This window comes from Chiloscyllium plagiosum, unplaced genomic scaffold (assembly GCF_037043375.1).
Source record: "Chiloscyllium plagiosum isolate Xiang-an unplaced genomic scaffold, Cpla_swu_hap1 HiC_scaffold_3, whole genome shotgun sequence".
In the NCBI taxonomy this organism is placed as follows: Eukaryota; Metazoa; Chordata; class Chondrichthyes; order Orectolobiformes; family Hemiscylliidae; genus Chiloscyllium; species Chiloscyllium plagiosum.
In genome coordinates this window covers 102,374,667-102,446,755 of record NW_028270141.1, presented here as the reverse complement: position 1 = coordinate 102,446,755, position 72,089 = coordinate 102,374,667, and the positions used below count along the sequence as shown (strand labels likewise).

At 41.3% G+C, this 72,089-nt stretch overlaps 1 protein-coding gene across 1 annotated transcript; it reads right to left on the bottom strand.

Annotated features, from left to right (window-relative positions):
* Positions 1–27,605: 27,605 nt before the first annotated feature.
* tcf21 (transcription factor 21) lies at positions 27,606–31,553 on the bottom strand. The gene is made up of 2 exons (XM_043686623.2): positions 30,955–31,553; positions 27,606–28,073 (listed from the first exon to the last, which is right to left on the bottom strand). Exons 1-2 carry the CDS (start codon positions 31,414–31,416, stop codon positions 27,984–27,986), a joined length of 552 nt encoding a protein of 183 aa, XP_043542558.1. The 5' UTR covers positions 31,417–31,553; the 3' UTR covers positions 27,606–27,983.
* Between the last annotated feature and the right edge of the window lie 40,536 nt (positions 31,554–72,089).

Below are 72,089 nucleotides of genomic sequence, written 5' to 3'. Positions count from 1 at the left end.
TTCAGAAAAGATTTACAAGGATGTTGCCAGGGTTGGAGGATTTGAACTGTAGGGATAGGCTGAACAGGCTGGAGCTGTATTTCCTGGAGTGTCGGAGGCTGAGGGGTGACCTTATAGAGGTTTACAAAATTATGAGGGGCGTGGATAGGGTAAATAGGCAAAGTCTTTTCCCTGGGGTTGGGGAGTCCAGAACTAGAGGGCATAGGTTTAGGGTGAGAGGTGAAAGATATAAAAGAGACCTAAGGGGCAACTTTTTCACGCAGAGGGTGGTACGTGTATGGAATGAGCTGCCAGAGGAAGTGGTGGAGGCTGGTACAATTGCAACATTTAAGAGGCATTTGGATGGGAATATGAATAGGAAGGTTTTAGAGGGATATGGGCCAGGTGCTGGCAGGTGGGACTAGATTGGGTTGGGATATCTGGTCGGCATGGACGGGTTGGACCAAAGGTCTGTTTCTATGCTGTACATCTCTATGACTCTATGATTCAAGAGATAGAATATATTTTTGGGTGCTTAAACATGGACCATACACCAATGGTTGCACTAATTAAATACATTCCTAATTTATGCCTAGTCTAAGTGGATATCCATCTGATTTTCATATGATGTGCAACTTTATTTTATATGAATGGAGCAAGGAATCTTCTACCTGAAGCAGACACATTCATATACCAAGCAACTTAACCGACTTTATAAAATGGGTGAGGCAGTTGGTAAGGACTGAGTTAATCTATAAACTCACTTTAAGAGACAATTGTCTGTAGAACAGTATTTTGTACAATTGTGCGTCATTTCCTTTTCTTTTGATATTTCTTTGTGTTGCTGCTTAGCTTTTTAGTCACCTTTGTGTCAAATGTTCTGCCGCTATCTAATGTTTTCAATGGCTGCAATAGCCACGTGCTGGATTTCCCAAAAAAATGTATAGATTCTCCACATTGGGTTTGGTGGAGCAAGAGGATCAGAAGGAATGCTGGGAAGTTCAGGCCGCACTGGCGTTATATGGACCATCACACCAAAAATCTGGGGTGGCGGTTCAGTGGTTAGTACTGCTGCCTCACAGCACCAGGGACCTCAGTTCAATTCCATCCTCGGGTGACTGCCTGTGTGGAATTTGCATATTCTCCCTGTATCTGCGTGGTTTGCTCCAGTTTCCTCCCACAGTCCAAAGATGTGCAGGTTAGGTGGATTGGCCATGCTAAATTGTCTATAGTGTTCAGGGATGTGTAGGTTATATGCATTAGTTGGGTTAAATGTAGGGTAAGGGGGTGGGTTACTCTTTGAAGGGTCGATGTGGACTTGTTGGGCCAAAGGGCCTGTTTCCACACTGTAGGAAGTCTAATACAGGTAGAACCATACATACTTACATTGATCAGACTAGCAATACTTGGAAACTATAAGTATTTAAGAGTCATTGTAACAAAACTTTTTCACATGCTCCAACTGGATCTGCAACTAAGCTCCTTGATTCACAGTCAAGATATTCCAGAATCCAGAGCATCAACCTTTCTGGAATTTTAAACTTAAGCATGATTTCAGATTCCCTTAAGATACATTAGCTAAATGCTTTCATCAGCTTCCTTGAGATGTGTAAAGAAAGCAATTGATGCTGTCCTTACAGTACATTTCATTTAACTCCCTTTGGACAACTAACAATGATTTGAAAGACCATGCAATTTTACTGATTTCCAAGAATCCTAAAAAGGTCCAGAGAGTTATAGCTATGACCCTCCCTTTTTTAGCTCACAGTGCCATTGTGTTGATATAGTGCCTTAAAGTAGTAAAAAGTGTCATGGTACTTCATAGGAGCATTGCAAAGAAAATCTGTCACTGAAATACGTAAGGAAAGATTAGACAGAAAGATGAGCAAAAATATTTCAAACGGTAGGTTTTAAGGAGCATCTTAAATATAGAGATGGAAACAGTAAGATTTGAAGAAGAAACTCCAGAGATAAAGGCCCAGGCAGCTGAAGGTACTCACAGTAATAAGAAGGGAGATCGCTTTTTCAATTTTCTAATGAAATGTCAGCCTAAAAGGATCAATTTTGCTTCGTCCTCAGAGACTCCCTGATCCACTGAGCGCTCCCCGCATTTTCTACTTTTATTACAGAAGCCCAATATCTATAATATTAGTAACATATCATATATCTTTTCTTTCAATGTCCAGCTTATATGTGATTATCAGCACAATGGTCACTTCTCAGTAGATTACACAATAATTTCATTTTCAAACAATTCAGCTCCTCCTATTTGACCTACAAAGACATGTCTCAGCATATCTCCTGGATTATAGAAATTAAGCTAGAAGTATGACGTGGTAATTGCCTATTTCAATGATGACTGTTTAAGTTTATACATCCTCATGTAATATAGTAAAATGCTTCAAGACTTCAGAAGAAGCAAACAAAGTTTGACATGAAGATTATAAGGAGGTATGGCAGATGATCAAAAGTTTTGTCAAACATATAGGTGAGAAAAAAGCATAAACAAAAACAGGAATGGAGAAGCATAGGGTGGGAATTCCAGGCAAATTGCAGTCTAAAAGTATGGTGGAGTGGATAGGTGGGAAGGAAAATGGACAGGTGGGACTGTTCAAGAGGGCAGTGCCAAGTTGGAGGGGAGGGGAGATGAGGAAACTGATGAAATCGACATTGATGCCGTGTGGTTGGAAGGTCCCAAGGTGGAAGTTAAGGTGTTCTTCCCCCAGTCGTCAGGTGGCCAGGATTTGGCAGTGGAAGAGAGCCAGGACTTGTGTGTCCTTGGAGGAGTGGAAGGGAGAGTTCAAGGGCTTGGCCACAGGGCGCTGGGGTTGTTTAGTGCGTATGTCCTGGAGATGGACTTAATGAGGGAGTCTCGGAGGAAATGGTCTCTGCAGAATGCTGACAGGGATGGGGAGGGAAATATAAATCTGGTGGGGGGGGTCTGACTGTAGGTGGCGGAAATGGCAGAGGATGATGCGTTGTATCCGGAGGTTGGTAGGGTGGAAGGAGAGGACCGGGGGTTTCTGTCTTTTTGCGGTTGGAGGAGTGCGGTTCAAAGGTGGAGGTGCAGGAAGTGGAGGAGATGTGCAAGAGTACACCGGCAAACAAGAAGTTGGTATAGAGTATGCCTACTTCACCGCTAGGAGCATCTGGAATAAGGTGGGTGAACTTGCAGCATGAGTTGGTACCTTGGATTTTGATGTTGTGGCCATTTCAGAGACACGGGTAGAGTAGGGACAAGAATAGATGTTGCAGTAAGAACAGAGAAGATGGTAGAAAAGGGGAAGGTGTGGCATTGTTAGTCAAGGACAGTATTACAGTTACAGAAAGGACTTTTGAGGACTCATCTACTGAGGTAGTATGGGCTGACATTAGAAATAGGAAAGGAGAGGTCACCCTGTTGGGAGTTTCCAATGGCCTCCAAATAATTCCAGAGATGTAGAGGAAAGGATAGCAAAGATGATTCTGGATAGGAGTGAGAGTAACAGGGTGGTTGTTATGAGGTCTTTAACTTTCCAAATATTGACTGGAAATACTATAGTTCAAGGACTTTAGATGGGTCAGTTTTTGTCCAAAGTGTGCAGGAGGGTTTCCTGACACAGTATGTTGACAGGCCAACAAGGGGCAAAGCCGCATTGGATTTGGTACTGGGTAATGAACCAGGCCAGGTGGTAGATGTAAAGGCAAGTGGGCACTTTAGTGATAGTGACCACAATTCAGTTATGTTAAGTTTAGCGATGGAAAGGGATAGGTATATACCGCAGGGCAAGAATTATAACTGAGGAAAAAGCAATTATGATGTGATTAGGCAAGATTTAAGATGCATAGGATGGGAAAGGAAATTGCAGGGCATAAGCACAATTGAAATGTGGAGCTTATTTAAAGAACAGCTATTGCAGGTCCTTGATAAGTATGTCCTAGTCAGGCAGGGAGGATGTTGTTGAGCGAGGGAGCCGTGGTTTACTAAAGACGTTGAAGTTCTTGTCAAGAGGAAGAAGAAGGCTTATGTTAGGATGAGATGTAAAGGCTCATTCAAGACACTTGAGAGTTACAAGTTAGCCAGGAAAGACCTAAAGAGAGAGCTAAGGAGAAGCAGGAGGGGACATGAGAAGTCGTTGGCAGATAAGATCACGGAAAACCCTAAGGCTTTCTACAGATATATCAGGAATAGAAGAATGACTAGAGAAAGATTAGGGCCAATCAAGGATAGTATTGGGAAGTTTTGCGTGGAGTCCAAAGAGATATTTTTCATCAGTATTCACACTGGAAAAAAAAATGTTGTCGCGGAGAATACTGAGATATAGGTTAATAGACTAGATGGGATTGAGGTTCACAAGGAGAAGGAGGTGTTAACAATTCTGGAAAGAGTGAAAATAGATAAGGCCCCGGGCCGGATGGGATTTATCCTCGGATTCTCTGGGAAGCCAGGGAGGAGATTGCAGATCCTTTGGCTTTGATCTTTATGTCATTATTGTCTACAGGAATAGTGACAGAAGACTGGAGGATAGCAAATGTTGTTCCCTTGTTCAAGAAGGAGAGTAGAGATAACCCTGGTAATTATAGACCTGTGAGTCTTACTTTGTTTGCGGGTGAAGTGTTGGAAAAAGTTATAAGTGATAGGATTTATAATCATTGAGAAAGGAATAAGTTGATTAGGGATAGTCAACATGGTTTTATGAAGGATAAGTTGTGCCTCACAAACCTTATTGAGTTCTTTGGGATGGTGACCAAACAGGTGGATGAGGGTAAAGTGGTATATATGGATTTCAGTAAGGTGTTGATAAGCTTCCCCATGGTAGGCTATTGCACAAAATACGGAGGTATGGGTTTGAGAGGGATTTAGCGTATTGGATCAGAAATTGGATAGTTGAAAGAAGGCAGGATGGTGGTTGATGGGAAATGTTCATCCTGGAGTTCAGTTACTAGTGGTGTACCACAAGGATGCGTTTTAGGTCCACTGCTGTTTATCATTTTTATAAATGACCTGGATGAGGGCAGAGAAGAATCGATTAGTAAATTTGTTGATGACACTAAAGTCAGTAGAGTTGTGAATAGTGCTGAAGGATGTTGTAGGTTACAGAGGGTCATAGATAAGCTGCAGAGCTGGGCAGAGAGGTGGCAATGTAGTTTAAAAAGGAGATGTGTGAGGTGATTCACTTTGGATGGAGTAACAGGAATGCAGAGTACTGCACTAATGGTAAGATTCTTGGTAGTGTAGATGAGCAGAGAGATTTCAGTGCCCTTGTACATAGATCCCTGAAAGTTGCCATCCAGGTTGATAGGGCTTTTAAGAAGGCATATGGCACATTAGCTTTTATTAGTAGAAGGACTGAGTTTTGGAGCTGTACAAAACAGTGGTGCAGCTGCACTTGGAGTATTGCATACCGTTCTGGTCACTGCATTATAGGAAGGATGTGGAAGCTTTGGAAAGGGTTCAGAAGAGATTTACTGGTATGGAGGGAAGGTATTACAAGGAAAGGATGAGAGACTTGAGGCTGTTTTCGTTAGAGAGAAGAAGGTTGAGAGGTGACTTAATTGAGACATGTAAGATAATCAGAGGGTTTGATAGGGTGAACAGTGACAGCCTTTTTCCTCAGATGGTGATGGCTAGCACAAGGGGGCATGGCTTTAAATTTAGGGGTGATAGATAAAGGACAGATGTCAGAGAGTAATAGGGGTGCGGAACGCCCTACTTGCAACAGTAGTAGACTCGCCAATGTTAAGGGCATTTAAATGGTCATTGGATAGACATAGGGATGAAAATGGAATAGCGTAGGTTAGATGGGCTTCAGATTGGTTTTACAGGTCAGCACAACAGCAAGGGCTGAAGGGCCTGTACTGCTCTGTAATGTTCTATGATGTATGCAAACACCTTCCACCCGACCTCAGGTTCACCTGGACCATTGCCGATACTTCCCTCCCCTTTCTGGACCTCTCCATCTCCATTTCCAGTGACCAACACAATACAGACATCTACTTCAAACCCACCAACTCCCACAGCTACCTAGGCTACACTTCCTCCCACCCACCCTCCCATAAAAACGCTATCCCTTACTCCCAATTCCTCCACCTCCACCACATCTGCTCCCAGGAGGACCAATTTCAAGGACCGCAATTTCCCCTCCCACATGGTCAACAATGCTCTCCAGAGCATCTCCTCAAATTCCCACTCCTCTGGCCTTGAACCCCACCCCTCCAACCGTCCCAAGGACAGAACCCCCTGGCCCTCACCTTCCACCCACCAACCTCAGGATACATTGCATCATCCTCTGCTATTTCTACCAGCGACAAACAGACATCACCACCACCCCTTTCAGCATTCCACAGAGATCATTCCCTCCCCAACTCCCTTGTTAGGTCCACCACCTTCCCCCCCCCCAACCACCAACTCACCCTCCTCACCTGACACATTCCTTTGCCACTGCAAGAGGTGTAAAACCTGTGCCCATACCTTCTCACTCACCTCCCTCAAGATGCCAAAGTATCCTTCCACATCCAGCAGAGATTTTCCTGCACCTCCAAACACTCATCTATTGTGTCCGTTTCTCTCAATGTGGTCTCCTCTACACTGGAGAGACAGGACACCAACTTGCAGAACGTTTCAGAGAACTTCTCTGGGACACACGCACTAAACAACACCACTGCCCTGTGCCAAGCCCTTCAACTCCCCTTCCCTCTCTACCAAGGACATGGAAGTCCTGGGCTTCTTCCACCATCAAATCCTAACCACCCGATGACTAGAGGAAGAATGCCTCATCGTATGCCTTGGGGCACCCCAACGACACAGAATCAAAGTCTATTTCACCAATTTCCTCATCTCTCCTTCCCCCACCTCATCCCAGATCCAACCCTGCAACTCGACACTGTCCTCTTGAACTGTCTTACCTGTCCATCTTCTTTCCCACCTATCTGCTCCACCCTGTACTCCGACCTATCACCATCACCCCTCAGCTTCAGCCACCTATCACATTCCTAGTTGACTTTCCCTCCAGCACCCAACCCTGTCCCATTTATCTCTCAGCCCCCTTGTGTTCCCCCACATTCCTGATGAAGAGCTTAAGCTCAAAACGTCAAAATGTCCTTGGATGCTTCCTGACCTGCTGTGCTTTTCCTGCACCACACTTTTTGACTTTGATCTCCAGCATCTGCAATCCTCACTTTCTCCTCCTGACAGCACAGCCAAAGATTAAAATTGGAGATGTGCAAGAGATCAGATTTGGAAGGTTGTAGCTCTGGATGGGGTTATGGAGACAGGATTGGCTGATGTGATGGCAGGATTTGAACGCAAGGATGAGAATCTTTAAATTGAGGCATTGTTCAACGGAGCGCCAATGTAAATCACTATGCTCATGGGTCACGGTGAAAACCTAGGAAACGGCTGGATGGATTGAACCTTTTGGAAGGTGGAAGATGGTGGATAGGTGAAGATTTTGTTGAAAAAATAAAGTTTAGAAATAACAAGGACATAATCAGGATATCAGCTGTAAATGAGTTGAAGTCGAGAGGGGGTGAAATGATGTTACAAAAATATGAGACCTTAAAATGGGGTCAAATAAAACATGAAGCTTGTCTGTTCATACTGAGGCAGATGTGAGGGAGTTCCATCAATAATGAAGTTGTCTTTATTGGCAGTTTTGTAAATAGGACCTGAGTCGTGTACACCATACAAGCTTGATACTGAATAGAGTGCATCATAGCCATTCTGTATGATGTTGTCAACTCTAGTCAGAACCCTAATCTTGCTGTTTATTGTTCAAGCCCATTGAATAGATTAGATTAGATTAGATTACTTACAGTGTGGAAACAGGCCCTTCGGCCCAACAAGTCCACACCGACTCGCCGAAGCGTAACCCACCCATTCCCCTACATTTACCCCTTTACCTAACACTACGGGCAATTTAGCGTGGCCAATTCACCTGACCTGCACATCTTTGGACTGTGGGAGGAAACCGGAGCACCCGGAGGAAACCCACACAGACACGGGGAGAATGTGCAAACTCCACACAGTCAGTCGCCTGAGTCGGGAATTGAACCCAGGCCTCTGGCACTGTGAGGCAGCAGTGCTAACCACTGTGCCACCGTGCCGCCTGTCCCTAAATTCATTGAAAAGTATCCAGTTTAACTCAGATTACCCTAAAAAAGTAAAATATTTCAAAAGGTTAAACAATTAGTGAAGGTAACTGTTTCACATTGCTATTACGCAGTAATAACACAAGGGATGATAACAGACTATCAAGCCAAAAGGATATTCTGCCTATCACAGGAGCAATATAGTACATGAATTTCAGTCATGATGCCAAGTAGGTAGATTATATGCCCAAATACAATGTACCCCTTCAACTGTTTGCAACAAGCAAGATATTGACTGTACCTAAGAAGCCTGCATCTTCAAAACTCGCAACACAACATTGAGCATTAGGTGTCATTCTGCAATATGACATTTGCTTGATAACTTGAATGCCCAAAGAATTACGCAGAAAAGCATTTAGTTAACAATAATCTGCTCACTGAAGCTCAGTTTGGAGTTCTGTCAGGGCCACTCAGTGCCAGATCTCATTCTAAGTTGGTGTACCTTTTTTTTCTGAGACAATGCCCTCTGACCCTGAATTGTCCTATGAGGGCAAATATTCTCTCAGCATATACCCTGTCAAGCCCCTTAAGAATTCTTTCTGTTTTGAAGAGATCCCCATTAGCCTTCCTGATTACCTACTGCATCTTTCTATGTTTTATGCACAAGTATCCCCAAGTCCTTTGGTGCTGCTGCTTTCTCCATTTAAGTAATATTCTGTTCCTTGTTTCTTCCAAAATTAGCAGCTTGACATTTTCCCACATTATACACCACTTGACAACTTTTTGCCCACTTTCTTAATCTCTGTAACCACATTGTATCACTCTTGCAGCCTGCCTTCCATCTGCAAATTTGGCTATAGTATATTCACTTCCTTCCTCCAAGTCATTAATGCATATTGTGAACAGTTACGATCCCAGCACTGGTTCCTGTGGAAGACCACTGATACAGATCACCAAGCTAAAAAAGAAATCACCCATTCATTGTTTCCTGCCCATGTGCCAGTTCTCTATCCATGCGAATACTATCTCTAATACTGTTGGCTCTAATCTTACGGCTTAACATTTTGTGAACTACCTTATTGAATACCTTTTGGAAGTCCAAATATAAAACATTTACTGGTTCTTCTCTATTCTACTCTGTTTGAAACTTCCTGAAGAAACTCTAATAAATAGCAGTGGTTCAATGGTTAGCACGGCTGCCTCACAGTGCCAGGGACCCGTGTTTGATCCTAGCCTTGGATGACTGTGTGGAGTTTCCAAATTCTCCCCGTGTCTGCGTGGGTGTGCTCTGGTTTCTTCTCACAATCCAAAGATGTGCAGGTCAGGTGAATTGGCCATGCTAAATTGCCCATAGTGCTAGGTGCGTTAGTCAGGGGTAAATATAGGATAGGGGAATGGATCTGGGTGGGTTATTCTTCAGAGGGTCGGTGTGGACTTGTTGGGCCGAAGGGCCTGTTCCATACTGTAGGTAATTTTATCTAAAAAATCGATCAGACACATTTTCCCTTTCATGAAGCCACAGTGACTCTGTGATTAGATTATGATTTTCCGAATGTTCTGTTATTACTTCCTTAATAATTAATCCTGATCCTTTTCCAGATGTTATGCTAATTGGCCCATAGTTATTCACTTTTTGCCTGCTTGCCTTTTTAAATAGGGGTGTCACGTTAGCAGATTTCCACGCTTCTGGAATGTCTCCAAAATCCAACAATGTTTGGAAAATTACAACAAATGCACTTGTTATTGCTGTAGGATCCTAGGGTGTAAGCCATCGGGGCCAGGGGACTTACCTCCCTTTAGTCCAGTACTATTTCTTTAATGATGGTGCTCGTACTTCATTCCTTTCCTACATTCTTCATTGTTAATGGAATGTTTGAAGCATCTTCCATCATAAAGACTGATGAAGTATATCTGTCTAACTCCTCTGCCATTTCCTTGTTCACCAAAGGCAACTCCCCAGATGCATTTTCTAGGGGGCTTTTGTTCACTTTAATCTCTCTCCTACTTTTTATATATTTAAAAAAAGCTCTTATTGTCAGGTTTCATATACCTTAATAACTTACCTTCATAATCTATTTTCTCTTCTTTCTTATATTTTTAGTCCTCCTTTGCTGGATTCTGAATTAATTCCAGTTTTCGGGGCTATCACTGACTCTAGCTTTCTTATCTGCTTTTTCTTTCAACTTAATAGACTCCTTAATTTCCTTGGTTAGCCATGGTCCCTCTCTTAGAATCTTAAGAAAGACGATCATGGTTGTTGGAGGTCAGTCATCTCAGTTCCAGGACACCTCTGCAGGAGTTTCTCAGGGTGGCGACCTAGGCCCAACCATCCTCAGTTGCTTCATCATTGAACTTCTCTCCATCAGAAGGTCAGAAATGGGGATGTTTGCTGATGATTGTACAATGTTCAGCACAACTCTAGACTCCTCAGCTTCTGTTCAAACAATATCCAAGCTTGAATTAACAAGTGACAAGCAACATTCATGTCACACAAATGCCAGGAAATCATCTTCAACAAGAGATAATCTAACCATTGCTTTTGACATTTAATGACATTGCTGAATCCTCCACTATCAACATTGCTGGGGTCACCATTGACATAAACTGGACTAGCCATTTACACACGCGTGCGCACACACACACACACACATACACACACACACATAACACATACATATAGTGGCCACACATGCAGGAAGGTTAGGAATACTGCAGTGACTACCTCATCTCAAGATTTCCCTGATTCAGTCTACCATCTACAAGGTGTTTGTCAGTAGTATAATGGAATATTCCTCACTTGCGTAGAGTGCTGCTCCTACAATAACATTTAAGTTGTTTGACAGCATGCAGGACAAAGCAGCTCCCTCGATTGTACCATATCCATAAACATTAATTCCCTCTACCACTGTGATTCAGTAGCAGCTTTGTGCACCACCTACAAGATGTACTAATGTCCTGTTCCTTAGAGAGCACCTTCTAAACCCACAACCATTACCATCTCAAAAGACAAAGGCATTAATGAGAATATCATGGCCTGCAAGTTCCCCTCCAAGCCACTCACTATCCTGGAACGAAAACACATCGCCGTTCCTTTAGTGCCACTGAGTCAAAATCCTATAACATCCTGAACCAAATGGACTATAGCAGTTCAAGAAGACAGCTCTCCACCACCTCCGCAATGGGAGACCAGCAATAAAGGCTGGCCCAGCCAGTTCAAAAAAAGAACCACAAGGGTCCTTAGACAGCACGTTCCAAACCCATGACCACTACTGTCTGGAAGGACTGATCCAAACTGGAGACCCAGACAGACCCCTGGCAACTATGGCAAGTTCTGAATGACATCACAGGTTCTAAAAAGAGACAGTGCAAGATAGCAGATGATGACACATCCCTCCCAGATCGTCTCAATGCCTTCTAAGCTTGTTTTGAGCAGAATTTCGGCGGAGAGGTAACACCTATTCCGACAAGTCCTGACGAACCTATTCCAACAGTCACTACATCAGAGGGCAGGTCAGTTTTCCTACGTGTGAATCTAACGCAAGTGATGGTACCAGATGGAGTACCAGGCCATGCACTCAGAGCATGCACAGATCAACTGGCAGATGTCTTTTCGGATGTCTTCAACCTCTCCCTGCAGCAGGCCACTGTCCCTGCCTGTTTCAAGAGGGCCAACATCATCCCTGTGCCTAAGAAGGCTCATGCAGCATGTCTCAATGACTGCCGTCCAGTGGCCCTAACCTCGGTGGTCATGAAGTGTTTTGAAAAGCTGATTATGGCATTAAACAACTCTAGCCTCCTCACTACTCTTGACCCACTCCAATTTGCCTATCAGACCAACAGATCCATGTCAGATGCCATATCACTTGCCCTTCACTCCTCCCTAGAACATCTTGACACCAAGAACAACTACGTAAGAATCCTACTCATTGACCACAGTTCAGCCTTCAACACTAATATCCTCAAGACTGATTACTAAACTTAGTGATCTTTGACTAAGCCCCACTCTCTGCAACTGCATCCATAAGTTCCAGACCCACAGGCCACAATCAGTGAAGATTGGGGACAATATTTCATCCTCACTAACACTCAACATCGGAGCCTCCCAGAGGTGTGTACTCAGCCCCCTACTGTACTCACTGTATACCAATGACTGTGTCGCCAAATACCAGCCATTTACAAGTTCGCTGATGACACCACCATAGTCAGTCAAATCTCAGATAGCGACGAAACAGACTACAGATAGGACTTGTAAGACCTGGAAAAATGGTGCATTGAGAACAACCTAGCTCTCAATGCCAGCAAAACCGAAGTGCACATTATTGACTTTCGGCAGGATGTAACTCATACCCCCCCCCCCCTACACATTAACAGCATAAAGGGGGAACGAGTGGAGAATGTCAAGCTCCTTGGAGTGGTCATCAACAACAAGCTTTCTTGGACTCTTCATGTGGACGCACTGGCTACAAAGGCCCAACAACGTCTCTTCTTCCTCAGGCAGCTGAGGAAACTTGGCACGATGGCAAATAATCTCGCCAACTCTTATAGGTGCACTGTTGAGAGCATTCTGTCTGGATGTATCACTACCTGGTATGACAACTGTACCGACAGTTACAGAAAATGGTGAACTCGGCCAACCTCCCATCTATAGAATCCATCTACCAGGCCCGCTGTCAAGGAAAGGCTGCCAGCATTCTCAAAGATCCATCCCACCATGGCAAAGTTTCTCTATAACCTCCACCATTGGGGAGAAGGTACAGAATCCTGAACATACGCACTATCTGGTTTTGAAACAGTTTCTACCCTACTGTTGTTGGAATACTGAATGGATTCACAATCTCTTAACATTTGCCCTCGCCTGTGTTTTTGTTTTTGCTGCTGTTTACCTATTACTTACTTATCCATGCTATTTAACTACGTGATCTGACTGTATTGCTCGCAGGACAAAACTTTTCACTGTGCCTCGATGCACGTAACAATAAATTCAATTCAATTCAATTCAAGGACAAGAGTAGCAGATATATACCTCCACCTGCAAGTTTCCCTCCCAGCCGCTCACCATCCTGACTTGGAGAAATATCACCATTCCTTCAGTAATTCTGGGACAAAATTCAGGAGTTCCTTCCTTAATGGAATTTTGCAGTGTACCTTCAGCAAAAGGACTTCAGCAGTTCAAGAAGGAAATGCACCGCCATCTTCCCAAGCAGTAGAGAAGAGTAGCCTTTTATTTGTCATTTCTATCATACAAACTGATCAGTAAGTATGAGATAGTGTTCCTCCAGGACTGAGGACAACTATAGATAGGCATCTGATGATGGTGCAGCCAGTGAATCCCACATTCCCTAAATAGATAAAACAAACCTTGCAGAGTAGTGCACATGTGTGTGCTGGAAGCTATATACATAACATTGATACAAAGAGTCCCGTTCTTTGCAGACAGAAAGCACATGTACTTGCACTGTGTCTATTCCAACTGAAGCAATAGGTAACAGTCATTCACTGATTAATTTCTTAGGGCAATATCTTGTTCAATCAGAGTCAACCTGCTTGGTTGAAATGTAAACAAAATTTGATAATTAACTGTCAGCCATTATCCATCATCCATGCACTATCCATGGCAGTGCCTATATCAATCAGAGTCCAGACTTGCAGACCAATCAACATTCCTTTCTTGTATATTATACATGTTGTATCCACTTCAAGTTGTACTCTTCTGTGTAGCCTTTTCATACTTGGGATATAAGTGTCACTGGCTGGGCAAGCATTTATTACCCGTTCCTTGAGAAAGTGGTGATGATATGCCTTCTTGAACTGTTGCAGTGCAATGATGAAGGCAAAATGTGTCATTTTCAACAACAATCAATATCAGGGATTTATAATATGCAACTTTGCTATGCAAAAGCACAGGTAAAAGTGTCAGATGAATTGAGTGATTCTCTATGAATAAAAACTGTATATAGAATGTTTCACAAACACAACAAATCCTCGATGCTTCTTTACCAATGAAGTACACCTGAGCATTATCACTTTTTTGCAACTAGAGAACAAAATCGAGTAGAAAAGTGAATTTAGTGAGATGTTAATTTGGTGCAATGAATGGAGGTGATAAGTAATTTTAAATAAAGAACAAAGGTAACTACATCAATAATCAACCCAGATGTAATTGACAGAGTGACATTGTGTTCAATGGAGAGTGGAGCAGCAGAATCTGAAAAATGAAGAGGAGTACAGTATATAGGTTCGTACCTTGAGAAGACTTTTTATGTTTAGTTGGCTAAAAATGTATTTGTGCAGGATTACTTCAAATTTCTACTTCAGTGTCTTTCATGGTTAGTGCAGTGAGAATTAGTAAGGATTTAATAACATTGCAAATAACTGCAATTCTAAGGAAAACTACATTTGACGATGCAAATACCTGCTAAATAGCAAAATAATAAATCACAGGAATTAATTCATAAATCTGTGACAGTTGACAATTTCCTGTTACTGAAGGCAACAATTATTGATTACAGGCTCTTGGGCAATTTGGAACTGTTACTTTGAAAGGACATGACAATAACAAGGGGGAATACTGAGACTGGAGTCATATCTCTGTCAATGTCCAACTCTGGTGTCCTGCTCATGGGGATGCTATCATGCACCAAGAGGGAGAGGCAACTGCACACTGTCACATTTGGGGTTTTTCTCATGGCAATGCAAGGTTGGACAGATGCCTCCCTTTTCCCCTCTACTAACGATACAAGCGCTTCCAATAGAAAAGGCCACAGTGGAGACCTCTACTCAGATTATAGAGTTCCTCAGTACATTGTTTATTTCAAAGCCTGGAACACCCAGATGATAACTGTCAAGATTATCTCAGGCAGTGAGATGGCACTCCCAGGATCCTCCCTCCAGCTCAGCTGTAGATGAAGTGGCTACCACTTGTTGGAGCAATCATTACCATTTTCACAAGTTGATTTAGTTGCACTATGGTGGTAGATACGTATATGCCTTTAGTGCTATCTTGTAATCTCTGTGCATGACTTAATCATGCTTGAAGAGCCTATGTTGTGTGATGGGTGGTGAAAATGTTGGCAGATGTGGAGGAGATGTCCACAGTGGTAAGTGAGTATTTGAGCTTCCAGTATGCAAATGGACTGAGGAATTGACTCGAAATGAGATTTTCTCAAACCTCCCTAAGCAACCTTCATCAGTATCCTGACTTCAGGTTGAGATATTGTACTGCTTTCTCAACCTCCTCTTCCAAAAACAACGTCCTGCATTTTGCCAGGATTTGAGGCTCCCCTTCATCACCCCTGAAGGTGTTTTGCAAGATTGTGAAGAGTGCAGCACACTACAATGATCATGGAGCCCCTTCACTGGATTGTATTGTAGGACTGCCCTCGAATGGTCTAGACACTGCGATCATAAAGGCAGTTATCTGCTTTGTTATGGCCTGGCAGAAACGATACGAGATGTTGCATTGAGCCTATGATTCAGTATTGGGGTTTCTCATGGTATTAAAAGCTATGGTTTGAAATACTACAAAAATGTTCCCAAGGATGCTCTACTGAGTTGCGTGATAGCCTTGAATGGATGTGATATTGTGACTGCCAAAGAATAAATGAATCATGAGTGCTTCCCAGGAAATGGGTTCATACTTGGAGGATGTGTTTCTAATAGTCATTTATTAACAACATGCTAATTAATAGAGTAGAACATCCTTCATATTGATGAAGACAAGATTAGATTACCTACAGTGTGGAAACAGGCATTTCAGCCCAACAAATCCATACCGACGCTCCGAAAAGTTAACCACCCAGACCTATTCCCCTACCCTATATTTACCCCTGACTAATGCACCTAACACTATGGGCAATTTAGCATGGCCAATTCACCTAATCTGCAATCTTTGGATTGTTGGAGGAAACCAGAGCACCTGGAGGAAACCCATGCAGATACAGGCAGAATGTGCAAACTCCACACAGACAGTCACTCGAGGTGGGAATTGAACCCGGGTCCCTGGTGCTGTGCCAACCACTGAGCCACTGTGCCCCCCCCCCCCCAAGAGAGCAGGCTTGGCCAATGTAGCTTTGGTAGCTATTAATAAGTGTAATCTGCAACTCCCTGCACAATCAAGAAGACTGAAATGGCCTCAAAGTCTACAAGAATACAGCCAACGTTTCCAGGATTGTACAGCACTACTGCCTCACACCGCCAGAGACCCGGATTCAATTTCCGCTTCAGGCAACTGTCTGTGTGGAGTTTGCACATTCTCCCCGTGTCCTCTGCGTGGGTGTCCTCTGGGTGCTCCCACAATCCAAAAAGAAATGTGCAGGTTAGGTGAATTGGCCATGCTAAATTGCCCGTAGTGTTAGGTGAAGGGGTAAATGTAGGGGGATGGGTCTGGGTTGGTTGCGCTTTGGTGGGTCGGTATGGACTTGTTGGGCCAAAGGGCCTGTTTCCACACTGTAAGTAATCTACAAAAAAAGAATCAAACAATCTCTCCAGACATTTTAAACTGAACCTTCATGAATCCCTGAGCTTAAAATATTTGACCAGGAGAAAGTGAAGACTGCAGATGCTGGAGATCAAAGTCAAGAGTGTGGTGCTGGAAAAGCACAGCAGGTCAGGCAGCGTCTGAGAGCCATTCATTCCTGATGAAGGGCTTTTGCCCGAAACGTTGATTCTCCTGCTCCTTGGATGCTGCCTGACCTGCTGTGCTTTTCCAGCACCACACTCTGGACTCTGATAATATTTAACCACCTATCATAGCCCACACATCTCCAATAGATCCTTGAAAATGTACATTTGCATAAAGGTCTAACTCGACAGTGTCACTGGCATCACCCAGCACCACTGAATGCAGGTTGTCTTTTAACATTGTACAGAGGTCAATGACTGACTCCCAGAAAGATGCAATCTTCTCTGCTTTTTCCAGTCAGATAACTACAGGTCGTCAATTCAAGCTCTGATTACTCCAAAGCAAAAGTTGCTCCATTTTTTGCCTCTCTCCTGGATTGGCTCCCAATGCTATCCTGATGGATTCTGGATGGCCACAGTGTGCAACTCTTGGTCCTCCTGCTGCCACAGTTGCACAGCCTCAGATCCCTTATTCCCCTTTTCCCTGTCCCTTCCTTCTATCATACATTGAATGTATGTCTGTGAAGAGTCCCCTTTAACCAACGGTTTCGAGCAGATGAAGTGTCTGACTCTGGAGCCTTGGTCTTTCTGTTCAGTCCGTCTCCACAATGCTGCTTGCATCTTCCATTTTCTTGCCAGCAAATTACAGAGATGTGCGTCTACCAAAAAAGCTGATCTACCAGCCCAGGATTCTGAATGTGACTGGAAAACCACCAGCTTTAATTGGCTGGGTAACAGGAGGCTTAGGATTTTTATTTGTCATGCATTAAATTTAGAGGGCATCATTAAATCATTGTCAAGGATATGTTTATGTCTGAGAAGTGCCTTTTCGACTGCTTTTGTTTTTCAGCATTTGCATTAGGTTTTACTGGCTCACAGCCTTCCCATGCTGTAAGATTTAACTTTAGGAATCACAGAATACACAAAAAAGTGGATCCAACCCCTGTGCATTTACAGAATAGATTATTAAGGAGCAGCAGTTAAATATGATGCAAATGCTAAATAGATTAGAAAGGCAAACAACACCTAACAGTGAAGTCCCGAAGATTGAAGAGATGGATAAAGACCATTTTTGCTGCTGGGTGTAGCAGTCACTTGTTTGTTCTGGTTGCAGCTTTCTTGCTTGGTCTTTTCCTTCTCAATCAGAGCAAGGAATTGCTGAAAACTGTCTCTCGACTTCTATGTTTAACTGTGCACGTGCAGGTACGATAAACTGCTGACAGTTTCAGTGAGTGCTAGCAAGCTCAACTGCATTTCAACACAAAGCCCCAGACATTCCTTTAGATTATGACCTGTATGATGAGATCCATTAACACACCTAAACTGAAGCACCTTCTCTCTTTTCTTTCTATCTCGAGCCAGTATTGGGTATAAAGAGAATGGGGAGAAAGTGAGGACTGCAGATGCTGGAGATCAGAGCTGAAAATGTGTTGCTGGAAAAGCGCAGCAGGTCAGGCAGGATCCAAGGAGCAGGAGAATCGACGTTTCGGGCATAAGCCCTTCTTCAGGAAGCCCTGTTTCCTGAAGAAGGGCTTTTGCCCGAAACGTCGATTCTCCTGTTCCTTGGATGCTGCCTGACCTGCTGCGCTTTTCCAGCAACACATTTTCAGCTATAAAGAGAATGAGGCTAGAATGGTAATGAGAGATAAGACCATAAGACATCGAAGCAAAAGTAGGCTAGTCAGCATTCATCGGATTTGCTCTGTCATTCAAGAAGTTGTGGCTGATTTGATAATCCTCAAGTCCACTTTCCTGCCTTTTCCGCATATCTCCTGATGCTCCTACTGATTAAAATCTGTCCATCTCAGCCTTTAACTTATTTAAATGACCCAGCCTCTCCAGCCCTCAGTGGTAAAGAATTCTCTATTCCCTGAGAGAAGAAATTCATCATCATCTCTGTCTTAAAAGTGGGGTCACTTATTCGTAGAAGATGCCCTCTGGTTGTAGACTCTCCTGCAAGGGGAAACAACCTTTCTGAATGTACACTGTCAAGTTCCCCAAGAATCTTGTGTGTTTCAATAGTGTTGTCTTTCATCCTTCTACATTCCGGTGAGTAAAGGCACAATATACTCAATTTCTCCTCATAAAACAAACCGTCCATATGTGGTTTCGGCCTCATGGACCTTCTCTGGACTGCCTCGAATGTAATGGCGAAAGTGAGGACTGCAGATGCTGGAGATCAGAGCTGAAAAATGTGTTGCTGGAAAAGCACAGCAGGTCAGGCAGCATCCCAGGAGCAGAAGAATCAGGAAATGAAGAAGGGATTATGCCCGAAACGTCGATTCTGCTGCTCCTTGGATGCTGCCTGACCTGCTGCGCTTTTCCAGCAACACATTTTTCAGCTAGAATGTAATGGCACCAAGGAAGTAAGGCAGAGATTCTGTAACATTTTATCCATAACTCAAGACATTCAAGTTGCCTCACAGGTGTGAATTCAAACCTATGGATGCAGTACAATATCAACTTTTTTTGCAATATGATTTGCTTGCCTGGTTGCACTGAATTACAGCTTGGTCTTCTTTATCACATTAGCTGCATTCTCTTTTTATCTTAGAGCATCCAATCATCCACCTGAAATCAAACTCATGGAGTTGAACAAATTATTCAGTGAATTTCTATTTGTCGATGTCTATGCAGCACTGAGAGAAGAAGGTGACAGTACTTGGACAGGAAACCTTAGCAGTCGATATGGTTGTTTTCAAACATGAAAATTGGCATAATGTGAAAAAAGCTGAAAATGTGTTGCTGGAAAAGCGCAGCAGGTCAGGCAGCATCCAAGGAACAGGAGAATCGACGTTTCGGGCATAAGCCCTTCTTCAGGAATGAGGAAAGTCCTCATTCCTGAAGAAGGGCTTATGCCCGAAACATCGATTCTCCTGTTCCTTGGATGCTGCCTGACCTGCTGTGCTTTTCCAGCAACACATTTTCAGCTCTGATCTCCAGCATCTGCAGCCCTCACTTTCTCTCGATAATGTGAAAAAAGCAAGGAACAAAAATGTGGAGACAAATAAATTCTTTGTGGGTGATTGATGAAACTCCATCAACACCAGACAATTAGACTTGAAATTGTTGGAGTCAGCAATTTAGAATTGAGTGCCATTTATGTCACTTTGATCAGCCTTAAACAGAATCTGTTAGATAATTTACAAATCACTTCACTAGCTATTTATATCTTTAACAATGGAAATATTATGAAGTACTTTTCCATTCCAAACAATTTCAAGAGCATAAAAAGTGAAAGAACTGCAGGTGCTGTAAATCAGAAACAAAAAAAGAAGTTGCTGGAAAAGCTCAGCAGATCTGGCAGCATCTGTGAAGTGAAATCAGAGTTAATGTTTTGGGTCTGGGGACTGTTCCTCAAAACTTCCTCAGTTTTAATTTCATGGGGATGACACACTGTCAACCACAGAGGTAACAATAACATAATCCAGACGGAAACATTCATTACATGTGTTTTCATAGTTTTGCTTATACCATTTGCTACTCAGGCACTTTTGCACAACTAAGAAAGTAGATAGCAGTCCTGCTACTAGGTCTCCATCTACAAGCAGATTCTCTGTCAGTACTGAGCTATGCAAGAAATACTACATTTCTTTCTCCATCCTGTGGGGTGCACAAGTGCTTCCACTCAATATGTTAGTCAGTCAGCTAAGGTCAGGAATTCACCATATTAAAATTCCATAAGAGAATCCTTGTGTTACCAATCTAATAGACTTTCAAACATCAGTACGTCTCTGCTGCTGGGCCATCTGTTTATTTGACAATGCAGTCTTTTCCCCTTGCCTTATCAATTTGGTGAGTTAAAAAACATACAATCTGTTCTGTTTGAAATGGGTTTTATCCTTCTGACTATGAACTCTTATACCTTTGATGAGAGTTTAATGGCACTGGACTAATGTTAAAATATTTCAATATGTTTCTGGCATTGCAGTACGTTTTAATGGCATAAATTAAAATTTTAGATAACTGTTGTATCCGGACAACCCAGTGAAATTCCAGGCACATATCCAGCTGTAGAATTAGCTTGATCCCAAAATCCATGGGAACTTGTTTTCTATCTCTTTAATGACCATCCTCCTACAATGCAATATTCTGCAGATCTGGAGCAGCCATGCAGCTGTGCTGGGAGAATGCTTCCAAGTTTATTTTCTCAGTGGTGGTCTGGCCAGGATGATGTAGATGCTTGCCACATCTTCGGATGATATATTGTGTGTGGCTCTTGCAAAGGAAGTAAGTGGAGCTGAAGAATGCCTTGTAAGCTTGACTTTTACTGTATATAAACTCTATTTCAATGAAATGTATGACCTGCTCTCCTAATGAAACACCAGGACATTGCAGATGAGCTGAGCTATTTTTCAAACCAGATTTTTCTTTAAATTTGGAAACATTTAAAGTAACATTAAATGCTACCTATCTATATGGACATAGTGAGCTCAGAAACCATTTAGAAGGAAAGTCGTAACGAAGGTGAGGAATACAAAACCCTCTATTCCCCTCCTAATGTGCATCCAAAGTGTGAGACGTTACCAGAGCATACCCAGGTATGTTAGAATAAATACAGTGAGTGCTGTCATGTGACAGGAACACATAAGTATTTTAATCTATCAGAATGCAATAATTGTATCAAAACAAAATGTAATTGCCAATTAAATCTAGCTGAAAGGCTGTTGTCACACACACAAACACCATTTGAAATTGTTATCCTTTGCACTTTCACCTATATCTGGTACTTCCAAAATCATCATTTTTACATGAGTAGCTCAGCAGAATGAAACAAGGACCAACAAAAACATATCTGATAATCAGTTTGACTCACATCACCCATTGTCTGATTTCAGTCTGATATCTTATGTAATGTCCAAAGCTGTGCAAAACTTCCAAAAGCAAATGCGAAATAAATCTCCAGAAGCCATCCAATAGCTGGAGTTCATTCTGTAAATCTTTAATAGAAGCTAATATTGGATTTTGTCAACAACCTGTGAAGCAAGTCTCTAACTCTCAAATCCTTGAAATCTATGCTGAAGATTATTTGCTATAATTCTGAAAAATGGAGTAAGGCAACATTATTTCAATAGTGTATCTCTTCAAAATGGTACAGAATTTATAAAGCAAGGCCTTGCAGGCCAAAAGTTTGTTTTTCTGAAAAAGAAAATTCACAGGATAAACATAATGGATATGGTTGAAAATGGACTTTGCGCTGTTATGGTTTCACTTGATACTAAAGAAACAAAACATTCTTTAAACAATAAATATTTATTTTTAAAAAATATTTGTGTCATTTTGATATTTTAAAAAAATATTTTGTTTTATTTCAAACAAACTCTACCCTATTTCAAAAAGCTTAGGTTTCAGTAGGTCACTAATAGACTTAGTTTGAGTTTTGGTATTGCTGTATTAGGAAACTTATTTTAAAAACTTGCAATTATACATTTGTACTTTTGATTATGCTATAATCTATTTTGGATAGAATGGCATCAGTGTGCTTGACTTGTAATCTACAACAGTGTTTATATAAATATACACAAGTTTTATGGCTTTTAAATAAAAACATGTTTGTTACTTTTATATGTGCCAAAATGTCATTCCCATCTATCTTTTGTTTGCAAGACCGTGGGTCACATACTCATCCATGGCATAAACTTCAATACAGATTTGTAGCCAGTCAACAGAAGACGGGTTTGTGGTAGACTGAGCAGGAATTTGTCTCCTTTCCCCGCCCTCCAGCCCAAGTGAAAAACAATGCTGCACTTTGACACTCTCTTTAAGCCACTCATCTGAGAACGAACAAATGACAGCCTGGATTGACAGAGTGGCAATGGTCTGCAACATAATTCCATGCTGATACTAGAATATAACTGGAAACTAAAGCTTGATTTTTCTTGCAAAATTACGTCCACTTTAGATAGTTGTGTTCATATTTTTAAAAAGGCAAATTATTGAAAAATAATTTGATCATTTTATACTAAATAATTAAAATCAATGTTTTCTCATTACAACTATACAATAATCAAGATTGGCACACAAAGTATATATTAATAATAAAAGGTAAAATAAAACATGGTGAGTTGGTATGTGATTTCCCTGTCCTCTATTCACTAAAAATGTAAACAATCATAAGGGACTGTTGTGGTGAGAAGTAGTGAATCAGTTTAAGATTTAAATTCCTTTTACACTTAAATCCCAATTTGTAGACATGTCAAGTAGTGAGAGACTGAGCAGAAGCAGAGCAAGACATTTGAAGAGCAATACAAGCATGGAAAGTTCTTGATGTGTTTTGCCAAATGATAGTAGGGGCCTAAGAGAGTAATCTGGGAACAGATCAAAAACTACCTTATTGATATCAACAAATTCAAGTTAAGCAATCAAAGCAGGTTCATGAATGAATAAGAAAAGGGGGAAACACGTAAAATAGATAAGAAAAACAGAGAATGAATATTCTGTTAACTGAATGTTACTTGCTTGAGGCCTAACCAGTTAAAGAGGTTTTATAAACAGACCAGGCCATAACCCCAAACTATTAGACACTTGTGAAGGATCAGGCGGGTTGAATGTCACACTGAGTTATCATTGCCATATTAGCAATGTTGAGACAGTCAGCCTTTAAAAAGTAAACTTTAAGAAACCACAGCTCTAAATTGCACTTTCAGAGTCAAATCAATGTTAGCATTGTTTCACATAGATCAAGCCATTATTAAGCTTTAGTGAGTAAATAATAATAAAAATGGGACAAATGTCATGTTTCAACTTATAGTTTTATATTTACATAAATAAGAGAAACTACTTTCTATTTTGTGAGAACAGAGAATGCAAAAACTGTTCATAATAATATCAATTATTTTACTGAAAATATTTTGAACACTAATTAATTTATAACTATCTAACTGAGAAATACGGTACTAAAGTCTTCAAGGGCGTTTTAAATTTTGTTGCATTGGACAAGTGTGGAGGAAAGACCTAGTAAACCTTTTCATGTAAAAACTGGGAATGACATAATGAATCGCAAATCTGCTTATTTCTTCTGATGCCTTATTTACTCCTGGTCATCATTAGAAATTTCACCATTAGGAAGAAACCTAAATATCAGAAAATGCATTTTAATGAGAATGATTGCATCCATCCTCATTTTAATGTAAACTAAAATTTGTCAATTAGATCAGAGAGATTAAAAAAAAGACTTGCATTCATATAATACTTCTTTTATTAAGCTAGTCACAAACTTCTCAAAGTACTTCACATCTCATTAATCATGAAATTACTGTTGCTATGTCGATAGTGAGGCAATCATTTTGCAAACTTAAATGGTTATATTTGACAAGAATGATTCTAGCATTGCAAATTCAAAAAATAAAGAGTATTCTGTTGTGTCTGAGATCAGTCCGTTCATAGTTTGGTTTTCAACCTCATGTCTTAATGAACTTGCTCGGCTGCCAACTAAAATCTTGCCACTTAAATATGTTTATAATATCTTAGGAGCATTTGCGGAAGTGTCTTTTTCTAAATAAACTAATTATTAGGGAAGATTCTGCTAAGTTTCCAAAGTGTCCAGGAGATTGAACGTATCCCCAAACACTTGTTAACGGCAACTGGGTACCCTGAACTGCACAGATATTGAATGCACAATGTGTATGAGGACAAAGAAGTTGCACACTGTCAGTCTTTGAATCTTAAAATCTCTCTGGCATTGCTGCAAAGTAGCAGGTGATTTGCAGCAATACAGAAGTATCAATATAGCTATATTTTATGTTAGAGAGTGCATTTGATTTTGTATGTAGTAAAGAAGACCAAAAGGGCGCATGATATAGGTCATTAACATGTTAAAAGCTATAAATAATGGACATGTGATTCAGTGATTTGTGGAACTGGATGAGCACAGCATTAATAAGCTTGAAAGGAACACAGAAGAAGACGTATGAAACAGGCTTACAAATAAACTGGTAATGTTGCACTAATGAACATCTTTAAAAAGAATCAGATACATTGTTGATTCAAAACAGTATAATTGGCTTTCTGGACATGAATGCATGCAATACTTCTTAATCCTCCCATTTTAATCAAAACATCCCTGTGAGAAACAGGTGCAGTGCAAACTCCCAAATGATTAAAATCAGCTTATTTTGCTTGTTTTGTTAAAAAAAACACACACACCCACACCTCGCAGCATCTCATCCTTTTACAGATTGAGAGTTATTTTAAGTTGATCTGATTTATTGTTGTTGCATGTACTGAGGAACAATGAAAAGTGTTGTTTTGTGTGCTGTACAGGCAGATTGTATGGATGGGACAATCAAAATGACAGGAATATGGAATATGACAAGGTTGTTTCAAACATTTTTCTGTTCTTACAGACATGGGTGAGACTTGGCAGAACACCATATAATGGGAACAAAAGTTCGATTTTAACTTCAAGAATAGTCCAAATAAAAACAGACTTAGCTGTTGGAATGCTAGCGAAGTGACAGATTATTTTGGTATATGGACACTGACAGACTGCCAATTGCATTTGCAAATTTGTACTTAAAACAGAAAAGCCAACAAAACTGTTAAATTTTGAATTAGTAATCCCATTGACATATTAGAGTAAACAGTCATGTTTAGTCTCGTGGCTGGATGGAAAACCAACCAGATACAAGAGGCATGCAGCTCAGCTCAACAAGGGAGTGTAGACTGCTCTAGGCACAGGAGGAGAAATGTTTTGAGATTTCAAACTCAAAATAAAGTAAAACAATGGTATAAGTCAGTCAGATTTTAAAATTGAAATTAAAATGGTGAATATTTTAGATCAAATCAAAAAAGAAATGAATAAAATTGAAAAATCTCCTCCAATATCTGAATGATACTTTTTTCCCTAGTTTCATAGTGCTGGAAATGAAATTGAAAACAAAACAATGCCATTGAGAGGAATAGTCAATAGTTTAAGGGTTAAGTAGCTGTCTGTTCCTGCCTTTCTGTCACCAAAAGTGAAAATTCCAAACACAATAAAGAGATGGCTTCTCCTTTTTACTTTCCTAAAAGAAAGTATAAAATCAAAACCCAAGTACTTTGAATCAATAGGTGTCATGTTAATGAGAAAGGCCAGGTATTAGCTCACAATTTCAGACTAGATTAGATTAGATTACATTACAGTGTGGAAACAGGCCCTTCGGCCCAACAAGTCCACACCGACCCGCCGAAGCGCAACCCACCCATACCCCTACATTTGCCCCTTACCTAACCCAAGGGCAATTTAGCAAGGCCAATTCACCTGACCTGCACATCTTTGGATTGTGGGAGGAAACCGGAGCACCCGGAGGAAACCCACGCAGACACGGGGAGAACGTGCAAACTCCACACAGTCAGTCGCCTGAGGCGGGAATTGAACCCGGGTCTCTGGCGTTGCGAGGCAGCAGTGCTAACCACTGTGCCACCGTGCCGCCCACAACTAAGTGATGATTAATATGTTCGACCATAAGTTGCAGCATTAATGTGTCACTGAAGTTGGAAAGGGCTTCCTGCTGACACACAGCAGCAGATTTCTGACTGGGGCTGCAAAGGTTACTGGCTGTAGCATTGGAGGCCTTTGTGAAGGAGATGCTGCTACACCTCAGCCTCCCCTGCTGCAGCTGTCGGGGCTGCTCGGTTTGGCGTCATTTCCTCATCCTATTCTTCGTTCAGGCTATGGGACAACAACGGCAAGATGTCGGCAGCAAGTACTTGTTTTCTCCTGCTGACTCGTGTAAAGCTGAGGAGCACGGAACTAGTAGGTGAAGTACTCAAGATAATTTCCAGAATAAATGATGTCTCCGCGATATCGTGAAAAAATGTCTCTGAAATGCCTCCAGATGTGTTTCAGAGCTTATCCTCAAAGCCCCAGCTGTGATGGTGAAGATCCATTTAAGTGGTGCTATCCCGTTAAGTAGCACTTGAACTCACTATCGACTGTTGGGGTAGGACTTTAGCGAAAGCGCTGTCGACCCTGCAGCGCCCCTTCAGTGAGTGCCGGCAGGCAATTTCAAAGCCAATGTCTCAAGGCCGCCACACCGAGAGTGCGCTACAATGCCACCAGCAAAAAGCTTCTTGCTTCAGCGTTTCCCCGTGTTTCCGCTTAAAGATCATATTTTAGTGCTTGAAGTTTTCACCAAAGAACCACACGACGAAAACTGGTCTAATCTATTCACCAACCGTGAAATTCATTTCATAGACAAATGGATATCTCTGATAGCACTACCAATAGCCATCGGGTGTGAATGGGATCTGGGGGGGGGGATTGCCCAACGCACTAACAGTCTGTTGCTGAAGAGTGATGTGGATTGTATACTCTGTCCATCCGGCCAAAGCTGCTGACCCTTGCCAACCTGCCTGGGATCAACAACCAGCCGAGACTCGCAATGGACGCGGGAGGTCCCTGCCAAACCATGTGGCTTGGTTACTAACAGGTCAGGGGAAATCCAATAAAGCGATTCTGTTTCTGGATGGTACCTGAAATCTGAAATTCGTCACCTCGGCCAGAAACCGGTTTAGCCTCCCTGCAACTTGGCAGAATAGACTTTGCAGAACGTAACCGCGTTATTGTTAAGAGTCGCCTCGAAGGTAAAGCCTACAGCCGCCGTGCCTCTATGTTACCGAGGCAACATTGTGCTTAAAAGGTTTCCTCGGCTCATTTTTTAAAAACCAGGACAATTTTTTTTTGCACAGGGTCAGCGATTGAGCCTGAACTCCAAGGATGCTGAGCTGGTGCAGATGTTTGTTTTCTTTCAGTCCTGACTCAATAACAAGAGATATCTCCTGCTTATCCCTTTAGTGGGGGAAATAAACAAATCATTACGGTTGTCACTTGGTTGCGTCTATTGTGGAGGTTGGGATCTGTAGAAACAGCCCAAGCATGCGGTTAGACATACACAATAAATATGACTGGCCTCAGGTGAGAAAGAATGTAAGATGTACCCACACGGCTCCAGACGTTTAAATATAAAGCAAACTTTTATTTACATGGTTTGAAAAGACCTGCGGTTAAAGAAAATATATATCTTTTATATGATGCTTCCTTACACGGCAACTGACTGTCAACGCCAGTGCTGAAATTCAACATACCTACATTATCTTGCACGACATTAAAGTCTGTCACTATTACAAATGAAGGCGTTTAAACCCCTTTTTGGCACTTTGACCAGCAAAGTACTGGAACAATATCGACATGATAGGAGTGTAAGAACATTCTCCTGTGATAGAGCCCAGGCTGAGATGATTACAGGGCCCGGCCGGCTTTTAGCTCATCGTTTGTCCATTTATCAGCTTCTCGTTTATCCTCCGGCTTCATTTGAGCGGGAATTTTCTTTTTGTCACGACGCCGTAGTCCCACACAAACGGGCCGTGTTCACGACCTCTTTTAGCTCGTTCTCTGGTTTCCCGGCCACCATGAACGGCCACGTCTAGAATAGAAAGGAAAGAAAGGTTGGTGCCATTTGTTCAGGACAACAAGAAATCAGAGGTTCCTTAGCTGGTCCGGTTTCGTTTCTTTTCCTTTTACATTACCCCTGATCTAAAGAGTTCATAAAATGAAGCAACAAACCAACAAGCTTGCAGCTAAAGAGATGAAATATCTCCATCCAAGTCTAATCCCAACCTGTCCAAAGTAGTGCTATTTATACATCATTGTCAGAACGTTGATGTGGAATCTTTACCAATAGAAGACAATTTTCATTTAGTGCGAACATTGGGGAAAAGATAAAGCAACCGGATGAAACAAGAAGTGAAATCGAGTTGTGCTTATTGTCACATCACATTATAAACGAAGATAATAGGAACATTAATGCAGCTTAAACGGCTACCTCAAACACTAGCATAGTTTAGGACAACGGAAATATTGTAACTTCAAATTTGGTTTCTTTCATGACAGTTTCTATTGAATTTAAATTGCTACAAATTTAAGTTCGTATCTCTAAAGTAGCAGATCACAAATATTTTAGCATAGAACAAATTGCCTCCAGGCATCAAGACAGTTGGAATTGAGACTGAGTGGTACTGACGGGCTGCAATTCAACATTCGAAGGAATCAGTTTAATCGATCTGGTTCCTGGTTGAAACTGGTCTGATCTTGGATTTTGACAATGGGAGACAGCATATCATCACATTCCACTAATTTCAAGCCTCCATCGTGTTCTTAAATCTTGAGTAAATGAAACCAAGGATTTGTTCACAAAATTCACTAAGATATTTCAGGTGAAAATTTGTTTAACTTGTATCGATTTAAACACTACACGGGAATAACTATTCCGGAATAAGATGATGTTGGTTACGAACCATTACAGCTGTAGTGCTTTTATATTTATCGAAAAATTGTTCTATTAAAATTGAAACTGAATTCTCTAAGAGGTCAGTATTAAGAATTGCTACTCTGTTCATATTTTCTTAAATGAACAGGGACAAGATCTGATGGGAAAACACTAGTTTTATACATTTTGACCTTCACAGAGATCTTCGGTGTAATACAATTGGAGCGCTCCTTTGTTTCAGTTAACGAGAGTATGCTCAAATGATTTTTCATGAGATTTGAGTTTGAAAGATGGGTTGAATTTTGCCATTTTAACCGAGAAACTGCAAATCCGCATTTCCTTAAACACGGGCGAAACGGTTAAAGTTATCACCCTTCCCACTTTCTGGAACAGCCTCCTAGGAATTCATTTTGTTCTCCATTACAATGAGCTAATCTGATTTCCCAAAACGATTCCAGCGGGCAAGATAATAACCACTGCTGCGTGTCAAACAGATATTGTAAATGCCCCGCCATTTCCCAAATATTCAGCGGAGTTCCACAACATCTACACTCAATGCTTTTCACAAACTTCCCTTTGGTTTTGTTACAATTCCTGCAGAGGTTACTACCGTTGTGCAGAGGGGAGAGAAAAGCACGAATTAAGATTATTGTTTAAATGAGACACAAGAAAATTCAAACAATTCGGCCCCAAACCTACGGGATATTAAAATATTTAAAATTCATTTCCACCCTTCAACATTTGACACCAACTAGCTATATCAATTATTATTTAATTAAAGTTGTGTGTAACTGGCAGTTGAAAATGTAATACAGTATTTTTTTAATTGGGTAAAGTTTATGTACTGTTTTACATCTCTCCGCTTATACTGTGGAACCACACTGCCTCACCAAATATTTTATGTCAAAATCCTTTGCACTTATTTGGAACTTACCTACAATATTTCTCCAGTAAATCTACACGGGATTACATTTATTTTCTATCGCTATTGTTCAATTTAACCCACGTTTCGGTACCTCCTCACTTTGGGAGCACCGTCTATGTTTCACATGGATGTTGCAAGACTCATTCGCTAAATTGACACGATCAACCTCTGCAATTAGTCAGCTTCTCTTTTACCTCGTGTACGGAGCACACTAAACTCCTCACTTCCGGCAACTGTGCTCACATCAATTATTATTATTTTCTGACCACAAAAAACTGCAATAATCTCAGTGATTTTAAATGGAAAAAGACTTTCTGCGTCGGTGAGGCAGCGTGTTCGCTGTCTCCGAGTTGTCGAGTAGAAACCCGGGTCTGCTTTTCTGGCCGCCTTCATAAATACAAAACTGCCGAGTAATCTAAGTACACAGGGATTGCGATAGAGCTCCCCGAATAGCCTACTCTATTCAGTGATACAAACCGATTCGCATCATCCCTCTCTTTCGTACACGCACATACACAAGCACACAACACACAAATATTGATATCCATCCACATAATCACACAGCCCCCAATCCACAAAATCACACAGCCCCCAATCCACAAAATCAAACAGACACCAATCCATTTAATCACACAGAACCAAATTCCCATAATCACTCAAAGCCCCATCCACATAATCACACAAACTCCCATCACCCCCATGCACATAATCGCACAGACCCCAATTCCCATAATCACACAGCTCCCATCCACACAATCACACATACCACAATCTCCATAATCACACAAACTCCCATCCACATAATCGCACAGACCCCAATCCCCGTAATCACACAGGCCTAAATCCCCATAATCACACAGCCCCCCAACCATATAATCAGACAGATGTATACACAAATTGATGCAAACTTCTTCATATACCCACGTGCATATACATTTACTTATATAGGTCAATATAGCCTCATATATGAATGGACAGAAACATCCATATTATGTACTCCTTAATATATATATTTAAACATACACAAAACTACGCAATCGTTAACTACACCAACGCACCACACACAGACAGACACAGGAGTAAACCTATGTTGTTTAGAAGGTGGGATCCTACCAGGTTTACTGGGTGTATGTAGCCATTCTCATACTTGTCGTTGGCTAGAATCTGTCTGAGGTGCGCTATGTAGCTGGATGCCAGCCGGAGGGTGTCGAGTTTGGAGAGTTTAGTGTCTGGTGGCACCCAGGGTAAGGTGGTTTTGAGCCTGGAGAAGGCTTTACTGAGCACCCTCATTCTGGCCCTCTCCCTAGCATTTGCAGCGTTACGCTGGATCTGTTTCCCTTCCTGGGTCACCCCATTCAGAGAGGATTTCTTGGAGGCCGTCTTGCGGCCCTTTCCCGAAGCCCCCCTGCCTTTCTTTGGGGACTCGTGCTCATAGTTGGAGCTGTCTTCATTACTGTCGTTGGAGGTGCAGAAATCCTTGTTCGATTTCCTCTTTAGCCCGTCGCAGTCGCCCTCTGCTCCCAGCACTTCCATTTCCTGAAGGTCTTCTGCATCGCTAACGGACCCAGTGGACATGGTACCGCCAGGATCTCCTGCAAAGTTGGCGTTCAGAGATAGAAAAGGCGATGAGAAAGTTCGCAGCGTGTAGCTTTTCCAGTTGCAGTGAATTCCCCTCGACTCTGTTTGAGTGAAGACCCCGCGATTGAGATGCGACACCCGGAATTTATCTCGGCTCACTTGGAGGCGGGATCTCGCCGTTTGAAAGGAGGGACAAGTCGATGTTGACAAGCGCTAGACCCGCGCAAAGTCCATCAAGGAAGATTAAAGAAAAATCAATTCTCTGTGGTTAACCTGGAGCACTCACCAATCAGCCCCCGTTTATATATCGTGGCATTCACATGCTCTGAGTTATTCCGTGAAGTTCAAGACATTTATATTGAAATGCATGGAAAAGAAGCAATAGTTTAGTTTCTGTATTTAATTGCACCGAATTATCAGCTTTTGTGTTTGGTCTCGTTTCCTGAAAACTTTCTTCTAAAGTTCTGTCGAGTTGACATTTAAATATTTCTGCTGTCCAGGGAGATTCTCTGTTCCATGCTGGAGTTGGCCGTGTAGGTGACAGAGTATCACTTACATCCCCTTCCAAGTGATAGAGAAGGTAGGGCTGGGAGTCAGTAACAGGGTCCTTCACCCTGTTCACTCGACAGCAGACATTTCATTTCTAAAGAAAGCAAGGCGCTGACAGATTTAGTTTAAAAAAAACACAACCGCCAGATCCTATAAACTAAACTTAACAGTTTTATCTGACTATGAGAGAAATGACCTGGTCAGTCATGTGGGTGCTGCTTGTGGGATCTTACTGTGCACTGGTGGACTTGCTGCATTTGCTTTCGGCGCGCGATTCGAAAGGACCTGGGGTAGTCTGAGACCACAGAAGGCGCTATATGAGTGCAAATCTTTTTGAAGTTATGGCGGGTGGGATCCGACAACCTTTAATTATGGATGAAGTTTCAAAACTGTACCGTTATTTCTGTTGGCGGATAGGCCTGGGATAACATGGTGTCCCCATGGTGTATTCAGCAGCGTTGTCTTTATATGGTGGTCCGAGTTCTTCCAGGACAAAAGCCAGAACAATTTCAGGAGTTGGAAATGTGTGTGTGTCTATGTCTGTGTGTGTGGGTGTCTGCCTGTGTGTGTGTCCCTGTGAGTGTGTCTCTGTGTGTGTCCGTGTGTTTGTATCTGTGTGTGTGTGGGTGGGTGTCTGTGTGTGTCTCTCTATATGATTGTGCACACAGTGCGGTCTCAGTATTTTGTTTCATCAGCTAAAAATGCAACATGATGGCCCATCATTAACGCTGATTTGGATGTTACAGTAAACTCTCTGACATAGCCAGCTTCACAAAACAACAAGACAAGGCACTAGGAGTGAATGATGTGAGGTCGCCTGCTCGCTATGCCTAAAACTTTAGCTGGAATATCTGGACTGCTGAACTGTTACAGAGAAGCATGGCAGGGGTGAATTCACCTTGTCCCGTGTCTTCACATCAATGTCTGTTCTGGGTGACAAGGAAATATAGATCTAGAACATGCCGCATGCTGTGGGAAACACAGACTTTCCACTTCGCCGCTCATCGTTTCCTGATTTCCACACTTTTCCTTTCCTGCCTGACATTGTCGATTGAATTTGGAATGTCCTCACACACCTTGCTGCTGCTGCCTGAGTTGCTCCCTGTGTGACATGCTGCAGCTGAGCGCTGTGGGAATATATCCGCAGACCCAGTGTTTTATGGAATGTAAAACGACGAGGCAGTAAATTCAGCAAGTGGAAAGGCAGCGGTGCGAGATTTATGAAGCCTGTTTTTCTCTGTTCTTGGACTTGTTTGTGCAGGTGGAGCTGGAGATGACTGGCCGCAGACAAGATTTATGGCAGAAGTGATTGATTCTGTAAACGAAAAGAAGTTCCCAAACTGTGGAGATTAATAGCTCATCATCAGGTTCACTCTCGGCCCGACGCACCGAACCCAGAAGGATGGAAGTGACATGGGACTGTTTCTTTTTTATTCCTGAATTGGGATTTTCACTTATCCCGATCTGATCAGGGCTGTTCGACCCCTGTTGTTTTAAGTTTAGCCCACTGTGAAATGGAAGTCAATTGTTTAGGAAGGGTTCGTGTGACGGGAAGGGGCAGCGAATGTTGTCCACTGGATAACGACTTAACCTGGAAAAGACGGCCTGGTTATATTGGGATGTGGTGACCATGAAACCCAAGAATTATCAGGCAAGGAGAAGTGTTTTAATCGAGAGTCGAGGTGAACTTATACTATAAATGCAACCAATGGGGTTATGTATTTAATAAGCTGAGTATCGATACGAAACACTGACATGTAAGCTCTACTCTAGGCAGTTATCCGAAGTTCCTTGGTATGAACTCCAGGCAATGAGCTCGATGTGAAATCACTGAACTGGGTCTGACAGATTGGCCAGTTTGTAAATTTCCAAGTCGATTCTTTGGAATCCCATGGCCTTAAAGTGACAAATTATTCGCCGTTATTTGAGAACCATGCAGAGTTAAACAGCTTCGGTTTTGTATTCTCGTTTTTTTAATTTAGGTTTTGAGGCCTGGAATATTTCTGTTGAGCGAATTGGCTGCTGGTTCTGAGTTTGGAGAAGCGAATTGGTGAAATCTGACCGAGTCTAAGTTGTGCACTGAGTCCTTTTAGCTTACCTTGCACTGCACTTCAGGAGACTGAAAGCGATTGAGTCTGCACACGTTTCATTCGCAACTGTCAATGACTTCCTTTATAAAAACACATGCAATTAATATCGCATAATTTGCCCCTGATAAATCTGCATTCCACTCCCTTACTTAATGAACACTGTCTAAATGTTCACTGATGTTATATCTTATGATTTTTAGCGATGTCATTAGCGAAGTGATATCAGGTGGTGCGTAATTTCCTCTTCAGCCTGTCATTTTTGTGTTCTGAGCTAGTTATTGTTTCTTCATCTTGTCATAGTGCAACCCCATCTTTGATTGTTTCCTTATTTCTGTGATGCATTAATGGAAAGCTTTCCATTCTCGTCAAATTTTATCATTTGGAAGAGAACAAATCATGTTACATTTCAATTGGTCTTAGCTTGAACCTCCGATTGTCATAAACAGTAACAACAATGCAAGGTTTGTGAAGGTTTGTAGCTCAGGTTGAGATTTAGGGTGTAGGTTTGCTCGCTGAGCTGCTGTAGGTTTGATATCCAGACGTTTCATTTCCTGGCTAGGTAACATAATCAGTGGCGACCTCCAAGTGAAGCGAAGCTGTTGTCTCCTGCTTTCTATTTATATGTTCCCCAGGAACCCCATCCAGGAGAAACATATAAATAGAAAGCAGGAGACAACAGCTTCACTTCACTTGGAGGTCGCCACTGATGATGTTACCTAGCCAGGTAATGAAATGTCTGGATATCAAACCCACAGCTCAGCGAGCAAACCTATACCCTAAGTAACAACAATCTGCATTGGTACTAATATCTGGAATCGCTTACTGCATGATGAACATATCACGCCATCTTCATTTTATCGCTTTGGATTATAATGCAATCCCGAGATGCAGAGCACTTGACAAATACTGCTTCCTATGGCTTGCCTTCAAAACCCCAAATACCAACAACAGATGAACTGCTTGTGCTTCATCCAAACTATCCTAGTTCAACTTCTACCTCTACTGACTCAACCACTCAGGCTTAGGAACAGCAGATCCTGAGAGCACACTAATTCCAAGTCTCATCGCTGAAATAAAACTCTTCATATTTCAGAACCTTGACCCTCACCTTCAGTTATATAATCCTATCCATTATGCCACTCCACATAATTTAAATAGCATGACCAGAGTACAAATTGTTAGTTGTTCATCTTCAACTGCTGAACCATTAGAATCACATGACTGTCCCAAAGCTCTCTTTTACTTTGGGTTGGCTGCTAGTACCTGTCATGTCTCTCCTGAAAGCTTTTCATCATCTGGCCAGACTCCTCCTCAGTCTCATTCTTTGTTTTTGTTTGTTGTGCCTTGGGATGCTTTGTTGCACTTGAGTTATATAAATAATAAAGATTGTAATTGTGAGAACGCACATGTTGAGTAGCTATTGACCTTCTGTTGGCAGCCACTGAAGAATCCTATGTGTAACACTCCTAAAGGTGAGACTGATCATTCTTATTTAATTTCTGCAAGACACCTTAAAACAGGCATTGAACTCCTCCCCCACACTTAAATACACCTCAGGCCCATTCTATCTAAATGCTAAGGAGGCCTGAAAAGTTTCCTGATCTAAAATTGGCTTGCATAGCTCTCTGCTGTTCTTAGAACACAAGCTATTAGTCTCTGAAATTTGCTTGGCTGTATCTATTTTATATCCACAAACTGGGTGCAGTGAGTCACAATTTTACCTCAGATTCCAAATAAATCCTAATTCATAATTTTTTGGAATTATAATATCTTTCTTTGATGCCCCAGCAATTGCTCAAAGTCATCAGAAATCCACACTTGGTTCTACTTGAGAAAGAATACAACTGTCACTTATCAACTTTTTCCATTATGTGTTCAAAGATTGATATGAAATATTATATGTATCCATAACATGTTGCTTGGAAACAACTTCTGTAGACTGTAATGTATTTGTTATAAATGGGCTATATTTATTCCCGTTTTGAACATTTGTGTTTCAAGGAAGGATGTTTGCTTTGGATGATGTACCTTTCAATCTGGAACCTAAGCTATATCGCAAGTTAGCAAATCAGTTGAAGAGATCACATTCCCTCCCCATATTAACACACCATGTAACACTTGGCACTTATAATGAACTCCAGTAGAGGTCGGGAGCAACTTTAGCTTAATGCTCGGCATGGATTTGATGGCAGGGTGGACTCTAAGTTGAAATATTATATTAAGATCAACCTAAGATCCACCTTGAATTGGATTCAGTTCTTTCACAAAAAATTGAACGTTACCTTAAAGAAGAGATAAGATTGCATTCAGAAATCTAAATCCCTCTTTCTTGGCATAGGATTAATGAGATTTTCTGTGCACATTGCAAATTATAAATTTAGAAGACATCTTTGTGGTAATATGCTACATTGCTATAATCATTGAAAAGTTAATATATTAGCAGCTAACTGATTATCTTAACATCACTTTTGATTCCTTTCTGAGAGCTGACAAACCATTGTCACTGAAGGTGAGTAATGGAGTAGCATTGATAACGTTGTCAACCTTGAATGCCCCACAATCATAGCTAAAGAAGAGAGTTGGGAGTCAAAGAATAATATGAAGGAAACAAAGTTATGACAATATTTCAGCATAATTATCTAAAATCATTCTCTGGGCAGTTTTATAGGTTTGTTATAATTCTGCTATAAACTACACTTTTTTGCAAAATTACTGACCTCAAAAATCAGTAATTTGATGTATATTGGTATACTCAACAGGACTCACCACATAAACAGAGTAGCTGAAAGAGCATGTCAGATGCGAGGAATACTGCAACAAGTAACTCACCTCCTGAATCGCTGAAGCCTGTCCACATTCTATAGTCAGGAGTGTAATAGAATAGTCCCCACTTGCCTGGATGGGTGGAGGTCCAACAACACTCAAGCAGCTTGACAACATCCAGGACAAAGCAGTCTGCTTGACTGGCACCATATCCACAAGCATCCACTCCCTCCACCACTGACGCTCAGTCGCAGCAGTGTTTCCAATCTACAAGATGCATTGCAGAAATTCATCAAATTTCAGACAACACTTTTGAAACCCACTTTTGCAGCTAGCTGTAACTCTTGCTGCTGATGTTGAAAGTGTTCCACAGTTAGTGAGAACTTCCTTAATTTGCTTTGCTGTCATGCTTTGCTCTGCAGCCATTGAAGGTATCTCCAAAGTCAAAGAAGCTGGAAAAACCACTACAGAAGTGTTCAGTTACAAAGTAGAGTGCTGGGTCCCGTCACAATGAAGCATTTATTTCCCACTTGTTGATTCTTGTACACAGGACCATTTTTAAAAAGTTAATAAAAACTGTCTCCTTTTTTAATGGTCCAGGTTACACTTCTGACCCACACCCACAGGTGATAAGACAGTTAGTTTTTTTGCAAAATATATGCAATCTAATATACTACAGAAGGTATCTCAAATTATAGAGTAATCTCCAACTTGGGCCCATCCACTGTTAGCCAATGGTGGGTCCTAATTATGGCCCCAGTAGGCTAACCCTGCAGATTGAGTGTCAGAGCCAGAGTTAATGTATGCAAAAACCAGACCAGTTCTAGAATTAGGTCAAAACAATGACTGCAGATGCTGGAAACCAGAGTCTAGATTAGAGTGGTTCTGGAAAAGCCCAGCAGTTCAGACAGCATCCGAGGAGCAGTAAAATCAATGTTTCAGGCAAAAGCCCTTCATCAGTTCTAGAACTAGTGGCAACCTTCTCATCTCATGGGATGATGCTTTACGTTGGGGTCACCAACTATAATAAGCATTGCTTGATGTGATTCAATAGCCCCACTCTAGTATGGCAAACCCTGCTGTACCTTCTTCTGAAAAAGACAGTGACCTGAGAAGGTGTACCATTTGCTGGTCTTCACATCCTCTGACTCTATTCTTGGCCAGTTGATCTTGTCATTTCTGCTTGCCCCTTCCAATGCCTTTCCAAAGGAGAGGGACAACAATTGCTAGTGCCAATATCTGCTATCTTCATATCTCACTTGGAGGTGTTCTTGTAATGGAGCTATGGACACCTAGGATGTTGTGATCCTGTGACTAGTTTACCATTTACAACATGCTTGGATTTACAGCAATCATCCAACATGGCTAAGGCAGAGCAGACATTATTCACTTAACAATGAATCTTTGTTAGGAAGCTGTGTACATCAAACAAAGAGTGACAGTCGCAATAACTGTACAAATCTGCAAATTCTACTACCTAGAAGGACAAGAACAGCAAGTATATAGGATCACCATCATCTGCAAACCACACACCGTCCTGGCTTCAAACAATATCACTGTTACTTCATCATCACTCAAATTTCTGGAACACCCTTCCTAAAAGCATTGTGTGTACTATACCTGGCTTCCATAGATTGCAGTGGCAAGTTAGCCCAGTTTATAATGTGCCCTGCCCCTTAGGGAAAATAAAACACAACTTTGTTTATTAAATGCCAATTGTTCAATGGCTGTTATGGAAAATTTGACTTCATGCACTATGGAGTGACCTTCAGCAATGGAACTCAGACACATTGTTAATACTGATTTCAGGCAATTTGGAGCTGCATCTAATTGTTTTCTACCTGGCCTTGAACTTACTAATGTTGCCTAAAATGGAAATCATTTTGTTTCCCAGTTCTACTATCCATCATTTTGAAAAGCAAAAATATAAAGAGAAGTGCATTCCCCCACATAACTCAAAAGTTTTTGATCTCGCTCCACTCACAATGACATTTGATCTTTGCACATTTTAAAGTAACATTTCCAAACTTGCCAAGTCAATTAGAAATGAGATACAGTAATAATTTGAACTTTCACTGAATATTTCATTTATTTTGAGTTCCTATTTGTGACATTATATCATTATTTTAATGTTAGAAGGGATTGTTATGGATGTGAGTTCACTTTGGTTGAGTATTAGTGACTGATTTATTGATGACAAGTGAATAAACAAAGCTTATGCTATAATTCTACGTAGAACGGAACTGCTACAGCATTAATCTTCAACTTGTCTGATATTAAAATGTTTAGTAATTCTGGGACAAAAACACTCAGATTGCTAGGTTTACATTTAACACTGTGTTGCTTTAAAGCTGTGCACTCAGACTTCAGCACACCTGCCACATAACTAGCTCCTCAGTCACTAAAAAAGATATCTAGACCAACTTAAGAGAGGCCGCCAAATGCTTCTTCTGCTCTCCAATTAATTACCCTGCCCTTTTTGATGATAAACCATTTCCACTTTACCTTTTGCTCCCACATCCTCAACTCCAATGTTGTGAGTGGTTGATAGATGCTTTTGTCCTTTCACAAACTGAATCTGTTCACTCTGGTGTCTCCTCCCATGGATCAGCCACCTTATCACCTATGCTGATCTTCTGTAACAGCATAAGAAATAGAAGCATTATTGGGTTATACAACTCTTTAAGCCTATTCCGTTATTCAATACGACGAGGCTGAACTTCTACATCAGCTCCATTTTTGTTGCTTTCTTTACAAATTCATTGACTCTTTGTGCCAAAAAATGCATTGAATATACTGTTTCCCATTTATCCTGCAATCCCTTACCTTAACCTTCATACATCCTTTTTACACTTTTCTCCCCTGTACTCACCAAACATACCAGCTACTCAAGATCATCATCCCTCCTGCTCCTTCAATTAGCTTTCAATGTAAATAACCATATAACTAACTTCTCAGCCTATGAACTTCTTTAAATCCTATTTATTCCGATCTATCAGCAAAACGTCTGCTGTATTGTCTCCTCCTGACCTGAATGAGGTTTAATTCTTCTCTTAATAAAAACTGAAAAAACTGGGGATGCTATAAATCAGAAACAAAAACAGAAATTGCTGGAAAGGTCTGAGAGATTCTGTAAAGAGAAATCAGAGTTAATGTTTCACTTCTGAGGAAGGGTCACTTAACTCGAAATGTTAACTCTGATTTGTCTCCACAAATGCTACCAGACCCACTGACCTTTTCCAGCAATTTCTGTTTTTGTTTCATCTTCTGCTTAATTGTCTTGAAAATACAGCTCAGCTGTAAGATTCACAGATACGGGGTGGCTTTGTGATACATATTTAACTCCACAATCACTAGGATTCCGATAGTAACTCCTTATTTGATGCCCACTTGTGAATGCATAAGGACATTATTCCACTAACATCACTAAGACTGAAGCTGTTGTGCTTAGCATACATTATTGCTTTGTAATCTTTCCCAGTTTCCACTCTCTCCCAGAATGGACATGACAATGCCTAACCTCCACATTTTGATTTAACTTGAGCTGTGCTATAAATTCCATATCACGGGCAACTCCACAACATTATTCACCTATGCCATTATTTCACTGTCACTGCATTGGGAACATTCATCCATTCCGTTCTCACTTCCTCAGCACCTTCTTGAGCTTCATCATATATAAACTACAACACATCCAAAATTCTGCAGCCTACACGCTGGTATCAGACATATTCAGATGGAACCACCCCAGAAATCCTGAATCCTCTTCTATATCTTACCTTTCAACAAACATGACACATTTTCATGGTTCATTGACAATAGCTTACTGATCCTAAAGGAACAAATACTTTTAATTTACAGGATATGCTCTGTGACTGCGATCCTACATAATTCAGTGATTATAAATCTGTCAAATAACTTATTTTTGCGTGGAAGGTAGAACAAAGTAAAAGAGGAAATGTAAATCACTGCTCAATGCTATAGAGATTCATATGAGCAACTTTGGCACATAAGCGATTGGCGAACATGATCCTCAAGGCAGCTCATGCATCATTGGTCCCTGGTGTCTGATATGCTCTATACCACTGTTCTCGGTGTCTATTTTGCATCAAATATCTTTCCAGCTCTACGGGGAGTTATATTTTGCATCCACACGAGGGCTTCAATGGAGCACAGGAATATTCTTCAACGATGACAGAAAGCATGGCAACTATATCTACCACAGCAGACATCAATCTCTTGGTGAGAAAACAGGAGCATAAAAGGTGTCAGAGTCCCAGACATTGAATGATATGGGCTTTGGAAAGAAATTGTGTGAAATCAGCAGTGAGGAGCTTCTCAACATTAAAAGCAAAACATCTCATTTTCCAATTTCTTGCTAGCGAGTGGTGAAAGGCCTATTTGCATAAAGTGACCCCTTATTTTATGGAGTTTCCCATTCTCCCATCCACCAGATTGAAATTGGACACTGACAATTTCAGACATGAAATCTGAGCTGGCACTCCAGCTCACTGCTTTCTCCCTGCCCTTCATCTTGGACATCAACCATCAATAACTCAGGGGACATTCAGTGGGCAGTGACCATACACGCCTCAATCCACAAATCCTGATTTCAGACATATACCAGCCTCCCCACACCCTCATTACACAACTCTGACCCTCTTGTAAGATGGTTCTGCACTTTTGTGCTGTACTTCAGGGCCCACCAACACCTTCCTTTACAATGCTGCTGCAAAGCCACAATACTCACAAGGACTGGAATCCATCTCATGGATTGGACCAGATTGCATCTCAAGGATTCTCGCTTGCTCTCTTAGCGCCAACTCACTTTACACTTAGTTAGATGCTCATAGCATTCCTGGTGTATCATGTCTTTTGTACTTACCCACTCAGCCACACCTTAAATGCTTACAGTACGTCTGTCTTGCCTTGACAGACACAAATCTAAACAGCTTGTCAGGGTTGTGAAAAGGTTTACAAGGATGTTGCCAGAATCAGAGCATTTGAGTTATAGGGAGAGCTTGTATACACTGGGGCTGTTTTCCCTGGAGTGTCAGAGGCTGAAAGGTGACCTTATAGAGGTTTATAAAATCATGAAGGGCATGGTTATGGTAAATAGACAAGGTATTTTCTCTGGGGGGGAGGGTTCAAAATTAGTCAGCATAGGTTTAGGGTGAGATGGGAAAGATATAAAAGAGACCTAAGGGGCAATCTTTCATGCAGCGATTGGTGCATGTATGGAATGAGCAGCCGGAGGAAGTGGTGGAAGCTAGTACAGTTTGAAGGGATATGGGCTGGGTGCTGGCAGGTGGGACTAGATTAGGTTAGGATATCTGGTCGGCATGGATGAATTGGACCGAAGGGTCTGTTTCCGTGCTGTATATCTCTATGACTCTATGACTCTACACCAGTAAACAGTCACGGATATTGGTTTGTTGCTATCTTAATGTGCGATGTGCTATCTTAATCTTCCACCTGCACCATGTGCCAGCAGTGTACATGGTAAATACACTGCATGTGCATCAACTATCAACCAACAAGCCATGTCTCAAAGTCTAAGGGAACTGCTACATAATTAAGGACATTTTCTTTCTCTCATCTTCCTCACACAAATTCATTGGAAGTGTGACCAATGTATCCAATTCTAGCAGGGGTTGTCATCGTTGTGGTTGTGATGCAACAAAGTCTTAGAGAAATGGCAGAGGAATGGATTCACCACCAAATCCAAGAGTAGTGATAAACGGCTCCATTTCGGAATGGCAGGCAGTGACCAGTGAGGTACCGCAGGGATCAGTGCTGGGACCGCAACTTTTTACAATATATGTTAATGATATAGAAGATGGTATCAGCAATAACATTAGCAAATTTGCTGATGATACTAAGCTGGGTGGCAGGGTGAAATGTGAGGTGGATGTTAGGAGATTACAGGGTGACCTGAACAGGTTAGGTGAGTGGGCAGATGCAGTTTAATGTGGATAAATGTATGGTTATCCACTTTGGTGGCAAGAACAGGAAGGCAGATTACTACCTAAATGGAATCAATTTAGGTAAAGGGGCAGTACAAAGAGATCTGGGTGTTCTTATAGACCAGTCAATGAAAGTAAGCATGCAGGTACAGCAGGTAGTGAAGAAGGCTAATAGCATGCTGGCCTTCATAACAAGAGGGATTGAATATAGAAGCAAAGAGGTTCTTCTGTAGATGTACAGGGCCTTGGTGAGACCACACCTGGAGTACTGTGTGCAGTTCTGGTCTCCAAATTTGAGGAAAGACATTCTGGCTATTGAGGGAGTGCAGCGTAGGTTCACGAGGTCAATTCCTGGAATGGAGGGACTACCTTACGCTGAAAGACTGGAGCGACTGGGCTTGTATACCCTTGAGTTTAGAAGACTGAGGGGATCTGCTTAAGACATATAAGATTATTAAAGGATTGGACACTCTGGAGGCAGGAAACATGTTTCCGCTGATGGGTGGGTGCCGAACCAGAGGACACAGCTTAAAAATACGGGGTAGACCATTTAGGACAGAGATGAGGAGAAACTTTTTCACCCAGAGAGTGGTGGCTGTGTGGAATGCTCTGCCCCAGAGGGCAGTGGAGGCCTAGTCTCTGGATTCATTTAAGAGCTCTCAAGGATTGTGGAATCAAGGGTTATGGAGATAAGGCAGGAACAGGATACTGATTAAGGATGATCAGCCATGATCATATTGAATGGTGGTGCAGGCTCGAAGGGCAGAATGGCCTACTCCTGTACCTATTGTCTATTATCTATTGTCTATTGTCTAACAGCAACTTCCAGTAACTGCTGAACAATCTGCACATGAAACAATTGGAAATGGAGGAGGTACAGGAGCACCACATTCTAACATAATGCTATTTCCTGCAGGTGAATGAGGTGCAGTGTTGTTCTGAGACACTGTTACGGATCTGTACCAACTGTTGAAGTAAGATCTGTAATGTGAAGGAGTGGGGGAGGGCCATCTATTCTGATAGCTGTCAAGGTGAAAGCTGCACTAAACAGTTACACAATGGCTGCTTCCAAGGATCCACTGGGGACCTGTGTGGGTTTTCTCCATCCTCAAAAAAAATCTTTTTGGGTGTTACACAGACAATATATGCTACTAAGGCACAAATTTCAACAAATACATAAATAAGCTTGATCTTTCTTAGTTCACATATATATGGGGCAACTTGAACATAAAACTTGCAGTTGACAAAATTGTGACGAGTAAAATGCTGGTTTCCGTCTGATTTTACCCTTCCATTAAGTCAACAGTTTGAACAAGATGGGTGGCAACTCAAAACAAATGGACAGAATGTAAAAAAAAACAGTAGAGAGGAGAAAATAGAGAAAAATAACTAGAAATATAAAAACATGTAATATGTGTTGAATAGATATGTTGCAAAGAACGAGATGGTTGTGGGTTCTATAGGAAGTAAGTCTGGGCAATTAAAAAGGGAAAATAAGGAAACAGCAGATAAATTGAACAGGTATTGTGCATCAGCCTGCACTGAAGAGGATACAAAAATAATATCTCAGAAAGAGCTATAAATCAGGAAATGAAAGGGAGGGACGAATAAAACAAAATTACAGCCACAAGAGAAGTGGCTGTTGCAACAGGCTGACAGGTTTTATGGTCCTCATGCACTCCATCCCAGGCTCTCCAAAGAAACAGCCAGGGACAGAATTGATTACATTACTTACAGTGTGGAAACAGGCTCTTCGGCCCAACAAGTCCAAACCACGTGCTTTGCCTTTAATTTTCTAAATTTCCTTGGATTTGGGGAAATAACAACTAACTCCTTTATTCAAAAAATGAGCAAAACAGAAAGCATGACATGACAGGCCAGTTACCTTAAAGTCTGTCGTAAGGAGGATATTAGACCATGTGAAAATATCGAACGTAAGCAGTAGACCATTTAGCCTCTCGAACTTGCTCTGCATACAACAAGATCATGACTGATCTGTTGGCATTCTGAATTCCAGATTCCCCTTTTACAGACAGTAAGGTTTGATTCCAATGCCTAACAAGAATCTGTCCTCCAGTCTTCAAAGAAACAGACCCTGCTTCCAGCAGTTTCCGTGGCAAAGAGTTCAAAATTCACATGATCCTCTGAAAGAGAAAAAAAATTCCTCACCTCTATCATTACAGTTTGACTAATTTTAAAGCAGTTCTAGCTCCCTACTCCTAGACAGACCCTCAAGAGGAAACATCCTTCACATGCCATCTTATCAGGACCATTCAGAATCGAACGCACTTTAATAAGTCACACATCACTCTTCTAAACTCCAATGGAAACAAACCTAGTCTGTCCATCCTACCTTCAGAAGATAACCCATTCAGTTCCAGATGTAAACTTACTAAACCCTCTCTGCACCACTACCATTTACACCATCGGCAGAATTTTTACAGCACTGGAGGGCATTCAGCCCATCATGTCTGCATTGATACTGTTACCTAATGTATATCTCCATATCCCATGCCTGAACACTATTTCCATCCAAACAATCACCAATGCCCTCTCAAATTTCTCAATTGAACCTGCCTCCAGGCAGTGCATTCCATACCCTAACTACACACTGTGTGAAAAAGCTTTCTCTTGCATCACTTTTGCTTCATTAGCACATCACTTTAAACCGATACCTTCGACCTTTCTTTTTCTCTTTTAGAAGCTGTAACAACGTCTCCCTACCTACTCTGTTCAGCCTGCTTGTGATTTTGAAAATCTCTATCAAACCTCGTCTCAGCCTCCTTCTTTGCAAGGAGAACATTCCTAACTTCAATCTGTCCTCAGAACCTTCCTTAAATAAGGAGATCAAAGCTGCACACGGTATTCAAGATGTGGACGCGCCAATGCCCTGTATAACCGAAGCATAACATCCTTACTTTTATGTTCAATTCATAAGGACAGCATTCCAATAGACGTCTTCATGATGTGCTATTCATGCACTATTGGATCTGGGGGTAATAGTAGATTTTAGTGTTCAAGTATGGTATGTTTACAGGTTTTTTCTATTCCTTCAAAGAACTCTAATAATAATGATTCTCTTCAATGAAACCATGCTGATTCTTCCTGATTACTGTGAGGATTTTGAAGCGTGCAGCTATAATTTCTTTAATGATCAATTCTAATGACTTTCTCACAAGAGATATAAAACTATCATTAAATATGTTATAGCAGGATAATTAGAAAAATCCAAGCATATTACTTAAATGGTGAGAAATTTCAGAACTGTGAAATTCAGAATGATCTGGGTGGAATACCTGGAATGGGCAGATTGTTTTGTGTGGAAAGTTTGGTCAGGCTTGGCTTAGAGAGTGTAGAAAGAGGAAAGCTGATTGAAACATAAAATCCTGAGAGATCTTGACAGAGTGCACATGGAAAGGATATTTCCTCATGTATGAGAATACAGAACAAGTGGTCACAGTAACAAAGTAAAGGGTTGCCCATTTAAGACAAATTTAAAGAGAATTTCTTTTTTCAAACTTAGCTGCTTAGTCCCAATGTGCCAAGAGATGAATGGCAAATTGGAGTGTGGAATATATTCTTTCCTTCAAAATAAGGTCTTCTTGAATCTCTAATCTTAAAAATACTAAAATGTCTACATATAATGTCAATGCCTTCATAGACCATAACAAATAACTCATGAAAGTGAAAGCTTACACTTGGAAGAACTAAAAGTGATAGCTAAAAGATTAGAGTTGGACGTCTTTCCGAAAGGCAACAAAATAGAAATTTCAAAATGTGTAGCAAATTATCCAGAGCTGGAAACTGAGAATAATGAAGCACATAATTTGAATTTGGAGTAGCAGAGATTAGAATTAGGATTCCAGGAATGGAAAGAAGCACGAGAGAGAAAAAGAAAATAAGAAAGGGATTCCAGTTGAAACAGTTCAGACTGAGGACAGAGAATGAAAGCAGCTCTGGTGAAGGAACCAAACATAACTTCGACTTAAGGGCTGATGTATTCACATTTGCTCACTTAATCCCCACATCTGCTGTGGAAAAGATGGATGCCTACTTTATTTCTTTTGCATAATTAGCAGAGCAATTAAAGCGATGGACATTGCTTTTCCAGACCAGGCTGATAGGGAAGTCTCACAAAGTCTATTCCCTTTTACCTGAGCAGAGTGCCACTGACTATGAATAGTAAAAGGGGCCAGTTATGTGCAGAGCCATTAGTACCAGAAGCATACGGGCAAAAGTACTGTACCTTCAAGCAATGACCTGACCAAATATGTCTAGAATATAAACAGGTTAAGTAGCTCCCTTCCTCACATGGTTGTAACAAATGTTAAAATACATTAACTATTTAGACCATCAAATGTGGAACAGATGGAGAGGTCATTCCTTCCATATGGCCTTAGTCAGTAACAACTTGTGTGCCCCTTTCATTAACAAGGTTATGTATGATGTGGCAAATGCCTTGTTCCAGAGATACAGACAAGCATGTAAGTTAGGAACAGTATAATGCCACTCAACTCCTCAGGCCTACTGCACCATCCAATAAGATCATGGCTGATCTGATTACCACATACTCCTGTCCATTCTTGATAACTCTTCACCCCGTGCTTACCAATACTCATTTTTAAGGCAAAGTTAGACATTTTCACTACAATCATGACACAATATAATTAGATGGGACAAAGGCATGCAGAATTGCAGATTACTTTGTTATTAATTAGTTAAGGAAGTATTGAAAAAAAAAGGAATGATTTGATTACTCATTCCTCTTTTTTTCAACAAACTATTTATCCTGTCATTATTTAAATTATCAGTTGAGGGAACATTCCATAAATTCGCTCCTGAAGGTAACCAAGTAAAAGTCTAAATTATCTGTTTGAACTCAGGATCTACATCATTTATCTTCAGTTACATTCCATAGCATTACATTTCCATGATTCAAGCAGCTCTGGAAACATTGTGTTCCACAGAGTATTTGATCATTTCTAACTGTACATATCATAAAAAACTTTTACTTCTGCCCCCAGCCAGATATTTATCCAGCTGCTTTTTTCAGAGGAGTTAATCAACACTACATTAATCTCTTAATGGAAGTTTGTTCTAGTTGTCCATCACTGTATGGTTAAAAACATTATTTTGATCTTACTATTTCTAGAATTCCATGTCCCAGAACAATCCTTGGTGCACTTTGCTTGATTTTCCCAATGGCATAGTTTTTCCTTTGAATGACAGTGTGTTCAACATTGAACATAGCATTCCAAATATGACCACAACATGGCTTTACATCTTTAACTTATTACAAATTATAATTCTTTGTTCTTGAATTTTGTGTTCTTACTGTACTTATTATGTATCTCACTCCGCATATCTTCCACTTGAGTTCATATAGAATAACGGAAATATTACACAAATCCATCACTCCAACTTTCCATACTTCTTAATAATAACAAGAGAAAGGTGTGATTCCCAAAGTACTTTAATCAATTTTTTTTAAACAGAACTGATACAGCCAAAAATTATTGTGGATGGAAATTAAATAGTTGCCTGCAGAGAGACAGAGATTAATAGCATTTCACATCTAGTGTGTGGAGGGAACTTTAAACAAGAGCCCTTCAATTCTGCTGTGTCTTTGTTCCATGTAATTATATTGTGTCATAATTGCAGTGAAAATGACAATCAATATTCAAGTTTTATCATCGCTTGACTTTAATATTAGGATATTTCATGAAATAAAGGTGATTTTAAAACATACACTGCTGACCCAAGGCAAATCAAAGCAAGCTGGATTGCAATTTCTTATGGTTACAAAGGGGCTGACTGCCCTTGCTCAACAGCAAGCCCCCTACTAACCCCTATGGATCCTGTTCCAAACTGCAGACACATCTTGTGTTTATCCCTTTGAAGAATACACAAATACAAAGGTTAAAACTACAGTTTCAACTTTACTTGAGTGTGCCAGTAGGACTGAACATCTTGTGAGTACTAACCTAGGTTCAAGTATTAGTGTGCTGTCAGTGTTACAGTCAAAGAAATATCCCTTAACTGCCCTATATTCTGGGTAAGGAGGTTTTCTCCCTCTGAGTGTTAGGTAGCTGCCAGAGGAAAGGAAGTAAGACAATAAAAGGATTCTCATATCCTCAATGATGGAATTAAATAACAACTGAAAGGAATCAACTTGACAGAACCATCATGTTGGTGAAATTAAGGATCAAGAAACTGACTATTCAACCACCAACTTTAATATTGCTAATATCCTCCACTACAACAGGTACAGTCGGCAACTATCTACACTTCACAAAAAATTCACAGGCTGAGCAGTATTATCTTTTTGCGAAAACACTTGTTCTTTTTTTGGATTCAATTCTTATTTCTAATCTGTTGATCAGTATCAGAGATAGGATTTCTGGCCCTAACTGGAAGACCTGGGACTATACCAATCCCAGACGAGGACCATCATCAGATTAACAATTGCTGTACCACTGACCCAGAAAGGGTGCACATTCACAATCAGTTGTTTTCAGATAGTGATGCTGAGCGCCAGGGAATGGGTTTAAATTAAATCACCTCGTAAGACCATTTACGTCCCTGCAAGTACAGCATTCTTTTTATTCATTCATGTGTTGTGAGCTTCACTGGCTGGGCCAACATTATTGGCCATTTCTAGTTGACATTGAGAAAGTGATTGTAAACTACTTTCTTGAACCACTGCAGTCCACTTGGTGGAAGTAGACACACAATCTTGTTAGGGAGTCAGTTCCAGGAGTTTGATCATTTGACGCAGAAGGAACTGTGATATATTTCTAAATTAGGATGGTGAGTGGCTTGAAGGGGAACTTGCAGGTGGTGGTGTTCCCTTGTATCTGCTGCCCTCACCCTTCTAGAAGGTAGCAGTCATGAGTTTGAAAGATGCTGTCTAAGCATATTGATGAATATCTGCAGTACATCTTGTGGATGGCACATACTGAGCATCAGTGCCACAGGAACTGGATATTTGCAGTTGGGTTGCCAATCAAATGCTGCTTTGTCCTGAATGGTATCAAGTTTCCTGAATGTTGTTGGAGCTGCACTCATCCAGACAAATGAGGAGTATTCTATTACACTCCTCATTTGTGTCTTGTTTCTAGTGGATAGGCTTTGAGGAGTCAGGAGTTGAGTAGCCTGCTGCAAGATTCTGAACCTCTGACCTGCATTTCTAGCTAAGTATTTATGTGACTAGTCCATTTCAGTTTCTGGTCAGTGGTAATTCCCAGGATGTTGGCAGTGGGGATTCAGTAATGACAAAGCCATTGAATTTCAAGAAAGAATGATTAGATTTTCTCTTGATAGCAATTGTCATTATCTGTTACCTGTATGGTATAAATGTTACTTAGGCAAAAGTGAGGACTGCAGATGCTGGAGATCAGAGTCAAGATTAGGGTGATGCTGGAAAAGCACAGAAGGTCAGGCAGCATCCGAGGAGCAGGAAAATCGACATTTTGGGCAAAAGTCCTTCATCAGGAATGAGGCAGGGAGTCTCTGGGATGGAGACATAAATGGGAGGGGCACTTTTCAGCCAAGTCTGAATATTGTCTAGGTCTTGCTGCATTTGAATATGGACTGCATCAGTATCTGAGGAGTCACAAATGGTGGTGAACATTGTGTAACAATCAGTGAACATCGTCACTTCTGACCTGATGATGAAGGGAAGGTCATTGATGAAGCAGCTGCAGATGATTTGACCATGACACTCTCCCAAGGAACTGCTGCAAAAGTATTCTGGAGCTGAGATGAGTGACCTCCAACAATCATAACCATCTTCCTTTGTGCTATATATGACTGTAACCAGTGGAGAGTTTTCTCCTAGATTCTCATTATTGTTGGAGCTTCTTGATGCCATGTTCAGCCAAATGCAATCTTATTGTCAAGTCATAATCGCCAGATCAGAGAAATGTGACGGGTTTGAGGATTGTTGGACTGAATTGGAGCCAATATCTGCAATGAAGAGGGGAGTCCTCAGGAACTTTCAGCAAACCCCCAACAAGTAAAATCTTGATGCTCTCTGAGCTGCCAGACTCAGGTCTCAGTAGACTGCCTGCCACTGTGCCTGTCGATGCTGGTTTAAACTCTGCAGCAGCCTCTGCTGCTGAATCCAATGCTGGATGAATATATGAAGGAATCAAGAAAGCAACAATCAAATCATTTCCCTCAAAGACATAGATAATCATCATTGAAACTAGAAAGCAGGTGGAAAAGTGATTGGAATATGATCTCAAACTCTATGCAGCAAAGAATGCTAGCAGTAAAGAAGCTGTCAGTGCCATTTCAGGCTTCCTAATGCAGTAGAGGCTGGAGAGCAAGCCTACCCTACCAGAGCGCAACAGGCCACAGACTGTCATGCTAATAGTAAAACTCTAGGATACAATGGCATTTCACCTGAAATCATCAAACATGGAAATACAGGACTGCTGTAGCTTTTCAACAATTTTTTTGTCCCTCCTGGCAGGTAAAAAGTGTCCATCAAGATTTGCATCATACAATGGTAACCATGCCTCACAAAAGCAATAGAGAGCACAATAATTACAACAATTACTGAGGTATCTCTTTGTTAAGTATCATGGGACATAACTTTGTACATGTTTTGCTGAGCAGATTGCAGACCTCGATGTCTCACCATGAGTCTCATTGTAGCTTTGGACCAAGCAGAGCAACAATTGATATGATTTTCTCACTTTACCAGATATAGGAGAAAGGCTGCAAGCAGCATCGACAGCTCTACACTTCCTTCACAGATTGCACTAAAATCTTTAGCTAGACTCTTTAAACTGCTGCTGGAAATAGGCTGCCCACCCAGACTCCTGACACCATTTCTTTTCAACAAGAGCATTCTCAGTTTCGTCACTACAATCTTTCAAAATCTTCAGCTAATGAAGGAGCAGTGCTCCAACATTTTGTGATTTCAAATAAACCTGTTGGACTATCACCTAGTGTTGTGCAACTTCTGACTCCTTCAAGATCAACCACAGGGTCAAAGGGTAACAACAGGATAAAGGAGTCCTGTGTCCTGGCACCAATTCTTTTGGCATATTTTTCCATATCCTGTGATTGTACACTTTCATCACCACAACTGAGGATGTCTTCTTGCATAGTAGAGATGACGGCAAGCAGTTCAAATTGGGACAATTATGCACCAAGACTAAACTGTGTAATGCCTTATTCCATGCATTGCTGCTTGCTCATGAAAACATGTTGGCATCTTAAGCTGACATTCACTTTTAACAGCTTGTGGGTTGGTTGTGCTGAGTATGCAGGATTGTGAACTACAATCAGTGTCAGGAAGACTAGTACGACATAAAGGACTTCATCTTCTCACTGTGGACATCTTCACATGCCTCAGGTCAACCATTACTAGTTAATTGTCCCTGATGTCAAAATCAGCACCCAGATTGTCAAGGTTACAGCTGTAAAAGTTGAAAAGTTGACATTGAATTAACTGCAAACTAGCTGCAAATACGAAGTTCCATCTTATCCAGACTTATGTTCTCAATGTCATGCTTTACAGTATTGAGGCATTGAAAACTTATGCAAGTCAAGAAAAGTTACAGAACAGCTCCCACCTCTGCTGCATCAGATAAATTTTGGGCAACTTATGGCAAGATAGATAGTGAACATGGAAATACATCAGCATGTAGATTGCATGTGTTCAAGTCAGTGGTGATTCCACTGGCTGAGCCATGTCAGCCAAATGGATGACAGAATGAAAAATGGATCCCCCATGAAATGTTTTGGAGTAATCTTGCTATTGGAATGAGACCATCAGATGTCTTCAAACAACACTGCATGTTGCTTTGGAATTCCAGTTGATGAGAGGGAAGTTTTTGCTGCTGATTGGAATGCCGAGAGACTAGGAGTGAGGAAAGATGTGGGAGAAGCAAACGGTAAATGAAGTTAGTGAATAGTAGAAAAGAGAGTTACTAGCTGTGATAAAGAAATCTGCCAACCTCAGACCAACATTATTCAACTGGGAAAGCTGCAAAAGGGACTATTACTTATGTACCAGCCTCTACAGCCACAACAGATGATGTTCAACTCAAGTGGCATACACCATGGGTACAGTCTCTTGAGTGGACGAATGGTGCCATTTTCATACTATTTTTATTGTTGTTGTGGTTCTGTTCGCCGAGCTGGGAATTTGTGTTGCAGACGTTTCGTCCCCTGTCTAGGTGACATCCTCAGTGCTTGGGAGCCTCCTGTGAAGCGCTTCTGTGATCTTTCCTCCGCCATTTGTAGTGGTTTGAATCTGCCGCTTCCGGTTGTCAGTTCCAGCTGTCCACTGCAGTGGCCGGTATATTGGGTCCAGGTCGATGTGCTTATTGATTGAATCTGTGGATGAGTGCCATGCCTCTAGGAATTCCCTGGCTGTTCTCTGTTTGGCTTGTCCTATAATAGTAGTGTTGTCCCAGTCGAATTCATGTTGCTTATCATCTGCGTGTGTGGCTACTAAGGATAGCTGGTCGTGTCATTTCGTGGCTAGTTGGTGTTCATGGATGCGGATCGTTAGCTGTCTTCCTGTTTGTCCTATGTAGTGTTTAGTGCAGTCCTTGCATGGGATTTTGTATACTACATTGGTTTTGCTCATGCTGGGTATCGGGTCCTTCGTCCTGGTGAGTTGTTGTCTGAGAGTGGCTGTTGGTTTGTATGCTGTTATGAGTCCTAGTGGCCGCAGTAGTCTGGCTGTCAGTTTGGAAATGCTCTTGATGTATGGTAGTGTGGCTAGTCCTTTGGGTTGCAGCATGTCCTCATTCCATTGTCTTTCCCTTAGGCATCTGTTGATGAAATTGCGCGGGTATCTGTTTTTGGTGAATACATTGTATAGGTGTTCTTCTTCCTCTTTTTGCAGTTCTGGTGTACTGCAGTGTGTTGTGGCCCTTTTGAATAGTGTCTTGATGCAACTTCTTTTGTGTGTGTTGGAGTGGTTGCTTTCATAGTTCAGGACTTGGTCTGTGTGTGTGGCTTTCCTGTATACCTTTGTGGTGAATTCTCCATTCGGTGTTCTCTGTACCATCACGTCTAGGAATGGGAGTTGGTTGTCCTTGTCTTCTCTCTAGTGAATCGGATTCCTGTGAGAGTGGCATTGATGATCCGGTGTGTGTTCTCTATTTCTGTGTTTTTAATGATTACAAAGGTGTCATCCACATATCTGACCCAGAATTTGGGTTGAATTTGCGGTAAGACTGTTTGTTCTAATCTTTGCATTACCGCTTCTGCTATGAGTCCAGAGATGGGTAAGCCCATGGGTGTGCCGTTGATTTGTTCATATATTTGGTTGTTGAATATGAAGTGTGTTGTGAGGCACAGGTGCAATAGTTTCAGTATGCAGTCTTTGTTGATAGGTTCAATGTCCTGTTGTCTGTTTTGTGTGTCCAGCAGGTTGGCTATTGTTTCTCTGGCTAGGGTTTTGTCGATAGAGGTGAACAGTGCCGTTACATCGAATGAGACCATAGTTTTTTTCCTGTGTATAATTATTGTTCTTTCACTGAACTGGACATCACTGGCAAGGTCAGCATTTCTTGCCCATCTCTAATTAGTCTTGAACTGAGTGGTTTGCTCAGGCATTTCAGGGGAAAGAATCAATCACATTGATGTGCGTCTGGAGTCACATGTAGGCCCGACCAGTTAAAACCAACAGACATTACAGAACACTACAGAATCAAATGGGTTTTCTTTTACAACAATGAATGATAGTTTCATGGTGCCCAGTTATCAGTTCCATTAAAAAATATTAATGACATATAAATGTAATCAATTGTAATTTGAATCCAGATCCCTAGAGCGCTAGCAAGGAATCTCTGGATGACTAGCCCAGCTACATTATCGCTTTAACCCCACCTCCCGACTTGACCTCCTTATTCTTGTACCTAAGTGCATTGCCTCACACTTATTAATATTGAATTAAATTTGCTAATTTTTCCAGTTAATTAATGAGTTTGTGGCAGCCTTCTCTATGTTAACTACTACTCAATTTGGGGTCACCTGCAAATTTTGAAATTGCCCTTGGGATTCCAGAATCCAAATCATGCAAGTGATGTTGAACATCAGCGCCATTCCTGATGGAACACCACTTCCCGACATTAGAGACCACTTTTAAACATGGTTAGCTGCTTCAGGGCTGGATCGGCAACAGCGTAGGTTCCATTTTCGCTCAGACTGAGATTGCCCGGAAGGAGTCACCTTCTCAACCTTTCTGTCCTGGCGTCTCACTCACCCCTCCACCACACACCCCTCCTCCCCCCCCCCCCCCCGAACTACTGAGGCGTGATCACCTTCAAGTTAAGCTCTCCTTCTCGAATGAGAAAGGAGAACTTTGGCGATGGTATCTGTTTTCCGGCCTATTTACCATGTGATCTGCCGCAGGTTTCCTGCCGGCACACATTTTGACCTGAGTCATTGTTAAATACCAGCGATCTCACAACTCTCCGATGTTCAGTTCAGTCTGAGTCTACCTGTCCAGCTTGCATTGCGTGGTGTAGTACAGTACATCACTTTAGTTCTGTATTCATTAGCGTCTATTGTAATACATAACCCAGCGAGGGGCTGGCAATTAGTACAGTACCAAACTAACTTGCCCTCCTGTGATTGGCGTGTCTTTGGAACCTCACAAAAACTTTAGATAACAGGTAGCCTGAGATGGTCTCCTGATTGAAAGATACCCTGGCCGAAGCCTGCAGAAAGAAAAATAAACTGTTAGCCGTGTTTCCTGTAATCTCTTCTCCATCTGGAAACAAAGTATTCCCAGCGGGGATCTACAGTTGTTTATGCACTTCCTCGCGGTTGTTTTCAGATGGAACTGTCCGCAGCCTATGATCCTCGTTTATTTAGGATTCCAAGATAAACAGTTCATGCGGCTGGCTGGTATTCGTGAACAAGAAGATGAATCCCGCTACCTATTGGAAACGAGAAAATACAAACCAACAGTCCGCATGTTTGCTGGAATTAAAGTGGAAAGCAGCCCGGAGACTATGCATACCCAACGGCGTAAAACAGGAGGATTTAATGGCACACCTACTACTGCTAACTCTGAAAAGGTCTCAGGAGCAGGTTAGTTGAATCCCATGAATTCCTTCCCCTAACACCTTGGACGCGAGCTCCAATCGGGTAAAACTGCTGGGGAGCACCACCTTATAACTGACAACCACTAATTCCTAACAGTCTCGGCCCGCTCTTTCTCAGGAATGGATGTTACTTTCTGAAAAGGACATTACATATTCCTGAGGTAAAACACCCCCGTTGTCAAAAAGCCAAACGATGGATGTGCGCATGCCCGTTTCCGGTTGTATTTACCAACGGGATTTCAACCAACTGATGCAGCTTTCTTATTTTGGGGTTAAACGTATTTTCATCTTCCCTTAATTCCTGATCCGGTTACGTTCTTCCGAACGGATTGCTGCTTACGCTGCACTGCGAACTGCTGCACCATCTGAGTTCTAGAGGAAGAAATCCAATCCACCTCAGTGGGATGAGTATTGTGGTGATACAGTGAGAACCTGACCAGGCGAGACAGCTCAGGGTGATATCACATGGTGTTCAATCATCCTTTGTAAAACACAAGGAGACAGGAAGATAACTGGACTGTCACAGGACCACTGGACATTTTCCTTGCTATTCTAATGTCACACATCCTCCCTCTGCTGGGTCTGACGATCCGCCAGTGTCCAGATTGATTTAAACCAGGAAAAGCCGGTTCACCTTCTCCCATAACCTGCCGAGGTTGTAAAAAAGGTACAAAGCAGTACACGTTTTGTAACAGACTTGAAGTTAGCCCAGTCCTAATGAGGAGAACAAGAAGCAAATTCACCTCCATCAAACGGTCATCAAACTTTGGGAAGAAGGTGTGACTCACAGACATATTCAACTCGACACCCTCCTGCTTCTTACCTCTAATCGCTGCGTGTACCAGAACATACCGTGTACCAGAACACACCGTATACCAGAACACACTCTGTACCAGAACACACCGTATACCAGAACACTCCGTGTACCAGAACACACCGTATACCAGAACACACTCTGTACCAAAACATACTGTGTACCAGAACACTCCGTGTACCAGAACAAACCGTGTACCAGAACATACCCTGTACCAGAGCACACCATGTACCAAAACATACTATGTACCAGAACACGCTGTTACCGTGAACATACGTGTACCAGAACACACCGTGTACCAAAACATACTGTGTACCAGAACACACCGTGTACCAAAACATACTGTGTACCAGAACACACCGTGTACCAGAATATACCGTGCACCAGAATATACCGTGTACCAGAACACACCATGTACCAAAACATACTGTGTACCAGAACACACCGTGTACCAGAACATATAGTGTACAACCACCCCATTCGCCACCCACCCCCCGCTGTGTGTAAAATAACACACTGTGTACCATATTTTGTCTCTGTTTTCACAAGGGCAGATAATTTATTCTCTAAAACTGCAGTTACTACAGAGGAACTTGGTAAAATCATTATAACTAAGAGATGTTCAGTAAACTGATGGAATTAACGGCAGATAAATCCCAACGGCTTGGGCTTGTATTGAGTTAAGAGTAAGGGGCGAATCTGACTGAGGTGTGTACAATGCTAAAGAGGGTTGGTAAGGTGGATGTTGAGCAGATCTTCCCCTTTGTTGGACAGTCTCGAACAAGAGGTCATAGGTATGAGTGAGAGGAGGTAGGTGCAAACTGAGATGAGGAGAAACTACTCTGCTCAGAGGGTTGTGAGCGAATCGGTATAACTCACTGTCCAGAGAGCAGTGGAGGCAGGATCAATCTGTTTCTGATGAAAAGTTGGATAAAGGGCTACAGAGAGCAGGTAGCAAAGTGGAATTGATACCAGCTGTTAGATGGCGGTGCGGGTTCGAAGGGCTGAATTGCCTGCTGCTCCTAGTTCCTGTGATCCTAAGTACAGAGCTACCCCTCCACCCCGTGTAGGCGTGAGAGCTCCTCAAGCCACAAGTGCTTTCTAGCTGCATTACTTGTGACTTCGGATCAGTGGCCTCTGGTCGGTGGATTTGTCAGGACTGGCATCACTTCGTAAACATTCGCTGTGAACTCATTCACACTGAGAAACAAAAAGACCCCTGTGATCACTGCCCTTCCCCACTGGCAGCGCACTGGAGCGGTGCTAGCCCATGCTGAGCGAGCCGTAAGCTCTCGGGAAAAATCGAGTTGGAAATCTCTGGTGCGAATCAAACAGACTCCAATAAATTCCGCACAGGAATTTCTTCATTTCTCAATTCTGTTCACATCACGATAAATGCTCGAATTGCTTTAGCGATAGCAACTCCACTCAGGGGACGTCATATTTTAGTCACGAGTCTGCCCGGTTCAGTTTCGTGCACAACTGATACATTAATGGTAGGCCAATAACTAACAGCAGCAGCGATTGAAGTGAAAACCGGTTGCTGGCTGGTCTGGATGTAAGTTCCTGAAAGGGGTGTGGCTGATATTGTTTTAACCAGGGGCTTGAAATGGGAGCCACTGCCAGTTTGGTCATTGTTCGGAGAAAAGTTTGAATTTATATTTCGGTCACACAGTGTCTGGCTTTTTAAATGTGAAACAGGATGAAGTACTGAACTGGATAGAGTGGCCGTAAACACGGTGGGATATTCCAAACAGTGCATTTATGAATCATTTCTGTTGAGTGCTGTGGTGTTTATACATCTGGCTGTGCCAAAATGTGAGAGATTCCTGAAACATCTGCACCCGAAGTACTTGCTTATTTGCTTCATCCAGTCGCTGTTTAACATACTGCATGTTTCCCAATATATTCCTCTTTCCCACCTACAAAGAGACATCTATTTAATTATCCAGCTCGTTGTTTTTATTAAAAGGCAAGGTACGCCCAATCCTCTCTGTAAAACAGGCCAGTTGTGTGAAAGTCTCAGGTTGCGGGAAATCAAAAGTACCGCGTTGTGAAAACGTGCAAACAGCTCTCGTTTTCTCTGTCTCGGGGAATTTTATTTTAATATGTTGTTTTCCTGCTGATTACTGCGTGCAGAGAAGCGATCTTGTGTAATTTGTTACTCGCCAGGCGATAAAGGCCCAAACCAGAACAGAGTGAGTTTGACACCAGCTGTCCTGGTGTTGTGTCACGGGAAGTTGAAATTTACAACCTCACCACACACAGGTTGCTCCTTTTTTAAGCCAGAGGGCTCGTTCAACCATTTCGACTTAGAATCGGAGAGCAAGTGAATTAATTGCGTCATGGGTACGCTGGCATAAACTGTTTCACTCAACCGTCAGCAGGTCACAATTCTAAACGAATACTTAACTGGCACTATGCGTCGATATATATATATATATATTAAAATAATAAGCCAAATTGGGGAACAGTTCGTTTGCCCTATGCACGGCTTGTTGTCAGTCTGGAATGGGCCTCTGGATTCTAGGAATGACTGGAATTGTAAGGTTGCAGATTTATCTTCCACAGAGCATTAACGCCTTTACAGATGCTGAAATGCATGAAGTTCTGAATGTGCAAGTCCTATTGGGATGTGAGTAACGCAGCGGATATTTTACATCCCAGCCGAATCTAACACAATGACAACGGGACGAGCGACCAGTTAATCTCCCCATCCCCTTGACAGGGGAAGGAAGCATGGCCCCAGACCCAGGGTGAGAACGTGCTCTCTGCGTTTGACCAATCGCAGTGACATCAGGCGGCGCCTCACTTCTCGCCCCAAGCAGCGTCACATTCACTCAGTGTCACACCCAGTCTGCGCCTCAAATTGGGGTGTACAAAGTTAATAATCACACAACACCAGGTTATAGTCCAACAGGTTTAATTGGAAGCACTAGCTTTCGGAGAGCTGCTCCTTCATCAGGTGATTGTAGGAGCGTCGCTCCGAAAGCTAGTGTGCTTCCAATTAAACCTGTTGGACTATAACCTGGTGTTGTGTGATTATTAACTTTGTACACCCCAGTCCAACACCGGCATCTCCGAATCATGCCTCAAATTGGGAATTCGGATCGAACTCTCAACCTTCTGACTCAGAGGCGAAAGTGGGACCACGGAAGGGAGCCAGCAACTGCCGAACAGATCCGGTTTGGTGACAGCGGGCGACAGGGTAAATGGCACATGGGAGTCCTCTTAGACCCTCTGTGTATATTGGAATCTCAGCCATACTGCAATTTCAAAATACAAATGATTAATAGTTTAGACAACCCATTCACACAAGATAATGTGTCAAGATAATGGTGTGGGAAGCAAAGCAGGTGCATTTTCAGATTTGAGTTTGGGACACCTTCTAGTCAGAGAATAATCGCTCTGATTTCTTTCATTCTATTTTTAAGAGCAGGCAGATTTCCCGCCTTGTAGCTCAAAACCCTCTGGTTCACAACTTTCACAATTGCAAACACTCCCTCAGAAGTAAAGGTCTTCATCTGTCATGTTAAAATTTACCAAATGCCAGCAGTTGCCAAATAATTGAAAGATCATCCGTTTTGCAGAGGGCGAACACAGAGCGAGAGCGCGTTTATATAACTGGAAAACAAATTCACTGCAGGGTGATGGAGAAAAATACCAAACACTCTGAGTCAATCACTGAAGCGATGGAGCATTTAACGAATCCTGTTTGTAGAGTGGGGTAAATTGTTTCGGTTTTGAAGATCTCCGCTTGAATGAAGAATTCAAGTTTCGGTAACAGATTAGCTTTAAAATAATATGTTTTTAAAATTCCCGACACTTATGTATGTCACGAATCATGGAAGCTTGGGAGAGCTACTTTGCAGAGTGTAGCTGTCAATTCCAGGGCGCGATGTATTGCTACACTAGCAGGTTGAAGAGAGCCAGTTTGAGAGTTTGTTTTAACTGTGTGTGGGCTTATCGCTCCTACTGCAGTTTGAAAGCGCTGGTTGACAATCCTTCGTTAGCAGGGTTGTGGGGTTGGGGGAGTTCCATATAAATCTACCAGTGGTATTTCCGCGTAAACTGAGCTTAAATGCGATTCTCAACCTGTTGTGCATCTGGGATCTTGCCCCCAACCTCTTCAAATGCCTTCTGGCGCCAGAGGGAAATTCAGATGTAACGGATATCCATTGGCGAAAACCCAATGTTTTGCTTCCAGTGTCATTACCCTTCTACCCCACCAGCGCGCTCCAACTCCAAGCCAAAACAATAGGAATTATTGGACACCTAAATGGAAGGCTGAAGAGATTTGGGAGAGGTTTAATCGAGTCGATGATTGCTATCTTTCGCCTTGCGCTCTCCGCTCCTGCCCCTTGTGTCCTTCCTGACTAATTCCATTGAAATAAATAATGGGCGGCCAGACCTTGGCCACTGAGTGCTAGGCACGCTAGGTTTTACCCAGCATCTCATTTTCACTGTTTCGCATCGTACAGCCTAGCTTTTGGGAAAAATAACACAACTACAGCACCTACATGTCCATGCCACTGCAGTTCTTGCATTACAGCACACTGCTTGCCCGGGAACTTCCATTGCTAACGGATGTTTAAATGGTCAGGTTCGATTCGAAGTAAATTAGAATTTGTGAGATACCGGTTACAGAATACTAAGTGCTTCTAAACATCAAAAAGGAAACATGGGAATAAACAAAATAATAATCATGACATTGTATATGAACATTGTATATTTTGAAGACATTTAGGTTTGAGAGGACAATTCTAACCGTCCAAAGTGACTGTGCAGACCCCAGCTATTACAGAATGGAAGCAATGATGATGAACAAATCCCGATAGTACGATCAAGTTTACCGATGGAGTGAGGTGGCGATGCTCGCTTCATATTTTAATTTTAATTCCCGTCACGAACACATGACCAAATTTATGACTGTTTGAAACAAAAAAGGCTTTGCCGGGAATTAAACCTCACTCAGGGAGGAATTCCTAAACCACAAATGGCGAACTATCGTCCCGCTCCCCATCAGCACAGCATCGTATAAGTCCACCGCTTTCACAGTCAGACAGGGATGTATGTTTCTTGGATTTATTATGCCAAGCCGAAAGAAAAAGACAGTCCACTGCAGAGACTCCGAGTATAGAGTTTTATTTCTAAAGGTGGGAAACAAAATCATTTTCTTAACTGTCGCACGTATACTTTTGAACTCAAAGTAACATCGCAGGAATTTAGCACAAAATCAAATCTCCAGAGATGGCAATGGGAATGTAGAGTGTAAAACGGTCGGGAAAATAAACCAAACATTTGCTCCAACAATAGCGTGGAGTAGCACAGCCCAGTTGTGGGAGGTTGAATCCAGTTATTAGTCCGTTAATTATTTGGAAACATAATACTGCATCCAAGAAAACAATGCAGTGAGCAACACTAACAGGCCCCTTCCACCTCATATCTGTACAACCAATACATGGATTTAAACCATTGTCCATCCCAAACTACAGGGGATTCTTTGGTTAAACTTTCAATTGAAATACCTGCAAATAGATTAAGTTGTTAAGTTAAACAAAAATAAATTCAGCTTTGTATCACTAATAACTTTCTTGTCAAAAAGTTTGCAAGCATTTATTGAGACCTTCACCTTGACCTGCCACATTTGAAGAAACAGTAAGGTTATTTGCTTTATCGAACTAAGGGCAGATCCTTTCAGTTAGCACGGCGCCAAATGCACCAGTTACATTGAAGGTGTAAGGAAACGGGGTGCAACTTGGCCGAAATATTAAAACAGAAAGTAAGAACGACTATAAATGCTGAAAACAAACTCCATGACCAGTCTCTTCTTTCTGGGGATTGTTTCTCTGGAGCGAGCGGTAAACATTTTCAAACATTCCCTGGTTCCGGATCCCTGCATGAATTCGGTGGGGAATGGTACGGCGGCCAACGTGACGTTGCAGGTTTGTAGCGGATTCAGAAAAGATTTGCTAGTTGAAATAATGCCACTGTATCGTCTGTACAATATTAATGTGATTACTTAATTGTACATAATTTTTAAAAAAATTATAAGAAGGGTTGCTTTATTTAAAAAAAAACAATTGTACGACAGGTAAATCACCAACTCAGAGAGGACATCGACTGCAATGTCTTTGTTGTGCTGCACATTGGCAACAGAGGGATGGTAATATCCTTGGAGATCTGATACATATGAAAGCATTGAGCAGTAGTAATGGTTTCATCCAGACTCAGTGCCAACAGCGATACCAGGTTTCTGTGCTCTTTGTAACTTGATCTTTACCTAATATTGTTAATAAAACTGTTAGTTATCGTCTTATTTCTATTGGCAAGTGACTGGCACGAAATTGACAAGTTGTTAATCTAGTTGGTTATTTACAGCTGTAATACAGTAGTGTTAAATATACATTGTGAAAATCAGAAACGTAACCTGCTCATTTTAACTCAATCATTGAGATTCAGTGATACCGATTAAAGTAGTTCTTAGAATTTTGTTGGACTATCAGAAGCAATTTGCTGTGTTACTCCAAACCTTTCAAGCTCCTGCATGCCACAAATCACATAACGTGATATCATGTATTACACTGCGTACCAAAGTACAGGATTCATTCTGTTTGGACGATTATTATGGTGAAAGATTCAATCTGTTGTTAGTCATCTGCTGTATTTTGTTGTTTGATGTACAAGTTCTCACAGCTAATTTCTTTCAGCCCAGGGGTAACTGTCTTGGGATAAAGAGATCAAGCATTTATAACTGAGACCAGGAGGAACAGCCTCATTTGGAGCATTGTGAATCGTTGGAATTCTCTGTTGAAGAAGACTTTGGATGTTCCAGCACTGAATACATTCAAATGATCTTTTTTATTGACACTAAAGAAATTGAAGAATATGGGGATAGGTCAGGAAAATGGACTTGAGGTAGAGGTTAAGACAGAATTTTGTTTTTGTTCTTAATGCATTCTTATGGTAACAGTTTTTAATCATTTGTAATGCTGAAATAACACCATCACTAGTGAAGGCATCTAAAATACTACATTTAAGTAACGATAAGGTAATATGTAACCATACTCCCACAGAGCTGCCCCCTCACTCAAGAGAGACAACTGGGTAGCGGTTTAACCTGAGGGTCACCACGCCTCAGGTGAGGGGAGAGGTTGAAGAAGAGAGTTCTTTATCGTAATCTCTGCCAGTGCAGGAATTGAACCCACATTGCTAACATCACTGCATCACAAACCAGCTTTCCAAGCTAACCAACCTCCCATAATAATATTAATGGAATATATCGTGTCAAAAAGAGTCCAATTAACCCAGATGTTTAACTCTGCTTCATCTGCAGTCTGGTTTTTATTGACACTGCACAATTACATAGTTTATATTAAAAAAACTAAATGTGAATCTCTGAATAAAATTAGATACAATCCTAAAATGGTGCTCATCAAGAGTTGTATACATTGCAAAAGGTGTCAGAGACACTGCTGAATGCCTTTTTAGGCAGAAATGCCTCTAACCACAGCTTAATATATCAGTGATGCAAATAATGGACTCAATGCAAATTAAGGCACTTTAATCTGACAGTTACAAATAGTTATATTTCTTGGATTGCTAGATGTTGTATATGCATTCAATTATTGTTTCAAAAGAACTAATTTCTCAATTTATTATTTGGTAACAATAATAAATTACCTAATCAAAGTAAGTTGAAATTAAGTTGATCTGATTTTACAAAATAAGCTTTTCCCAGATTGGTGTGAATGTATATTACAAGCTTAGGTCACTGCTAGAACTATTATTCAATGTTATCCTGAACATAAATCACTTTGATAACAGAGGAGGGCAACTGCCTGCAATCAGCTTGAAGCTGACAAGCGTGAAAATGTGAGCCTGCCCCCCTAGAGGTCAGCAGGATGTGACAGATTTGCTACAGAGCAGATCGACTTTCCTCAGGTGTAGCTGCAGCTTGCTACAAAGTCGATCTGCATTGCTTACAAACTAGATGTTTCCTCATAAGTGGGCAATTAGATCAAACATGAATTTAAATACTTAAAACTCAAAATTTACAATCTTCTTATGGTGCAACTGCAACTGCTAGAAATTGCAAAAAGCAAACTGGCATTTAATAGTGTTAAAGCTGAAAATGTTTTGCTGGAAAAGCGCAGCAGGTCAGGCAGCATCCAAGGAGCAGGAGAATTGACTTTTCAGGCATGAGCCCTTCTTCAGGAATAGTGTTAATAGTATTAAGTGAGAAATTTAAAAACCTAACCTCCATGGATAATGGAATTTTTCACCTCGAAATTCAAAGGGTATTCATTGTAAAATATGAGTCCAATCTGACAAGTGATACGAATGCTTGCATCACATAATGGAAATCCCTTTAATTAGGCCTGTAAAAGTACAGGTCAAAACTCCAAAGTTATTTAAGACTCAATAATACATATATGAGGATCCTATACGAGTTGTAGGACACCTTTTGGTCTCCTTCAGTTCTTGACCTGCTCCATGATAAATGCACATTTCCAATCATGCTGCTAACAACCAGCATGAATCATGTAGGAGGGTCATATAAAACTATCTGCTGCTTACAAGTCAGTTGCTGTTTTATTCACATTAGTGGTTACTTGCTAGACATTTTTCTTGTCGCACTTTTCACCAATTCAGGAGAGAATCTTGACCTCCTAAACAACTCTGTGATGAATGTCGGACTGCATTTGAATGAGAACAAATTAGAAGCAGGAGCCATCCCTTGAGCCTCTTCCACCATTGAATAAGTTCATAGCTGATCTAATTGTAACCTCAATTTCCAATGTCCCCTGATAACCTTTCACTCCTTGCTTAACAAGAGTATATGCGGCTCTGCCTTAAAAATATTCAAAAACTCTACTTCCAACCCTTTCAGGAAGATTCACTTTCTGAGATGAAAGCATTTCACTGCATCCATGTTTGAAATGGCTGATCCTTGACTTTTAAACTGTAACCCCTAGTTCTCAATTTTCTCATGAGAGGAAATATCATCTCGAAATCTACCTTGACAAGGCCTTTGAGACTCTTAAATGTGAAATCAAGTCACATCTTATTCTTCTGAATTCAAGCATAAAACTAGCCAACCTTTCTTTATAATAGAAGCAGCACTAACTCCTCCAACATTCCAGGGACTGGTTTTATAAACCTTCTCTGAACTGTCTCCAATGCATTTACGTCCTTCATTTAGTAAGATGACCAGTACCATACAAATTATTTGAGATGTGGTCTCATCGGTACCCTGAAGAACATTCTCTCATGATAAATGAGAACATTCTATTAGCTTTCATAATTATTTACCAAATCAGCAAACTTTTTGTGAATCATGCACCATGCCTGAATGCCTTAGCATGAAATCTCTCCCATTTAGATAATAAGTTTCTTTTTCATTCTTCCTGCCAAAATGGATAATTCATATTTTTTCACACTTTACTCCATTTGCCACATTTTTGCTTACTCACTTAACTTATTTATATCTTTCTAAAGTTGTTTACATGATTTTTACAACTTACTTTTCTACTGATCTTTGTGTCATCAAAGCATGTAGCAATGCTATCTTCTGTCCCTTCACATAAAACATTGATATAAATTGTAAACAATTGAGGTTCCAGCACTAATTTCTGTGGCACACCACTTTCTGTTACATCTTGCCAACCTGAAAAAGACTTATTTGTGCCTATTGTTTGCTTTCTGATATCCAATGAATCTTCTTTTTTAGCTAATCTGTTATTCCCTCGGTCATGAGTATTTTTTTTTGCAATGATCCTTGATGTGGCACCTTATCAAATGACTTTTGAAAATTAAGTGCATTAAGTCCAATGGTTCCTACTTATCTTCATGTTCCTTCCTCAAATAATCCAATAGGTTAATCAAGCATGATTTCCTTCTCGCTTTACTATGTTGATTCTGCCTGATCACATTGAATGTAACCAAGTGTCATGTAATAATTTCTTTGATAATACCTTTTAAGGTTTTCTATTATGGATGCTAAACTAGCTACCCATAGTTTCCTGTTATCTGTCCTCCTCCCTTTTAGAATAGGGGAGTAATATCTGCTATCTTCCACTCAAATGGGGCCATTCCCATATCAAGAGAATTTTGGAAAATTCAAACGAATACATCAACTGTCTCATTAGCTACTACTTTTAAGATCCTGGAGTGAAGGTCTAGGGTCCAAAGATTTACCCATCACTATTTCTCTTACCTTCCCTTTTCCTGAATCATTGCTGCCAGTATCCACAAGAGTGAAGAACAATTCAAAACCTGTCCAATTCATATGCCATTTGCTTATTTTCTCAGTCTCAGTTTCTACAAGATCAACACTTACTTTGTTAACTCTTCTTAAATGTTCTTTATTAATTTGTCATAAAATATTTATAGAAACTCTTCCTTTCAGGTTTTATATTTCGAGCAAGCTTTCTCTTATGCTCTATTTTTTTTCTTTATTACGTTTTTGTCATTTTTTTTGCTGTTTTTATATTCCATCCATTTTTCAGACCTGACACCTGCCTTTGCACAATTATATGCTATCTCTTTTAGACTGATACTATTTTTAACATTTCTAGTTAATTATGAATGTTGAGTTCATTCTTCAGAATTTTTCTTACTTATGAAATGTATCTATTCTATATGTTCTGAAATATCCTCTTTAATATCTGCCACTACATATCTATTGACCTATCCTTTAACTTAATTTGACAACTTGAGCCAGCTTTCATATTTTCATCATTAACTGCATGTAATTTTTTAAAACACAATCTCAAACCCACTTCTCTCTGCTTCAAACTATAAGCAACATTCAATCATATTATGGTCACTGTTACAGAGCAGCATCATTACTTGATAACATTGATCAATACTATATCTAGTATTACCTGCTCCCTGGTCAGCTAAAAGATACTGTCCTAATTAATTATCCTGGATCAATTCTATCAATTTGTTGTCTCGGCTACCTTTATGCATCTAACCTTTCCTGTTGATATGCAGATTAAAATCTCCATGATTACCACCATTCTCTTCTGACTACTTTATGTTCCACCTTACTGTATGATCACTGCGAGGACCTTATACACCACTCACAAGTGACCCCTTACCTTTATAATTATTAATTTCTATCCAAACTGTTTCTGCTTCTTGATTTCTTGAACCAGGTCACCCCTCTGTATTGTATTAACACCAATATTAACAGACACAGACACCTTTTACTAATGCTTTATAATTTCTAAATGTCCTCTACTCTTCAAGATTCAGGTCTCAATCCATGTCATCCTGAAGTCATGTCTTTGCAATAGCTCCCGGATTGTACTTATTAATTTATATTTAAGCTCTTCACTTATTTCTTTTGTTTCAAATGTGATGTACTTCCAGAGGTAGTACCCCTGGCCTTTCTTTCTCTTTATAAATTATTGTTTTATCTGTTGGTGGACTCTTTGATGCTTACTCTCTATCCCTTCCTTTCACAGTCTGTTATCATTTTGTATATAAATACCTTTCTCTTTAGCCTTGACTCTACTTTTTGATTAATCACATCTTCCCAATTTGAGCCCTTCCCTATGTATTTTGTTTAAAATCTTCTCTATTTAGCAAGAACAACAGCCACAGAAAGTACAGATGGAGACTGCCAGTAGTGGTGCCAATGCCCTGTGAACCTCAGCCCACTTCTCCCACATCAGTCTTTTAGCCACATGTTCATCTTTCTAATCTTATTTTCCCAATGCAAATTTGCACGTGCCTCAGGTAATAAAGCAAAAACAATGACATTTGAGGTTTCACTTCATAAATTGATTCCTAGCTCTTCATTCAGATTGCCAAACCTACTTCTTTGAGTTACCTATATTGTTAGTATCTACATGGACCAGCACTCATCTCATGCACAGTCCCCTTCCCTCTACATTAGTGCAAGTTCCTCTCCAGCCCCGAACATATGTCCCAAAGCCGGCACAATAGCCATCTGAATGCACACTCTTTGCTGCAGAAAACTCTTACTACCTCTCACTATACTATCCCCTTCTACCACTATGTTTCTTTCTACTCTCACCTCTTAAATGGCTTCCTGTATAATGGTGCCATGATCAGTTAGCTCATCCCCTCTGCAGTGCTCACACGTATCCAGCCAAGCAGAAAGTATTTCAAACCTGTTGGACAATTGCAAGGCCAGAGGCTCCTGAATGCCTGACCTCTGGGTTCCCTTACCTGCTTCATTTGCAGTTTCACTATCCTGTCCTGAACATTGACTCAAACCAACAGTCTGAGAGCTGTGATCACCTCCTCGCATAAAGAATCGAGGTAACCTGTTCTTTCCCTGATACTTTACAATGTCTGCAATTCTGGCTCCAGTTTGTATGGCTTGAGCCAAAGCTGCTTGAACTTCAAACACTTGCTGCAGACATGTGGCTCTGAACCAAACTGGTATCCAGGAACTCCCACATCATGCCACTGGGGCACATCACCTCTCCTGCCATATTTAATATTGTTTTTGTATCATATTATTCACTTAGTTTCATATATTGCTTTTATATATTTTGTTAACTTTAAGACCACTTAGAGTATTATGTGAAAACTTAAGAATATAAAAGATCTTAATCACTTTTTATCAACAATTCACCAAACAGTTAGTCACTTTCTGTACATCCCAGTCATTAGTTGTCTGCCTTTGAGGCATTGGGAGAAGCAGTGAAAGAGACTCGAGAGAGAAGTAGCAGCTGGAAAGCAGGGAAGAGCAAGGTGCTATGCAGGAAACCATATTTACATGGAGAACCTCTCACATTCCAATTTCATTGCGGAGCAACGTGTGAGATGTTTGTGATACACCAAGGTGGATATCATGGGTGCTGTCTCCTCATCAGCCACAATTAGGTTCCATGCACAGGCATGAACAACAAGAAGGGGCTAGATTCAGGCAAGCAAGGTTCTATAGGGGTGGACTAAGTAGTTAATGAGACAGACTTGGTAAGATATAGTGAAAGGTCTTGCTTATCCCTGCGGAGAGAATCTCACCAAGAAACTCACCTAAGAAAATTTAAAATTCAGCTCTTCATTTATGGGTATTGTGACAAAGGGTTACTGGACTCAAAACATTAATTCTGTTTCTCTCTCTACAGATGCCGCCAAAACTGCTGAGTTTCTTTGGCACATTCTGTAGATTATTAACCAGTATTAAATTTTTGTATTGATTATTCATCCTTTATCAAACATTGACAAATTTACTACACTTGATTTAACTGTGCTCAGTACTTCACTCAGTACAACTAGGTCATGTGCTTGGGCCTATTTCAGAAAGATTTGAGTTATGTGAGAGTAATGAGTGACTATTTGCCTGTTAGAGAAGTATCTGAGAGAGTTATATCACTAAGTTAAAGCTAGCACAACAAATTGTTAAAATAATCCCGTTTCTCTTACTGGCATTGTCTGGATATTACTGACATTGTCTGAAATGTTAAAAGCAATGGCTGGGATTGTGCAGGCAGCAGTGAACAATTGGTACTCATCATTTATTCCCATACAGCTGGCTAGACCCTTAGTGGGCTTTTGAGTTTAAAGTGATGACTGTATTTGAACATTTGTAGTTAAGGAAACATGTTGTTTCTTGCCCTATGATCTGCTTTGGAGGGTGCCACTCATTGGGACCTGGGCAGAAACAAGCAGTCAACACATGTAGCCTCAATCAATCAGATTGAAGAATCCTCACTGAGACACCAAGGGCTGAAAGTTAATTGCAGGAGTTTGTTGTTTTGGGAGTGAGGAATAAAACTGGTGAAATTGACAGTGATCCATGAAGCCAGCTCTATCCACCTGGATTCTGTCTTTCACTGGACTGCTGGGTTGTTAATTACTCTAAGTTAACCGCCCGATTAGAATTCAGTTTTACTGTTGAGTTTAGATTAGATTAGATTAGATTACTTTACAGTGTGGAAACAGGCCCTTCGGCCCAACAAGTCCACACCGACCCGCCGAAGCGTAACCCACCCATACCCCTACATTTACCCCTTACCCAACACTACGGGCAATTTAGCATGGCCAATTCACCTGACCTGCACATCTTTGGACTGTGGGAGGAAACCGGAGCACCCGGAGGAAACCCACGCAGACACGGGGAGAACGTGCAAATTCCACACAGTCAGTCGCCTGAGGCGGGAATTGAACCCGGATCTCTGGCGCTGCGAGGCAGCAGTGCTAACCACTGTGCCATCGTGCCGCCCACTACAGTGTGGAAGCAGGTTCTTCGGCCCAACAAGTCCACACCGACCCTCCGAAGGAGAGTAACCCATCCAGTCCCATCTCCCTCTGACTAATGCTCCTAACACAATGGACAATTTAGCATTGCCAATACACCTGACCTGCACATCTTTGGACTGTGGGAGGAAACCCACACAGACACAGGGAAAATGTGCAAACTCCATACAGCCTGAGGCTGGAATCAAACCTGGGACCCTGATGCTGTGAGGCAGCAGTGCTAACCACTGAGTCACCATGCCACTCGATAGTTGACAGGTTTTCTGAGCTTCTTAAAATCCACCAGCAAAAGCAAAGCACCAACAACCAAGGGAGCAGAATCAATCTCAGGAAAATCTGCCAATAAACCTCACGCTTGCTCTCTTAATTGCAGATGGGAAAATGAAAGGTCCCAATAGTTTACGTTCTACACTCTCCAGGTTTGTAATGCATGCTGCTTGTACAACATGTGATTGGATCTCATATGAGGACTAAGATGACCAGCAATAGCATCAGCAAGAACTGCTGGTTATCATCTGCTGCAGCCTGCTGGTCAGAGACTTGTAGCTGCACGGAAGTGAGTCAACTAGCAGAGAGGTGACCAATACAGGAGCAAACAGCACTGAGTGGGCCAGCAGAGGGATGCAGTTCATAAGCTGTAGTATTCATAAAACAGTGTTTGTAGCCAATCAATTCCTTGAATCCAATGACTCAGGATGGCATGTCAGATGGTATCAGATATCTGCAATCCTCTGTCAAGAGTTATCACAGTCCTCAGCTGTTTTTTGCCTCCAATCCTCAACTAGAATCTGCCAGTCACCTGTCCATAAATGTATAAAACAGATCAGTGATCAGTTTAGCAATTATGTCAACTTCACTCATGAAAATGCCAGTCAGGTTGTGGGGGCACGTACCTATGTGGCTCTTGCTCGCTTGTCACAGGTGTCAGGTATTGTCGACTACACAGATATGGCAACCTGGCTACCCCCAGAACAGCCAGGAATATTTGTCATTGGCAAGGAACTTTGATGCATCGCTCAGCAGTTTTGTGCAACCACTGATAGATCTTTATCCAGGTACCTGTAAGATGCTTGGGCTGATGTTATGATGCTTTCTAAGTTTCCCTGATTTCTTTACACTTGAAAAATAGATGGCCATTCATTTACATCTCCTTTTA

Bases quoted from the DNA above. Each gene is read 5' to 3' on its own strand.
- tcf21 (XM_043686623.2), bottom strand. From the start codon at position 31,416: ATGTCCACTGGGTCCGTTAGCGATGCAGAAGACCTTCAGGAAATGGAA. The intron at 28,074-30,954 runs GTAGGATCCCAC...TTTCTATTCTAG, and splicing joins ACATACACCCAGTAAACCTG to ACGTGGCCGTTCATGGTGGC.